This window comes from Bactrocera tryoni, unplaced genomic scaffold, assembly GCF_016617805.1.
Source record: "Bactrocera tryoni isolate S06 unplaced genomic scaffold, CSIRO_BtryS06_freeze2 scaffold_11, whole genome shotgun sequence".
Classification (NCBI taxonomy): Eukaryota; Metazoa; Arthropoda; class Insecta; order Diptera; family Tephritidae; genus Bactrocera; species Bactrocera tryoni.
Genome location: NW_024395824.1, coordinates 9370128 through 9442216, shown reverse-complemented (window position 1 = coordinate 9442216; position 72089 = coordinate 9370128). Strand labels below are relative to the sequence as shown.

Genomic DNA, 72089 nt, shown 5'->3' with positions numbered 1-72089 from the left:
CAATGTATAATTATTATAATAATGTATATATGTGCATAATAATTTTTTTTCATTGAGTTATAAAATTCATAATAAATAAAAAATTTTCCCAAAAAAATCAATCTTTAACTGCTAATATCTTTTAAACGTTTGGGTTTACGAAAAAATCATAGTAGACCTTTTTTGTAGAGCATTTAATTTCCTACAAAATCTACGGAACAAGATATTTTTCCAAGTAGTTGGAAGCGAGATATAAATTTTTCTATCTGATAATAAGAAAAAATAGAAAACTGTGTGTAGGAGGACCTTCCCGTTACAATTAAAAACTCATGTTTGGAGAGGCTTTCTTAGAGGTGTCTAGGAACCTATTTTTCCGAGTACCAAACGAAAAAAAAAGGTTTTTTTTGAATCACTCTAATATATATATTGACCGATATATGCGGTATAAAGTCACCTGGAAGTTCAAAAATCTTTATATTGGGTATATGGGGGAAATATTTACTCGATTCTACCTATTTTTGACATACAGACATACCGTTATAAGAGAAGGATTATCCCTTAACTTCAGTTGTGCATATCACATATTGACCAACATTTTCTATCAAAGGTCAACTACAGGTATAGGGGTTTAAATATTCGGTACCTAAGGGCTTGAACATTTTCTATTGCACTAAACAATTTTTGCTCATCAGGTGGCACACACTAATGACATTATTCATTATAAATTTTTATCCCGTTCTATTAATTGCTTCTTAATTTGTGTACTGGAAACTGAACGAATCAAGTGGAATTTAAAATTGTGCCACATGGGAAGTACAGTAGTTGTCCGATTTCGTCCATTTTCACAATGTGCAATAAAAATGTAAGAAGAATGTCGAAACCGAATGGTCGAGTTCCGACATATGGGATTTCACCAAAATGTGGGTAGTGCCACGCCCATCGCCCAATTTCCACACCAGCTCTCAGAAGGCTCTCTCCTGCCATCTTGGTGTAAAAATTTAATGCCTCTGGCGTATTTAGATATTGATGTATCGCGCTCAGTGTACTCAGTAAATTTGGCTGTTGTAACTTAAGTGGTTTAGGAGTTATGTACATTAAACTTGTTAGAAGGCGGGGTCACTCTCCCTTTTTCAAACAATTTTGCCCATAGGTGCCTCTTGCTACTAGGATCCTCTGTAGGTGATATTTACAACTGTTAGGTGAACAAAACTATAATACTCTGAAGCAACTGGCGGCAAAAGTATAAAAAGTACTCGCTTAGCCTCAGAACTTGTATTACTTTTACGCTGTACCTCAGTCAAATAATTATATTGCTTATCCTAATAACTTGTGTTTTGCTAGCGGCACGGCAAACATTTTTGGCATACATATTTTCATGCAATTACTTTATGGTTTAACATTATTTAAAAACTTCATGCCGCACTGAGTACAGTAAAACCTGTCTAAGCTGGACACCTGCGGTTCAGCACCTTTTGTACAAATTACACGAGTGTCCATGTTATAAAGAAATGATTTTTTTCTCATTTTATTGACTTCATTTTAAAAACTGAAAATAATAATAAAAAATAACATAAAAATTAACACATTTTCGAATATATATACGTATATGCATACGTATTTATGTTTTAGAAAAATATGCATCTATTTCAGTTTGTTTTTTTTTTTGGTAAGCTTATATTTTGTTCCAATTTCGTTTTTGACTTTAAAAACTTCGGCAGCAAAGTTGACTGGTGTGCTGATAGTACATAAATTCATTCATGTTTGATAATGCCTCCTTTGCAACGGGAAGATTATAGTTTTCAGTGCACTCATCATCACTTTTACGTAAAGAAGTTCCTTGGGAGATGTGATTTACTTCCTCTACCACCCTATCGATTTTTCCATATTTTCCACAACTATGGACGGTACTAATTCATTTCGAATTTAGATGTGATTTATCAAACTTTCTTAATTCAAATGTTCTTTCGGGGGACATTTTAAAAATAATGGCAAAGAAATCTAGCACGTTGAAAGCAAAGAAAGAGGGAAAGATTCGTCCTTGTAAGAAACCAAAAACTGAATAGCATCCAAAACAGAAATTATTTTAGACAATTCACTTGCACTGTTGCAGTCATCAATACGAGTAAGTGTTCTCAAAAAAATGATATATTTTTATCTATATTTTGTTTTTGCATTTTAAGTAATTCATTTATTTATTAAACCGGTGCTTATAGCGTTGTCAATGAACAAAATAATTTTTCTATTTTGCTTCTTCATTTGCCCATTGATAGAACTAAGCCAGTGCTAAAATTTACAGTTGCCATCCAAGAATTTTTATTGTGAGCCCTTACTTAGCTAAGATTTTATTTAGGCACAACTTAAGTATGGACTGTGAAACCGGGCATAAGTGTGAAAGCGTCGCAGCTTAGCCATATTAAGCAATGCAAGTCGTCTACAGAAGCGTGGAAAGTGCTAGAAAAATTGCATCAGCCAAGTGGGCCTGTTCATAAAGTGTCGTTATATAAGAAACTGTTGAATATGAAGTTAAGTGACAATGATGGTATGCCAAAATATTTAAATGATTTTACATCAATTGTAAAAAAGTTGTCAGGAGTCGGCATTGAAATTAAAGGTGAGTTAGTGACAATTATTCTTCTTTCAAGTCTGCCGAAAACATACGAACATTTTGTTGTTGCTATAGAAACAAGAGACACGTTACCGCCGTTAGCCATTTTAAAAGTGAAGCTTCTAGAAGAATCAGAAAGAAAGAAGCAGTGTAAAAGTGGTACAGTTGAATCCCAATTAGAATCGCAAGCGTTTGCAGTGTGGTCGAAAAACGCTGAAAAAGGGGAAAAATCTTCGAATAACCGTAACAAGAAGATGCAAAACATCAAGTGTTTTAAGTGCGGGCAGCGCGGTCATATCGCCGCGAACTGTAACGTAAAGAGAGACAATTTCGATCATAGGTCAACAAAGAGAAACGAACAGTCGTTTACGTTGTTAGCAACAGCGGACGCAGATGCGTTCGACAACACAACCTGGCTTCTTGACAGCGGAGCAACATCGCATGTGTGTAGTAATAGAAATTTGTTCATTTCATTAGAACAGCATAAAGAGAAAATCTCTTTGGCTGGTAATAAATACATTACAAAGCTGAAGGTGTAGGAAATGTGCGAATAAGTTCACAAAAGAGTGACATTATTCTTCGAAACGTTTTATTTGTGCCAAATATGTGCAGTAATTTCATGTCAGTCGCGAGAGCCGTAGAGAATGGACTAAAAGTAATTTTTGATAAAAACTGTGCAAAGGTAATGAATGGCAGTGAAATAATATTAAAAGCAAAGAAAGTGAACAAACTTTTCGTATTTCAATGCGAAAATAACAAGTGTTTTTATTATTCAAACGATAAGGCGATATCATGACATGAACGATACGGACATTTAAATTATGGTAGTCTGCAGGAATTAGTGAATAAAGGCATGGTTCGAGGTATGGAAAAAGTGACATTTGGTAAAGACATTGTACATATGTGAAGTGTGTGCGAGATGCAAAATAAAAGTAAAATCGTTTCCGAAAAAAACAGAAAATCGTGCTAAAGACATTTTAGGGCTAGTGCATACAGATGTGTGTGGTCCTTTTCGTACAAAGTCTCTCGGAGGCGCTCGTTATTTCTTAACTTTTATGGACGATAAAACAAAGAGAATGTTTGTGTATTTTTTAAAATGTAAAGAAGAAGTTTTGGATAAATTTAAAATGTTTAAAAACTTAGTAGAAAGGCAAACTGAGAAACGAATTAAAATGATTCGTAGTGACAATGGACGTGAATTTGTAAAGTGAGTGTGGTATAAAAAGGCAGCAAAGTGTGGTATAAAAAGGCAGTTGACAGTGCCATACACTCCACAGCAAAATGGAGTTGCTGAAAGAGCAAATCGAACAATCATGGAAATGGCACGAAGCATGTTATTGCAAAGTGAAGTTAATGAATTTTTATGGGCAGAGGCACTTGCTACTGCAGTGTTCTTACGTAATAGGTCACCCATAAAAGCATTAAATGATGTGACGCCTTATGAGGTATGGTCAGGACGAAAACCAATTGTTAGTTTTTTGAAAACATTTGGCTCAGAAGCCATCGCATTGAATAAAATAAATAATACAAAGTTTAAACCAAAAGGTAAAAAATATATCATGGTAGGGTATTCGCTTATATCGAAAGCGTATCGCCTATACGACCCGACCAGCGTATGGTCGTAGAGAAACGAGACGTAACGTTTTTATCAGTTAAAAGAAATGAGGCGGTAGACTTTTCTGACACGTTTGAGGACGCGAAAGCTATCATCGAAAAAGATACATCTGGTGACTTGAGAGTAGATGAAGCAGACGACAGTGATGACAAGTTTGAAGAAGCGAAAGCATCTAGTGAATCCGGTAGCGATTATCAAGAAAGTTTATGCGAATCTCCGATTCAGGAAGAGTGTCCTGCGCAAATAGGACGAGGCAGACCTTGGCTAGTACGTATTGGAAAACCAGGACGTCCACGAAAAATGTATAATACAGTTAACATGATGCAAAATGTATGTGAAATCGAAATTCCTCAAAGTGTTGCCGAAGCTAAAAGCAGTAAATATTCGAGCAAGTGGTCAACAGCGATGAAACTTTAATATGATGCTTTAGTGCGCAATAAAACATGGAAGTTGGTTGACTTACCAAGCAAAGAGAAAGCAATAGGTTCCAAATGGGTGTTTACCATAAAACATGACAAGAATGGTGAAATAAATCGTTTTAAGGCGCGTTTAGTTGCAAAAGCATGCAGTCAAAAATTTGGGGTGAATTATACTGACACATTTTCCCCAGTGGTGCGTTACGCTACGATTCGTATGGTATTGGCCTTAGCGGCAGAACTAAAAATGTATACACATCAGATGGATGTATGCAGCGCGTATCTTAACAGTGAGCTAAGCGATGTAGTATATATGCAGCAACCTGAAAATTTCGTCGACAAAAAATTTCCAGAACGTGTTTTGAAGCTCAATAAAGCTATATATGGGTTGAAACAATCAGGAAGAGAGTGGAACCATAAGTTGGACGAAGTTTTGAAGCGAAATCAGTAGAGACGGCGAAACAGGCAGCATTGAAGTTGGTCAATCATTGTAAGTTAAAGAGATTTTAGAAAAATATAATATGACCAGCTGTCGACCAGCGAAAACGCCATTAGACATGGGTTTTCAAATTGGGTGCACCAGTGAATCGTGTAGTAAAGCTGACGTTAAGCAGTACCAGTCAGCAATCGGTGCATTAATGTATTTAGCCATTTGTACGAGACCAGATATTTTACACTCAGTCTCTAAATTGGCTCAAAGAAATCAAAATCCTCATAAAGAGCATGAATCAGGTATCAAGCATATTTTACGATACCTATCTATGACTGAAGATTATAAGTTAGTATACCGTCGTACGGGCAAACAAATAGAACAGTTTGCGGATGCCGATTGGGGCAGCAACAGTCTCGACCGCAAATCATACACTGGGTATGTGTTTTTCTTGGGCGGTAGTGCAATTTCATGGGAAAGTAAGCGACAAAGCAGCGTAGCTCTCAGTAGTACAGAGGCTGAATATATAGCGCTATCATCAGCTACGAAGGAAGCGGTATATCTACGACGCCTAATAGCAGAGATTGGTATAAGCAGTTCAGATAACCCGATCAGAGTTTACGGTGACAACTTAAGTGCACAGCAGTTAGCGAAGAACCCAGTATATCATTCAAGAAGCAAGCACATAGACATTAAGCATCATTTTGTAAGAGAAGCAATAAGTAAGAAACAAATTGAAGTTAAATATATTTGTACCAATGATATGATAGCTGATGTACTTACAAAGAATCTATGTAAAATTAAACATAAAAAATTTGTAAAACTTTTAGGTTTTGAACAACAATAATGTAAACGATCTACTCGTGTTGAGGAAGAGTGATGAAAAAGTAATTGGGTACTATCTATTACAACTCGAATAGATCGTAATACCAAATAATGCAACTCTGTATAAGTTTTATCCTTCCTTTTTTATTCTGTATATATGCAAGTTACTCGTTGAATAATAGCCCGTGAGTAAAGACGTGACTTCAAGTTTTCTTCATTTGTGTTATACATATATGGTGATCCTCAAGTATACCCCCAACAGTGTCACATACTTTTCAGTTTTTTTTAGCGTGAAGAACACATGAAAATTTAAAAAAAAGTTATGTAAAATATTAAATAATTAATATTTATTATTATATTTTTATTAATATATAATATTATTAATGTATGTATAAAAAGTCATTAATTATCGTTAACCAAGTCATGGCATTACTATTAAGTAGTAGGTCATTTAATTCTGCAGTTTATGGTATGTACCTGTGAAAGATTTTAATTTATGAAGACCATTAGTTCTATGCCTGTATGGATATCATACTAAAATTGATTTAAAACTGACAGTTCGGAATCTGTTTTATACACCTGAAAGTGTTTTTTTCTTTTACTAGTGCACTTTTGGAGTCATGTGTAGAAGTTCACGCAAGTGAGGAAAGTTCTCTGATCGCCATTCACTTGGGAGTGGCCAGAAACGGTTCTTTTACATATGACTCAATCAGCTCATGACTTCCGGGCTTTGACCCAGTATCCTCTGGGTAGCCTAAGAACATCCGTTCGTAGGCGAGCTAAAGTGAGAAGGCGAAACATCCCCTACATAGGGTTGTGCGCCGGGTTTGGGACCCGCCACGTAAAAAACTATAACAATGAAAAACTACCAACAGCCTCGGATGAGAGCGCAAGTTTGGTGTGCGATTCGTGGTGGGAGAGAGACTCCGTCGCCGAGTACAATCATTCACTCCGGTGAATGAACGTCTAGCCACAATCCGTATCAAAGCGAAGTTCTTCAACATATCGTTGATTTGCGCCCACGCCCCGATGGAAGAGACCAAAGATGCCTTTTATGAGTGCGTGGAGCGCACTTATGAGAGCTGCCCCCGCCACGATATCGAAATCGTGCTTGGCGGCTTTAACGCCAGGGTGGGTAAAGAATTTATCTTTGGCACTACGGTCGGTAAATTCACCCTTCACGACGAAACATTCCCAAATGGGTTGAGGCTGATCGACTTCGCCGGGGCCCGAAATATGGTTATCTGTAGTACTAGATTCCACCATAGGAAGATTCATCAAGCTACCTGGCTGTCTCCGGATCGAAAAACTATCAACCAGAGCGATCATGTTGTGATAGACGAAAGACACGTCTCCATTGTTTTAGATGTGCGTGAGCTCCGAGGTCCTAACATCGACTCGGACCACTATCTTTTTGCAGCCAAGATTCGCACCCGCCTCTGTGCAACAAAAAACGAACGCCAACAAACACAAGGAAGGTTCGACGTCGAGAAGCTGCTGTCACAATAGACAGCAGAACGATTTTCTACTCGGCTTGCACTCCTGCTCTCTGGGAGCACTCGTCAACAACTCGGTATAAGGGAACTGTGGGACGGCATTTCAAACTCCTTACGTACAGCTGCAACCGAAACCATTGGTTTTCGGAAATCGCAAAAGAACAGCTGGTACGACGAGGAGTTCCATGTCGCAGCGGAGAGAAAACAGACTGCCTACCTCGCAACGTTACGATCGACCACAACACGTGCGGGATGGGATAGATACCGAGAGTTGAAGATAAAAGCGAGACGCATTTGCAGACAGAAAAAGAAAGAGGCCGAAATGCGTGAGTACGAAGAGCTTGACAAGCTGGACGACAGGGGTAATGCTCGAAAATTCTACGAAAAAATGCGGCGGTTTACAGAAGGTTTCAGGACCGGAGCATACTCTTGTAGAACCCCCAAAGGTGATCTAGTCACCGATGCCCAGAGCATACCTAAATTATGGAGGGAATACTTCTCCAACCTGCTGAATGGCAGTGAACGCACAACGCCAGGAGAAGGCGAACCCGATTCCCCAATCGATGACGATGGAGCAGACGTTTCATTGCCCGACCATGAAGAAGTTCCAATAGCAATTACCCGCTGAAGAACAACAAAGCAGCGGGCGCCGATGGATTGCCGGCGGTGAAGAACTGATAAGGAGCATGCATCAGCTTCTTTGTGAAATATGGTCAGACGATTGGAATTTAAGTGTGCTATGCCCCATCCATAAAAAAGGTGACCCCACAATCTGCGCCAACTACCTTGGGATAAGCCTTCTCAACATCGCATATAAGGTTCTATTAAGTGTATTGTGTTAAAAATTAAAGCTCACCGTCAACAAACCGATTGAACCTTATCAGTGTGGCTTTAGACCTGGAAAAACAGCTACCGACCAGACATTCACCGTGCGCCAAATCTTGGAAAAGACCCGTGAAAGAAGAATTGACACACACCACCTCTTCGTCGATTTCAAAGCTGCTTTCGACAGCACGAAACGGAGCTGCCTTTGTGCCGCGATGGCTGAATTTGGTATCCCCGCAAAACTAATACGGCTGTGTAAGCTGACGTTGAGCAACACCAAAAGCTCCGTCAGAATCGGGAAGGACCTCTCCGAGCCGTTCGATACCAAGCGAGGTTTCAGACAAGGCGATTCCCTATCGTGCGACTTTTTTAACCTGCTTTTGGAGAAAATAGTTCGAGCCGCAGAACTAAATAGATGGTACCTACCATCTTCTATAAGAGTGTACAGCTGCTGGAGTATGCCGATGATATTGATATCATCGGCCTCAACACCTGCGCCGTTTGTTCTGCTTTCTCCAAGCTGGACAAGGAAGTGCAGAAAATGGGTCTGGCAGTGAATGAGGGCAAAACGAAATATCTCCTGTCATCAAACAAACAGTCGTCGCACTCGCGACTTGGCGCTCACGTCACTGTTGACAGTCATAACTTTGAAGTTGTAGATAATTTCGTCTATTTAGGAACCAGCATTAACACCACCAACAATATCAGCCTGGAAATCCAACGCAGGATTGCTCTTGCCAACAGGTGCCCTTTCGACGAACAAAAGCTAAACTCTATAAGTCGCTCATAATTCCCGTCCTGCTATATGGTGCAAAGGCCTGGGCGATGAAAACAACCGATGAGTCGACGTTGCGAGTTTTCGAAAGAAAAGTTCTGCGAAAGCTTTATGGTCCTTTGCGCGTTGGCCACGGCGAATATCGCATTCGATGGAACGATGAGCTGTACGAGATATGCGACGACATTGACATAGTTCAGCGAATTAAAAGACAGCGGCTACGCTTGCTAGGTCATGTTGTCCGAATGAACGAAAACACTCCAGCTCTGAAAGTATTCGACGCTGTACCCTCTGGGGGAAGCAGAGGAAGAGGAAGACCTCCACTCCGTTGGAAGGACCAGGTGGAGAAGGACCTGGCTTCGCTTGGAATATCCAATTGGCGCCATGTAGCGAAAAGAAGAAACGACTGGCGCGCTGCTGTTAACTCGGCTATAATCGCGTAAGCGGTGTCTACGCCAATTGAGAAGAAGAAGAAGTGCACTTTTGTGGATATCCACTAAAGGTTCAACAGTGCTTACTTTACAACATTTTTATAGTTGAACAAAACTTCTTATTTCTTAATATAAGCTGCCAGACACCAACTTAAACCCAAAACACACAACTTATCTTGTACGTGAATGGTTGTTATAAAATTAAAAATAAATCCATAGGTCCCGCAATCACCATACATTGATCCTATTCAAAATATCTGGAACTTTTTGGAATACCGTATTCGAAAACATCGAATTTCATCAAAATAAGGTCAAAAAACTGGATCATGGACTTAATGGGTCAAAATATCCGGAAATAATACTAGAAATTGAGTGAGGAGCATACAGCGATGTCTAGGGGCAATAAAAGCAACAAAATGTAGGCCGAAAACCGTTAAACGTATTGTAATTACTTTTGATTTATATAAACAATCATTAGTGTACGTAAACTTTATTGATATAAATTATGCTCATTTTAAGCTTTAGCTTTAATTTTTTTATTTGTGTAAAAAAAAACAAATTTAATATGCTATATTTAATGTTAAATATAAGTACATATCTTGAAATGGATAGAAAAAAACCACAAAATTTAATAATTTTGAAACAAATAAACTTGTCGGAATTTAATAGAATCAAGTGTATGTAAACTTTATTGGTCCACTGTAAGTAGAATTTGTTCATCAATGACCGCTAATGTTTTTATCTCTAAGATATTTTAGTTTTCCTACATGTATGTATATTATAATAAGCCAGAACCGATGGCCAAAATCATTTTAGAATAGGAATCGGGTGGACTTTAACATCCGTTTTCTTTATATGGTTTACTTATTATAAGGTTATTCATTGTCCATAATCTTTATGATATAAGACGTTTTGATTAATTAAAAAAAACAGATTTGCTTGTATTCTTGGCAGCTATAAATTATCTATTATTTGCAACTAATTACCAAGTTATCTTTTGATCAATATAATCAGATAAGGCTCAACCGCCATTGAAGCTCAATCAATTAAATCGCTGTCAAATCAAGGGAACCAGGGTTAAATATGTTCCATGTGCTTAGCATAGCTTTAAGACATATGATTTTAAACCATTATACGATTTGAAAACTATAATTTTGCAAAATATAAAAAGATCAATTTTTTTTCCAATAAAAATTTTAGAGAAATTGACTAAAATGTTTGGGTATATACATATATATTGGATACATAGAAATTTGCTATTTAAGCTGATAAATTTGTATTTAATTTGTATGCCTCGAAACTTGAAACTTAGAAAATCACAAAATTGTTGAAAAAGTAAACAATTCATTAGAAACACTGTTAACTAAACTATGGTGTTTTATTCGAATACACTAATAATAAGTTAATGAATAAGAAATTAAAAGTGGTTCTCGAAATTAGAATTATTTCAGAAAAATTGACAGCACTAATTACAAAGTGATGTGACTATATAACAACGCATTGGGCGCTGCAAGTGAGCAACTGGCACTAGCACTTTTAATTAAGTGGCAATTTTAATAAGCGCCCCGTCGCGTACTTCCAGCCTATTGCTTATCAGCTAATGAAAAAATTACAATATAAAATCGCGATATTACATTTTCATACAAACGCGTATGCATTTAATACTAAATAATACCCTTCACCTATACGAAATATTCCATACAAGAAGTTTATTTTGATCGGTCACTTTGTATGACAGCTAAATGTTATAGTATACCGATATCGGCGGTTGCAACAAATGACCAGTTGTCGTGCAATTAACTAATCAACATCCGGCACACGCGGGATAACGAGACACAAATAAATAAATCAATAGTGCTAGCATAAGTAATTTTTAAGTTATAAATAATTGATAAATGAAATTGTAATTTAGTCTTAACAGAACAATTAACAATAAAGGTCATCTTGACCAAAAAAATACAAATTTTTTTAGCCGTTTCAATTTAACCGGCAATAATTGGCGCCCGAGCTTAAAAAAGCTTGTTCGGTTCGTGAAGGTCTAAAAGTGCCGTTAAGAAATATAAAAAAAAAAAAACGCCGCGAAAAAGACAGTGTTAAGAAAAACCAACACATTAAAAAAAACGTGAAAAGGATAGGAAAAGAGACTTCCTAGATGCTCCAGCGATACCAACAAGAAATAGCAGCGAAAGCCTACAGCCAAGGTAACAAAAACAGTGTGAGAAGCTGTACCTCAGTACGAACAAGGAAAAAGGATAAATACACAATCATCGGTTACGAGGATAATGAAGCTGTATATAGTGTAAGTAGCATAAGAAATATAATTAATAACACTGTGGAACATTTTTGGGATTATTGTCTGGGGGGTGAGAAATTCCAAGTCAGGGTGATGGTACTAGGTCAGTATAGTAAAACCCTCAAAGGGTTTGGCGTTCGTATGTGTCAGTTTTTTTATGACCTTTTAAATTTTTTCCTTATCTTGGCGTTTTTTCGCTTAGTTGTAACATATTTTTTTTTTTATAAAATTCTTAACAATTCCAAGTTTAATATGCAGTGGAGGCAGCAATATCTTCTCCTTCGGCACTAGAGGCTCACGAATAATATTAGCCGTTTGTAACCTGCTGTGCTCTCTGAGTTTCCATCCGTGCATGCATATTGGTCACCGGAAAATCGTGTGTCCCAATCGCACAAAAAGCACATATATTTTATATAGCCGCTTTGAAGACCGCAAAGCATTAAAAAAAAAAATGTTACAACCCCCGCTGCTTGACTACTCTTTACGCAGACAAACGAGACATAGGCACTCTAGAGTAACAAATGACATGTCTCATACAAGGACGAATGACAATTAACGAATTTTACCAGAAGGTATACGGACACTTATCTTTACTTCTGAACAAGATAGGATATATGGAGATAGGAGAAGAAGCAGTCCACTTGTTAACGGAGAATTACCGCGCTAAAGCCCTCGATACTTCTATTATAGGACTTTCTGGTGATCTTCCCCGGCTACTTGGCATTAAAGAACTAAAAAGCCTACCCGAAGCCCTCCATCTTTGTCTCAAATTAGGAAACCAAAGCTTCAGAACTTCTCACGCTAATAACCAAACCTCTATCACACCATCAACTTCTCGTCAACAACTCATAAATCAGCAACAGCCACGACAGCAATACACCAAACCCAGATCTCACCAACCATAAACCCTCAAACCACATCCAAATTTTTTCCTGAACTAGCTTATCTACCAATTACCTTGACATATTCCAACCCACAAAACTACCATAGCAACCAACTAAACCTTAATCACTCTAACATCCAACAACATTCAAATCGGAATCCAAATCAATTTAGTTAACAATATCGGCAACAAAACCAGAATCTATATGGTCCACAGCAAAACATTGCTCCTCCTAGACCCCTTAAACCACCTCAACAGATGGACGTGGATGAGAGTATAAGGACAAGAGCCGTTAATTACGCAAATCGGCCAAAACCCCAAGAATCCGGTAAAAGACCATCAAACGCTTCAATGATAAATAACCCCCCACAAAAAATGCAAAGAAACTTTCACATAAATTCTAACGAACCACCAGAGGACCAATACAACGAAAGCGTATACAACTACAATAACCAATACAACTACAATAACCAATAAGACTACAATGAGCAAACATAAAATGAGCCAAACCACAAGGACACAATTGAAGAAACACACGACCTCACTGACGTACATTTTTTGGAAATTTGCAAATTAAAATTTTTTCTATTGCCAACACCCACCACTTTCCATGCCATATTAGGAAACGATAGCTTAAAAGCACTTTCAGCAATCATACACACAAAAGAAAATTACATGGTAATAGCAAATACGAAAATAATCTATCTGAGACAATACGACGTTAACTTATACGTATCCGCGCCGAACATATGAGTACAGTAGAAAAACATGCAATTAGGAAACTAGTACAAAAGCACCGAAACCTATTTTCGGAACCGGACGAAAAACTAACCTACACAACAAAAGTAGTGGTAGGAATTCGAACAAATTCAGATACGCCTATATACTCCAAGTCCTACCCTTATCCTATTAGCCTTAAACAGGAAGTTGAAAAGCAAGTAAATAAATTATTAGACGACGGTATCATACGACAATGAAGATCACCCTATAACTCACCTGTATGGGTAGTGCCTAAAAAAGAGGCCGCGTCTGGCAGAAACAAATTTAGAATGGTTATAGATTACAGGAAGCTAAACGCAGTTACAGTTGCAGATATGTAGGTATCCAATACCCGAAATAAATGAAGTTCTCTCCCAACTAGGAGAAAACAGAATTTTCTCTGTGATTGATTTAAAAAGCGGTTTCCATCAAATTCCTCTTAAGCAATCTGACGTGGAAAAAACAGCATTTTCGGTGAACAATGGGAAATACGAGTTCACCCGACTTCCGTTTGATTTGAAAAATGCCCCAGCCATATTTCAAATGACACTCGACGAAATGGACAACACTATTTAAACCAAGATAACATCAGAAAATCCCTTTCTACCCATCTTTATAAATGAATTAACCCTTATACAAACTTACCTAAATAGACTCCAACCCAAAAGATTTAAAAAATCTATAGAAACAATAAGAAAAGTCTAGAAATAGATCGCGAGAAATTCCGATCATTACGACTTAGTAATACTAGATAATCAAATAAATAATATAATAAACAATAACAATAATCAAGTAGTAATAAAGAAAATAATTTTTGACAGGATAAAAAATATTACGAGAGTATCGAATAAGATTTTAAAAGCGGTACAATCTAATGAAGATGTACAACGCAATTTTGCTATAGAATTAAAATATAAATTAAAGATTGTAAAAGAAGAAATTATTAATATTGATTATGCGATTCATTGGGCCAAAGCCGGAATCGTCAATTCGTATATTTTATCAAATGAAGAACTAGCATTAGCAAAATCCATTTTCATAAAAAATAACTTCACATTAAATAATGTAGAAGAATCGCTAGAACTTGCAAATATAAAAGTAGCCTCAAATGAAACAATGTTATTTTATATGGTAGGAATACCATTAACAAACGAAGAAATTTGCGATTCAATTGTTATCAAACCCATAAAGATAAATATATTAATAAAATTCCCTATGAGGATATCGTAACCTGTAGTAAACATACGAGGTGTGTTCAAAAATTATCGCGAATTTTGTGTTTTTTTTTTTTCAAAAATTATTTATTTATTCATGAATATCTATATTTGTTATATTTGTATTTATCTTCTTCAGCTCCTCCTTCGATGCCATCTTTATCTCGTCAAAAGAAGCGTAACGTCGTCCTTTCATGGGCCTCTTCAGTTTAGGGAACAAGAAAAAGTCACAGGGGGCCAGATCTGGGGAATATGGTGGCTGCGGCATCATTAGTGTGTTGTTTTTGGCCAAAAAGTCGCGCACTAGAAACGATGTGTGAGCAGGGGCGTTATCGTGGTGCAAAAGCCAATTTTTGTTCTTCCACAAATCCGGGCGTTTCTGGCGGATTGCTTCGCGCAAATTGCGCATAACTTGCAGGTAATATTCCTTATTGACCGTCGAACAAAGAGGAAGAAATTCTCAGCCTTGAGATGATGAAGAAACTCCACATAAATAACACCAATCATTTACAAACACGGCAGACAACCCACACAGCAGCTCTAATAACAAATTTTTCATTAGTAGTTATTTGCCTGATCAGTCTAGCAACAATAGTCACTGCATCAATCATAAGAAAGAATTGTAAGACAAAACTAATACATATAACCATCGAGCTACAATGTAAACGTGAATGTGGCCAATAATAAAGAAGACACATCGGAAACTCCCACGTCAAAAGTGCCAATATCCCTAAAAGTTTAAACAAACGAGGACGTTCGTTTTTGACGGCGGAGGAGTTAGCAACATTAAAGTTAACTGCGATAAACAGAATAATGCTGGCTAAACAATATACCAATCAACATCCGGCACGCGCAGTATAAACTACAGCCAGGAACTAATGCTGACCAACAATAATGCAACCATTGCAACAATTGTCGTGCAATTAACTAATCAACATCCGGCACACGCGGAATAACCAGACACAAATAAATAAATAAATAGTGCTAGTGTAAGTAATTTTTAAGTTATAAATAATTGATAATTGAAATTGTAATTTAGTCTTAGCAGAACAATTAACAATAAAGGTCATCTTGACCAAAAAAAATACAATTTTTTTTATCCGTTTCAATTTAATCGGCAATAATTTATACATTGGTATACTATTAACTTCTGTATATTATAGGCACTTACTTAGTCTCATAAAAAATGTTGCTTTTCCGAAATATTAGATTCAGTTGGAAAGTCAAAATGAATAGGAATCATTATAGCGCGCATATTGCTAGGGCTTGGCTGGAAATTTCTGGGCTGATTTTTTTTAATCTGATTATCTTTTGCCAATACTCAAGAATATCCCGGAACATGTTTCCAAGCAAATTTATTATTTGTCATAGCATAACGAAAATCATTATATGTGACCTGGTCTACGAAAAGGGAGCTAACGTGCGAAAACTAGTTTTCTGGGAAACAGCTGTTAAAAATAAACAACTCGTTTCGTCAGTTTCTCGTTTGAAAATTGATTTTTTGACACCTAAGCCTCCTTTCCGTAGACCAGGTCACATATATAGCATATCAAATTTGGGGTAATTTATGCACCAATTTCACACATTTTCAGAATTAAACTGAAGCATATCTATATTGTACGTTCATTTAATTTAGCTAAGACATCTCAAATATTGGCCGATAAATTCAAGCGGAAGTTTGAAATTCGTATATTAAGAATGTGGTCGCTAGGGGCCTGATTTTATCCATTTTCGGCACAATGACACTTTGTTATTAGGTAATGACGCTCAGCTCGTCTAAAGGCACTTCGTGGCAAACTCAATAATATTAAAACAAGAATTCTTCCTCTTCCTAAGTTCAGGTGTAAATGAATACAACACACAAAACACAAACACTATTATTATATTCTTAAAGAGTACAAACATACAGAGAAATTATTGCGTAATACAGACAACAATACTTATGAATATTTGGCTTCTGGAAGATCTTGCATATTTACGACGCAACAAACGTAAATACAGTCGTATTAATAAAGTTATTTAAAAAAAGAAACGTAATTTATGAGGTTAGAAATGAATACGTAGCTGTCACAAAAAATGGACGTTATGGAAACAACATTATTATACAATAACATAAGCATTCTCTGAACAGAAAAAGGTTTTCGATTCTGAAAATTCCGCTTCGGCAAATGCACTAAGGATCAATATACAAAAATCGCCAGACAGCTACCAAATAAACTATTGCCGATAGTTTCATAGTTTTTTAAAGTTTACTAGAAGTTTACCCCATTTCTGGCAACGGTCATGGTTTGCAGCGTAATAAAAAGGAATGTTAACTTTCTCTCCATACGTCAGTAGAGATGTAGAAACATTTGTAGCTGTATCGACCTCATGTTGTTAATTAATACATCATAATATTGCATATACTTCACCATACTTAACTGACGCACACGTATTATTTGTAGATGTACTGTTCTGAATATCTGATATTATATTTAAACAAGTGTATGTACAATAATATAACACTTTAACAACATTTGTACCTATGTGCTATATGCATACAATCAAACCACACATAATCGTTTCAAATTTTAATTTCTTCAACACATTATATCTTACTCAAGAATTTTTTTATGGTCGTTATTTGTAAGTGCTGAGGTATAAATCTTCTCCTGGAGTAACAAAACTAAAGTTGCTTTGCCAGGGGTGAGACCGCAATAAATATTTTAATTAATTACTTTGCTACTTTTTTAAGCTGAGCTTAATGTTGCTCGCTCATACAAGGATTCAGCACTATTCGACTGCAAAAGGCAACAAAAAACAAGTAAGGAAGGGCTAAGTTCGGGTGTCACCGATTTCACCCATATTTTGTACATATTATCAGGGTGTTAAGAAAATAATATGTACCGAATTTCATTGAAAACGGTAGAGTAGTTCCTGAGATATGGTTCTTGGTCCATAAGTGGGCGACGCCACGCCCATTTTCAATTAAAAAAAAGCCTGTGTGCAGCTTGCTTCTGCCATTTCTTCCGTAAAATTTAGTGTTACTGACGTTTTTTGTTAGTCGGTTAACGCACTCTTAGTGATTTTCAACATAACCTTTGTATGGGAGGTGGGCGTTGTTATTATCCGATTTCTTCCATTTTTGAACTGTATATGGAAATGCCTGAAGAAAACTCTGTAGAGTTTGTTGACATAGCTATAGTAGTTTCCGAGATATATACAAAAAACTTAATAGGGGCCGGGGCTACGCCCACTTTTCAAAAAAAATACGTCCAAATATGCCCCTTGCTAATGCGATCCTTTGTGCCAAATTTCACTTTAATATCTTTATTTATGGCTTAGTTATGACACTTTATAGGTTTTCGGTTTTCGCCATTTTGTGGGCGTAGCAGTGGGCCGATTTTGCTCATCTTCGAACTTAACCTTCTTATGGAGCCAAGAAATACGTTTCATCATGATATCTCAATTTTTACTCAAGTTACAGATTACACGGACAGATGAACAGACAGACATCCGGATTTCAACTCTACTCGTCACCCTGATCACTTTGGTATATATAAGCCTATATCTGACTTTTTTTAGGACTTACAAAAAACCGTTATGTGAACAAAACTATAATACTCTCCTTAGAAACTTTGTTGCGAGAGTATAAAAGCAACAAAGGGGAATGGGGATGTTGCCGGCACTTGAGTTTGGGAATGGTCAGTATTAAATTATAATACAATACCAATTTGAATTTGGGGGCTTAGCTGTTAATGTATTTATTATTAAGTTGTTTAGGAAACACTTTTGCTTCATCGTCACATTTAGCAAATACCACAACCGATATATTTTTTCTAATGCAGTATTTCACACACAAGGGAAATAATGCATTTGTTTATTTGTTATTATTGTTTTACAACAAAACCCGTACTTGCAACTGCAATATGTATATACTTATATGTATGTTTGTAAATATACTATGTATACTATATACATATATGGTATGTATACAATTATATATATGTATATATTATATTCAATTGTTCATCCATTTACTACTTATGATATACATAATACACATAACTGTATTGATAGATGGCTATTTCGTACAGAAAATATATAAATTTGTGTATGTATGCACGCACCTGTCTGCATATAAGTACATATGGACTAATAAATAAGTTGGGTTTTTGTCTGTTCGCTATAGCTGACTAAACCGTTGCATGAAATGAAAAATGGCCTGAACCACTTTGAAGAGAATCCAATGAGGATGGTTTGTAAAAAAACATAATCAGAAAATGTTAATTTTTAACCGACTTTCGAGCGTAAATTAAAAAAAAAAATCATGACTAACTTACAAAAGAGAATGTTAAATTTAAACAGAGAATGTTATTTAACATTTAGCTGCAACCGAGGTTTTCTTTACTACTCCGTATCACCAAAATTTCTAGAATTATTGCTATGCTATAGCTACCGCTCTCACTTTGTGGGGAGCAGTTACAGAGTCATAGCAGAACAATGTAAAAGTATGTACTCTGCTCTGCTCGGAGTTTTGCTGTAGCGATATACTATGTGGATATAGTTTTTTACCTAACAAAACTCCGAGCAGAGCACATACTTTTACATTGTTTTGCTATGGCTCCTGTCAAAGTGAGAGCGGTAGCAATAGCAAAATGAAATGCTACGGGAGTAGCGTAGCTTTTCAAACGTTGGCTGCAACACACTACTAAGCAGAGATAAAGAGATGTCCAACTCCTCTCTCACTAGAAGTGAGAGAACAATTGCTAAACGTCAAAACCACCTAAACTTTGACAGTTGACTGGATTGGGGAGGTTTTGACGTTTAGCAATTGGAAACGAGCGACGGCCAGATTGAAATCTTACCAAAAAAATATGTAAACGGAGGAATTTGTTGCTGCTGTTCAAGATCGCTAATAAAAATTTAAAGCAATGAAAATCAAAGAAAATGCGAAATTTAAATTTAATGATTAACAACATTTGATAATTGAGAACTAACAGGCTTAATCCACCTTATTAAGTATTGAAAGATCAAAAGTCAGTGGTTTTAGTATACCATAAAATCATAAAAAAGGATTTAAGTAGTTTCGTCATATATTAAAAGTCCAATATATCGGGTGATTTTTTAAGAGCTTGATAACTTTTTTTTAAAAAAAAACGCATAAAATTTGCAAAATCTCATCGGTTCTTTATTTGAAACGTTAGATTGGTTCATGACATTTACTTTTTGAAGATAATTTCATTCAAATGTTGACCGCGGCTGCGTCTTAGGTGGTCCATTCGGAAAGTCCAATTTTGGGCAACTTTTTCGAGCATTTCGGCCGGAATAGCCCGAATTTCTTCGGAAATGTTGTCTTCCAAAGCTGGAATAGGTGCTGGCTGAGTTTCTGTAGACTTCTAGACTTGACCGTAGCCCCACAAAAATAGTCTAAAAGGCGTTAAATCGCATGATCTTGGTGGCCCAACTGCCCATGCATCCCGAAAAATGCAATTGTTTGGTGTGGTTTGTACGCTGGTGGAATCATTGGACCGTATTTTTTTTCAAAGATGCTGTTGGACGCAACGTTACGGTGAATGGCGATCGCTATCGTTCGATGCTAACAAATCCTTTTTTGTTGCCAAAAATGGAAGAACTGAACTTGGTTGACATGGTTTCAACAAGATGGCGCCACATGCCACACAGCTCGCGATTCTATGGCCATTTTGAGGGAAAACTTCGAGAACAATTCATCTCAAGAAATGGACCCGTAAGTTGGCCACCAAGATCATGCGATTTAACGCCTTTAGACTATTTTTTGTGGGGCTACGTCAAGTCTAAAGTCTACAGAAATAAGCCAGCAACTATTCCAGCTTTGGAAGACAACATTTCCGAAGAAATTCGGGCTATTCCGGCAAAATGCTCGAAAAAGTTGCCCAAAATTGGACTTTCCGAATGGACCACCTAAGACGCAGCCGCGGTCAACATTTAAATGAAATTATCTTCAAAAAGTAAATGTCATGAACCAATCTAACGTTTCAAATAAAGAACCGATGAGATTTTGCAAATTTTATGCGTTTTTTTTTTAAAAAAAGTTATCAAGCTCTTAAAAAATCACCCGATATAATAATTTGCAATCGTAATAAATGTTGGGTGTTTTAATTTAAAATGCCCAAAAATTCTTATTTTGTTCGATCTGGCCATAATGGAAAATGTTATAAAAAACGCTTATTTTGAGGCGCTCTCACACTGGAATAAGTTGGGCATCCCATTATCCCTGCTAATAAGGGTGAGTAAATTCTGAAAGGTTCGAGCAAAATGTACAGTACCAAGTGTAACATGTCTCTCTTTGTTAACATGTTTTGTTTTTGTTCGTACAGATTTGGCACTTCATATGTATTTCCCATTACATATGACGCGCACTGAAAATATCAATTAGATGTGGCGATTTCACAAAAATGAAGCTTAACAGAACCCAATATGTAGTAAAATGAGGTTGAGGCTCCTGTGAAGCGAAACATTTTATTATCAAATTGTACAAACTGGAAAATGAAGTAGAGAAATACTATAATTTGCATAAGCCAACATATATTTTTAAAGTTTCGAATTTTGTTAGAAATAAACACGATAATTTAAAAATGGTTTATATGTACCTGCAACGCAGCCTCGTTACCAGGCAAAAACCCTTTGTATAAATATAAATTTTATGCACTATACCTATTCACATAATATGTGTGTACACGTAAATGTATATACTTGTGTATGCGGCTTTTTATGTATATACAAAGCAGTGTAAATAAAATAATGTTTCTTACATGATTACATTACATTAATTCGAAAATGACGATTACAAATAATTCCTACAATAATTCTATATTTAGATTATGAAATGTAAATAATTTAAAAACCATGCAAGTGTAAATATGACTTCATATATGTATATGAAGATACGAGTACATTGTAGCACTATAATATTTTTAACGTTCATGTGAAGTAGGGTATTCGTTATTTCCCAAATTATTTTTTTTTAATACGCCTTCCCTGAAGTTTCCGTCTTTGTCCTAAAGAGAAGGATCCAATGTAAACAAGCTCTTTATTTTCAATTAAAACTGTGCTAAATTACTTTTCCCATATATTTTATACGGGCTTTTTTGATCCTTTGCAATAATATCTTTATTTCTAAAGCAAACTAATCTACAACGATGGAAAAATTATATTTGCAATGCGAAATTTTCCGCTCCAAAAAAAAGGGCCGAATCATTTTTTTCATTAAAACAATACTTTAAAAGTTTACGCAGTTAAAGTTATGCATCAAATTTATAATATTCATATATGTATGTATGGTAATGTCGTATGAGCAACACAGAATGTGTAAATCACTTATATGAATGCTAAGGTCATTTTATGTATAACTTTGACTACCTATAATATTTAAGAGAATGTAAGAATGTGTTTAAGAAAAAATCATGCGGACCTTTTTTGCAGAGTGAAAAATTTTGTACTAGAATATAATTTTTCCAAGGTTATAGGTTTACTTCTTTAATTTAAAATATCAAAGAATCCCATGCTATAAACATGCTATATACACATGATTTATGTACGGTTTAAATTGAGAATAAAGCCCTTGTTTACGCTAGGTCCATATATTGGCTTAAAAGAGACCGGTGATTTTTTCAAACATATTTTTGAGTTTTAGTTTTTTTACCCAAGACGTCGTATATGATCATGTATGGTTGATTGTGGTATATTTAACTTCTCTCCAATCTCACGCTCAGTTACATGACGATCCGATTAGGTTGAAGCCTTGATGACGTCATTATCAACTGCACTTGGCCGACCTGAACGGAATTTGACAAACCAACTTTGACACTGTGTTTCTTTTAAGGCTTTGTCACCATACACATCACGTAACTTTTTAGCAACCTGAGCTGCATTTTTTCCTTTACGGAAATAATAAAGTAAATATGACGAAAATGCTCCTTTGTGGGCTCCATATTAAAATTGCCGCCAAACAAACAAATATAAATAAAATTACGCGCGCTTTTTTTCTAAGGCAAGGTAAAAGTGCCTGCTGATATTTGACAAAAGCAAAAATGCAATAACAGAGTCATAAGCCGTTCAAAAAATTGTCAACGCCGTTTGTATGCAAAATCACCGGTTTCTTTTCGATCAACCTATTATTTAGAGCTAAAACTGAAATTTCAGGCGGCGCTTGCCGAAACACAATCAACTAGGGAAGTAATGGACACCGTAATGTGAAGGGATGCATCAGTTTTACCATAAACGTCTCATCATTTTCTACTGACTTTATATCTATACTTAAACTAATTTTCTACATATTTACTATGTGTAACATATTAAGTTTCGTTGTCGGCTATGCTGCATTTATTCTTCTTTAATTATTAACAAATTGCAATTCTTCCGTCAAGTGGCTCCCAACAAAAACCGAAGTTACCCATTCTATTCTATAATAGATTTATGCACATTTTACATATATATTTATACGTATTTATGTACATATGTACTAATATGAATATGTTGTACAATATTTTGAGAATTTACAAAAAGTATTACTTAAACTGAATTGAACGCCGATTGTACGACTAAATTGAATAAATTAAAGCAACAGCACTTTACTAACGTTAATGAATGCCCACTCATTTATATATTCTTCAAAGTTCGGAATTTCTACAATTTGTCAGCGCAAAATTGTTTTAAAAGCTTACGACATAAAGATTCCTCCGCTAACTAGCTTTAATTAACTCGTTGTTCCGCGATCGGGTAGTGTTCTTACAAGGTGATTGATGTTATGGTTATCTTCATAAACAACTTAAGGAATGATTCTTGAGGATCTAAGCCTTTATCACAGGCAAAAAAAATAACAAGTCTACTAAGTTCAGGCTAACGTATAACAAGTACAACTCCGCCGCTATACTAAGGTTTCTTCGCTTAAACAGGGACATCTATTATCATATCTGATGTTTGATCACGCCGAAGACGCCATATTATTCCCGTCCTGCTATATGGTGCAGAGGGATGGACAATGACAACATCTGATGAGACGATGTGACGAATTTTCAAGAGAAAGGTTTTGCGGAAGATTACTTACATCACCTAAAACTAATCGAGATAGATATAGGATTATCTTTACATTATCGATTAGGATGACGACACGAGTTGAACACAGAGGACAGATAGTGGTCCGTCCGTCTGTGCAAGCTGTACCTTGAGTATAAATTTAGATACTTTAATGAATGGGGATGAGTTTGAAGATAGGCGTAGTCGGCCTCGAAAACGTCATTAAACTAAAACAAATAAAGTTCCATAACTAATTACTAAGATATTAAACTGTAATTTATCACAGGGGATCGCTGTTGAAGGGGCACATTTGGGGTACAAATTCTGAAACAATGGGTGTAGTCCATAGAGCCCTAGAGGTTGAAGCCTCCAGGTTCCGAACATATGGAACATATGGACATCGGGCAAACTGTGAGACATATAACTGAAGTTTGTCTGTGTGGCAAAAATGGGTGGAATCTGGTCTATACTTCCCTTAGCCCCCATACACCTTATATAAAAGTGGTCGAACTTCCGGGTGACTTTATATCGCATATATGGGTCAATATGTGAGTTAATTCAATGAAAATAAGAGAGCGTGCTTAATTCATAACCCAATGCCCATTGCCCAAAATGGATAACATTGGGTGAAAACTTGACCTAGCCCCCAAATAACTAATAAAAGGATTTTGGAACGTGGTCGAGCTGACTCCATATGATCGGTGTTTGTATGTGAGGTACCTTAATGAAACCCTGAGAGCATTTTATTAGTCTGTGGCATGTTAATTGTACGTAGTATTGGCAAAAATAGGTAACTAAATGATAATAGGCTAACTCAAAATGATTTTCCTTATTCTAACCAATTTTATGCCGAATTTGTCACAATGTTAGTATTGTTTATACATAAAATTGCTTCAAAACACGTTGTGGAGTATACCTGAGCAATGTCAAAATTAATGCAATCAGCCCGTCCATTTTTCTGCCCTCAAAATACCATATTAAATGATTTCTGTCTTTATATCTGTATTTAAATCTTTCAGGTTGGTCAAAATGTGTGATATTTTAGTTTCATTAAAATAGTAATACTATAATTGTAATGGACAAGTTTTCTTAAAAATTGTATGGTGTAACGTTGAATCAGAATGTAATTGGTTTTGAACTAGGCCGAAACTTCAAATCCTTAAAATAGTTAATTCAGATCTTTTGATTTGATTTTTCCACATTAACTCAACATATTAAATTTAGTTTCTACGATCCAGTTAATCACGTATCACACATATCTCATTTGAAGATGTTGTTAGCAATAATAATAAAAATATAGTCTAAGTTTATGTCTTATAAATCAATCATATATCAAATTTGATTGTTATTCACGATTTCATCGAATAATTGAAGTTTTAATCTTTCGCAACATTTTTATACTCTTGCAACCTGTTGCTACAGAGTATAATAGTAGTTGTGTTCACCTAACGATTGTACGTATCCCCTACAACTAAGGGAGATATATGTATATAAGGTTATTTATACATATACTATGTATATAAATGATCAGGATGACGAGAATAGTTGAAATCCGGGCGACTGTCTATCTGTCCGTTCGTCCGTCCGGTCATGCTGTAAATTGAGAACAAATTGAAATATCTTGCTGAAACTTGGTATCCGGGTTCCTTTGTACAAAAAAATTACGTATTCGTAGATGGGCGTAATGGGACCACTGCCTTTCTTTTCACTTTCTTCTTCTTCTTCTTTATTGGCGTAGACACCGCTTACGCGATTATAGCCGAGTTAACAACAGCGCGCCAGTCGTTTCTTCTTTTCGCTACGGGGCGCCAATTGGATATTCCAAGCGAGGCCAGATCCTTCTCCACTTGGTCCTTCCAACGGAGTGGAGGTCTTCCTCTTCCTCTGCTTCCCCCGGCGGGTACAGCGTCGAATACTTTCTGAGCTGGAGTGTTTTCGTCCATCCGGACAACATGATCTAGCCAGCGTAGCCGCTGTCTTTTAATTCGCTGAACTATGTCAATGTCGTCGTATATCTCGTACAGCTTATCGTTCCATCGAATGCGGTATTCGCTGTGGCCAACGCGCAAAAGACCACAAATCTTTCGCAAAACTTTTCTCTCGAAAACTCGCAACGCCCACTCATCAGTTGTTGTCATCGTCCAGGCCTCTACACCATTTAGCAGGACGGGAATTATGAGTGACTTATAGAGTATGGTTTTTGTTCGTCGAGAGAGAACTTTGCTTCTCAACTGCCTACTCAGTCCGAAGTAGCACCTGTTGGCAAGAGTTATCCTGCATTGGATTTCTAGGCTGACATTGTTGGTGGTGTTTACGCTGGTTCAAAGATAGACGAAATTGTCTACGACTTCAAAGTTATGACTGTCAACAGTGACGGGAGAGCCAAGTTGCTAGTACGACGACTGTTTGTTTGATGACAGGAGATATTTCGTCTTGCCCTTGTTCACTGCCAAACCCATTTGCATTGCTTCCTTGTCCAGTCTGGAGAAAGCAGAACTAACGGCGCGGGTGTTGAGGCCGATGATATCAATATTAAGTTCTGCAGCTCGGATTATTTTCTCCAGCAGCCTTGTCTGAAACCTCGTTTGGTATCGAACGGCTCGGAGAGGTCCTTCCCGATCCTGACGGAGCTTTTGGTGTTGCTCAACGTCAGTTTACACAGCCGTATTAGTTTTGCAGGGATACCAAATTCAGACATCGCGGCATAAAAGCAGCTCCTTTTCGTGCTGTCGGAAGCAGCTTTGAAATCGACGAAGAGGTGGTGTGTGTCGATTCTTCTTTCACGGGTCTTTTCCAAGATTTGGCGTATGGTGAACATCTGGTCGGTTGTTGATTTGCCAGGTCTAAAGCCACACTGATAAGGTCCAATCAGTTCGTTGACGGTGGGCTTTAATCATTTACACAATACGCTCGATAGAACCTTATACGCGATGTTAAGGAGGCTTATCCCACGGTAGTTGGCGCAGATTGTGGGGTCACCTTTTTTATGGATTGGGGATAGCACACTTAAACTCCAATCGTTGGGCATGCTTTCGTCCCACCATATTTTACAAAGAAGCTGATGAATGCTCCTTATCAATTCTTCGCCGCTGTGTTTAAATAGCTCGGCAGGCAATCCCTCGCTGCTTTGTTGTTCTTCAGACGGGTAATTGCTATTCGAAATTCTTTATGGTCGGGTAATGGAACGTCGGCTCCATCGTCATCGATTGGGGAATCGGGTTCTCCTTCTCCTGGTGTTGTGCGTTCACTGCCATTCAGCAGGCTGGAGAAATGTTCCCTCCATAATTTAGGTATGCTCTGGGCATCGGTGACTAGATCACCTTTGGGGGTTCTACAAGAGTATGCTCCGGTCTTGAAACCTTCTATAAGCCGCCGTATTCTTTCCCAGAATTCTCGAGCAATACCCCTGTCGGCCAGCTTATCAAGCTCTTCATACTCACGCATTTCGGCCTCTTTCTTTACAGTGATCAAATCAAGTAGTAATTAATATAACGGGATAAATTTTTGTACGAATAATGCCTTTAGGGTATGCCACCTTATAACAAAAATTTGTTCAAATTCAACCAAAACTGTTCAAACCCCTAAGTACCAAATATGTTCAAGCCAGTATCTCCGGTCTAGACTGAAAATATCGGTCAATGTATGAGATATACAATTGAAATTCAGAGAGAATCCTTTCCTGACAATAGTAACTTTGTGCATCAAAAATGTATTGAATTGGGTCAATACTACCCTGATATTAAGATTTGCGAACTTCTAGGTGACGTTATGGTGGACATATACGTATCGGCCAATATTTGAGTTCTCTCAATGAAAATTACAGAATGTGTTTTACTCATAACAGCTTTATACCTAAAGTAGATACAATTGACCCAAAATTTTACCTAGCTCCCATATAAATATTACTAGGATTTTCGAACATCACGCTGACTTTGCTCCATATGATTGGTGATTGTATGTGAGGTACGTTAATGAAACCCAGGGAATATTTTTTTATTATTTGGCATGACAATAGTTAATACTTCCATATATTACCTATAATAGTTTTCGTTGTTCTTAGAAATCATATGCCGAATTTGTCGGTCAGTGTATGAGTTATATTGAGTAGATATGTATATGTACGAGTATATGTATGCAAAATTGCTTAGATTCCGATTCTTTGGTTGACGTTTTATGTGTTAAAGTATTTCCCTGGCCTTGATTCTTGCAAAATACAATAGTATAAAATGGACAAGTTTTCTTAAAAATTATATGGTGTAACATTGAATTAGAATGTAATTGGTTTTGAACTAGGCCGAAACTTCAAATCCCTTAAATAGTGAATTCTGATCTTTTGATTGATTTTTCCACATTAACTCAACATATTAAATTTAGTTTCTACGATCCAGTTAATCACGTATCACACATATCTCATTTGAGGATGTTTTTAGCAATAATACCCTTTCTTACTTGTTAGATATAAGGTTTTGCTAGCACTTCAAAAACATTCCCGGCTTTATTCCTGCAAGTTGCAAGAGTATAAAATGTTCGGTTACACCCGATATTTCAAAAATGTACGTAACTGATTTTGTGTTAAGAATTTCCTTCCTTACATGTTAACGTAATTTTTAAAATATTTACGTAAACTATTTTTGTGTTCAAAATTTAGGTTTCCAATGTTTTTTGTTCCTTATTTCTTTGTTCTGATTACTTTAGAAAATGAGAAAAGGTCTATGTTTCTGAATATACGAATGTGTTTATATACAAGAATGGTTAGGTTTGTCTTGGTCACTTTACATGTGAATGCAATTTCACCGTTTTCAAGTCAAGAATTTAATAGCAGCGAGTACATATGTGGATAGCTCATTAGGTGTTATAATCTCTTTCTTTACTATCTATATTGGATTACACCAGTTGTTTTATCGATTCCTCACTATCTAAGTTTTGACGAATCGAAGGCCTCTAAAATAATGTATTTAAGTAAGAGGTTCGAGTATCTTGTTTTTTTATATTTGTTCATTTATCGCTAGTGGTAACAGTGCGGTTCATGCTGCTGTTGTGAATGTGCATGCAGCAGCGAATGTGAATGGGCATGTGGGTGATGTTGCAAAACTGTTTGCATTTGATGCTGCGGCTGTTTGTGGGACTGCATTTGTTGGTGTCGGTGATGTTGTGCCGCATGAGCGGTTAGATATTGCTGATGTTGATGCAAATGCTGCAATTGTTGATATTGGTGGTGGTGACCGTGCACATGATGGCTGTAATGAGGATGTGAATAGTGATGGTGTTGTTGTTGTTGCATCACTCTTTGTATGCCTTGTTGTTGTTGCTGTTGAACAGTTAGCATTAGTGTCGATGGTGGTGTTGCCAAAATTGTTTCTGCCGATGTTCTGTTGCCTGGGCCGATAGTTTCGTTCTCATTGAAATCGTTAATTGTGTTATTTGTCGCTTCTACTATTGCTCCTCTAGCATTGGCCTGTAATCCGCTGCCGGTGTTGCAACCACTAAACGTACTATGACTGCTGCTTGCGTTGCTGCCGACAGGTGAAGGTGTGCCTATGGTGACAAAGCCACCACTGCCACCGCTTACTGCATTAGCGCTCGCGTTTATAGCTGCAGAAGCAACAGCTGCTGCCGCTGCTGCAGCAGCTACGGACGTCGCCGCGGCTGCGTTTGCGACCACAGCTGCTGCGGCAGCCGCAGCAGAAACACTAATGTCTGGGCGAGGCGAACCAGTTAGAGAACCAATTGACGACTGACCTGTTCCAATGTTAGCTACTGATGCGGTTGACGACGGAGTTAGTAACAGTGTCGATCACTGGAGACGGGGCCAGTAATTAGTGCTGGTTAAATCGCTAGCACTTTGAGCGGGTATTTGCACGGGTACAGACACACCTGCCGATATGACACCTGGAAATGTATGGTTATCTGAAATAAAAATGAGCATATATAGTATTCAATTTTTAATTGATAAACTTTATCTAAGTAAATAATTAAAAATCATATACATATAGAATCATAATCTTTGGTAAAGCAGAGTGGTGCTCGGTAGGTGGACTTCGGAAATCGGATGAAGTTTAAAACCAATTAGGTAGAATTATGAGCCCCAAGCTTTATTAATGTCGTTTACTTTTAGCAAACACCTTTAGCATTTGTTCATCATTAGGCTATTAACATCGAATATTTCTACCTGTACCGCCAGATGCATTTGCTGCACCGCCTCCATATACCGATGTATGTTGTGGTGGGGGCTGTTGATGGGCCGCGGCAGGATTGCAAGATGGTCGTGTGTGACCTGCATAGGGCACAGAACCCAACGTAAGTGGATCGTGAAACATATATGGATAGCCATCGCGTTGCTGTAAACAAGTTGACGTCATTGAGCTCAAAGACGAGGTCATAGAGCTGAAATATAGAAAATTATATCTGTAAAATATTTTATTGTAAGCCAAAATTACAGCAATATTTCTTAAAATACTCTAATTTTAGTGCAATGTGAGGTAAGCACTCCAATATAGATAACCTACTTGTAGTTCTCTGCGATTGTAGCGATGGGCTGTGGTATCGAAGAATACATCGTGTTGAAACCAGTGTTCAGGGGAAGGCGAGGCGCAATAGATTGTAAAGGAGGACTAACTGAGCTGCCATGACCACCAACCACAACAGCTGTCACTGCTGCTGCGGCTGCTGAATCACCCAGTGCCGAAATGGCTGAACCACCATCACTTGTGCCTGGTATTGACACCGCTGCTGAAGCGCTTGTTCCACCTCCATTTGAACCTGCTGCGGCGCTACCATTGTTGCTAGCGGAATTGATGTCGGCGGCTGCACCACCGCCCACTCCGACGCTGCCAACTCCATTTATCCCAGATCCACTTTGATTACTGACCACGGCAGCGGCGGAAATTGCAGCCGTATTGCCGGTGCTCGACCGACCACCGACAGAACCGCCATTATTGCTGATATGGTCCGCTGAGCGCCGTTGAGTTCGTAGTTTTTCTTCGCGTCTCCATTTTGCGCGTCGGTTTGAAAACCATACCTAATGTGGAAGGATTGTGGTAAATTAAACGTGATGTGTTTATTGTTTAAAAGGATTTCGATCATAAACCTAAATAGAAAATTATAACAAATAATAATCAATAATAATAAATACTTTGATAGAAGTAATAATAATACCGAAATAAACAAATGTAATATACCAGGTGTAAAATCACTTAATGAAAATAACCTACTACTACTACTGGATATAGATGGTACTTAGTTTAAAACAGATTCGATTTTCCACGATGTTCATTGTCGATTTAACGTCAATAAAATCGTCTCATGCTCGGGACTTTCTTTTTCTGTGCGCATTGGGAAAAGTATAATATCCACAGTTTTTTTACATGTACTCTCGCAACATGCTGGTACAAATATTTTGTTCACTTAAGGGTCGTTAGAACTAATAGAGATAAATTAAGTTTCGGACAAAACAGATCTCTGTAAAAATGCTTGGTTTCAGAGATATGAGAGGTATAAGCGATTTAATTAAAAATAATTTTAAATAAATATGGATTTTTTTAAAACGTTTGTACCTAAAATTTGATTCATTGACTTTGATACAATTTTTTATTTAAGCCTATCAGAATTACCCGAAATTTAATTTCCTACAACTTTTCCTTTGGAAACTTTTTTATTAAAAATATAAGAAAAACGTAAAAAATCAAAAACTAAAATCATGAAATGTTCTTTAGATATATACATATATAACGAGACGAATCGATATCCAGGTGATTACTCATTCTTACCAACACGGGCCTTTGTGCTAGAAAAGGGTAAAATCGGGTTAGAACTCCCTTCAATCCCTGTATACCTCATACGAAGATTTTCGAACTTCTGTTTGACTTTAGACTGTATATCAGTCAATGTAGGATTTTTAATGCAACACAATGAGCATCTTTTCTGAGAATAACACAGTGCTACAAAAAGGAATAAAGTCGAAACACCTGGAAAGTGTTGCTACAGAGTATAATAGTTTTGTTCACCTAACGATTGTACGTAACCTAAAACTAATTGAGATAACATAGAAAATAAATAATTAAGTAATCAGGATGACTAAACGAGTTGAAATCCGGATGATTGTCCGTCTGTCGGTCCGTGAAAGCTGTAACTTGAGTAAAAATTTAAATATCTTGATGAAACTTGGTATGCGTCATATAAAGTGCCATAACTAACAATAACTTAAGATATAAAACTCCAATTTGGCACAGGAAAACGCAGTGCTAGGGAGTACCTGTGGGGAAAAAAGTGGGGGTGGCTCCGTTCCCTAAAATGTTTAATGTTCATATCTTTGAAACCACTTAACATATAACAACCAAATACGCCTAGCGCAAATATTATGAGATTTTCTATTGCGATAAACCTAACGTAAAAACGCGATAAATCAATAAATAAATACGCCAGAGACATGAAATTTTACCCGCAAGATGGCAAGACCGGGCTTTAATGGAGTCGGAGTCGAAATTGGACGATGGGTGTGGCACCCCCCCCTTTTAAGTGAAAACACTTATCTCGAGAACCGCTCGACCGATTTTAGTTAAAATAAATGAAATCGGACTACAGCCACATCTACATACCATATAACACAATTTTAAATGCCATTCGGTTCTTTCACTTTCCTGTGTAAAAATCAAGAAGCAATTACTGTAACGGTGTAAAACTTTTAACTAATTATCAACCGATTTTGAATTTAAGAACGGTTTAAGAGAGAAGAATATCAGATCTTTCGATTTTTTGATATATAGATGTCTTTATATAGCTTAAGAGATTTAATTGTTTTTGCACAACAACCTTAACTTTTGTTACTCTTTTTCTGACATTGGCGATATTTTTACACATTATTTAATTTGATTCAAAGAGTACGTTTAATATCGAGTTTAACAAATGTTTCTTTTCAAAAATCGGTAAAAAATTTACTAAGTTACTATACTTTTTATAAAAACGAAAATTTTGCAAAAAATTGCAAACGAACTTACTTTATCAATGAATATAATTTTTTTTGTTATGTTTTTTTTTACCAAATTTTGACGTCTTTATAACTCTCTTCGTTGCCATACGACCTTCGCCGACCTCGAGAAGCGTTTGTGCGAAGAGTCCAGATCATTGAAAAAATGCACTCTCATGTTAGTTTTCCACTGTGCATGCGTTTATCTCATTCGCCGCGGTTCCTTGCAACGTCTGCCGGAAATCATCTGCCAGCAAGACGACCACGCCACCCATCTTCAATCGCTCGCTTTTGCGACATTGTGGATTCGTCCCACACGTTCAATTTGCACCATTGCAATAGAGCACCGCGACTATTACTTTTGTTGATGTTGAAAATAAGCGTTTCTTCAATTGCAAGGTTTAGCGGGAGCTTGAATACCGAGTGCACAGTATCATAACCTAACTTTCTGACAAAATTATTGTACAGCTCTTCCGTTCTCTGTGGGGCACTCATACCGAAATCGGGCAGTAATTTTCCAACCATCGCAAAAAATATTATCCTCCTATAAGTTTCAGCGCTTCGTTTAAAATTATATCATCGTTGGCTAGTATTATCGGCAAGCGATGTCTCCCTTGTTGCCGGGGGATGTGGATACGCACCACCGACGTCTTCATGCAAATCCATCGCCTTACATTATTCTCGGAATATGGCATTTTCCTGCACATCTACGATTTGATGTTGCAACTCGTTTTTGCAGGTTTGCTTCTGTAAAATACACGCGCTCGTCGTTTGGAAAGTGCTCAAAAAGATGGGCCACTGTTGGGTGCCTTTCATGTAACGGATAACCGATTATTCTCCAAGCCGCTTCGTTACTACTTACATACATACTATATGTCCTTATATATTTATATTTATGCCTATTACAGTAAAATTCTTCATAACCGTATACCGACCGGACCGGAACTATATTACTATTGGGTTAATAGTGCGCAAGAGTACAAAAAATCAGTTGTTAAGCTAAGTCGAGATTTTGGTGGGGTTTGGCGAATTCTAAAATTGGTTTGTCGTTCTACTCGACATTAAAAATAACATCACTTTACAGCTATTTCTGAGTGTCACACTTTAGTAATAACAAAAATGGATATAATCGGGTCAGGGCCACCCGTAGCACCCACATACCCAATATATTAAAATTATGCTTTTCGTTTTAAGTGATAGCTGCCTTTTCTCACTTCTCCAAAAACTTGCATGTCAAACTAACAACAAAGACATTGAGTTAAATTCGTACAAAAGAGTGTACGGATCTTTCATTAAAGTGGTATAACCGTTACATTCAATGCTACCAAGTTTGGTTTGCATTTTGTTGGTAAGTTTAAGAATAAAAAAACACATTTCCTTTTCTCTTGCAACATGACTCTGTAGCGAGTATACAATTTTTATTACCCTAATGGTTGTTTGTATCACTTAAGCCTAATCGAGATAGGAGTTCTGAATACTTAAATGATCAGAAGGGCAAAATCCTTTGAAATCTAAGAGACTTTCTGCCTGTCCGTCTATTCGTCCGTTCCTGCAAGCGATAACTTGACTAAAAATTTAACCACTGTCACACAAAGTACCGTTAGGTGAAAATACATAAAACGCCGACCTAATGATAAAAACTGCCCAAATCCAACTGAAGAAGAGAAGGAAGATATGGCCAAGGATGCCTTCAATGAGTGCTTGGGGCGCACCTATGACAGCTGCAACCGCCATGATGTCAGGGTGGGCAAAAAAGGTATCTTTGGCACAACGGTCGGTAAGTTCAGCGTCCATGAAGAAACATCCCAAAATGGGTTAAGGCTGATCGCATTCGTTGGGGACCGAAATGTGGTTACCTGTAGTACTAGATTTCACTATAAGAAAAAAAAAAGAGAGAGGCCGATATGCGTGTGTAGGGAGAGCTTGACAAGCTGGCCGAATGGGGTTGTGCTCGAAAATTGTACGAAAAAATGCGGCGACTAACAGAAAGTTTATTGACCGGAGCATACTCTTATAGAACTCCCAGAGGTGATCTATTGACTGACGCCCAGCATATCAAAATTAAGGAGGGACCATTTCTCCCGTCTGCGGAAAAATGGCGTAGATTGTGGGGTTCCACTTTTTGTGGGTTGGATTGAGCAGAGCACACTTAAATTCCAATCGTTGGGCATGCTTTTTTCCGACCATATTCTACAAAGAAGCTGATGCATGCTCCTTATCAGTTCTTCGCCGCCGTGTTTGAATAGCTCGACCTGCAATTCATTGGCCTCCGCCCCTTTGTTTTTCTTCAGACGGGTAATTGCTTTTAGAACTTCTTCATTGTCGGGCAATGGTACGTCTACTCCATCATCATCTATTAAGAAATTCGGTTCACCTTCTCTTGGCGTTATGCTTTCACTGCCATTCAGCCGGCTGGAGAAGTGCTCCCTACATAGTTTTAGTATGCTCTGGGTTACTAGGTCACCTCTGGGGGTTCTACAAGAGTGTGCTCCGGTCTTGAAACCTTCTGTTAGTCGCCGCATTTTTTCGTAGAATTTTCGAGCATTACCCCTGCCGGTCAGCTTGTCAAGCCTTCACGCATTTCGACTTATCTCTTTTTTTATCTGCAAATGCGTCTCACTTCCCTCTTTAAGTCTCGGTATCTATCCCATCCCGCACGTGTTGTGGTCGATCGTAACGTTGCGAGGTAGGCAGTCTGCTTTCTCTCCGCTGCGACACGGCTCTCCTCATCTTACCAGCTGTTCTTTCGCATTTTCCGAAAACCAATGATTTCGTTCGCAGCTGTATGTAAGGAGCTTGAAATACCGTCTCACAGTTTCCTTATACCGGTTTGTTGACTAATGCTCTCAGAGAGCAGAAGTGCAAGTCGAGAAGAAAATCGTTCGGCTGTCTGTTGTGATTGCAGTTTTTCGACGTCGAACCTTCCTTGTGTTTTTTGACGTGCGTTTTTTCCTGCACAGAGACGGGTGCGTATCTTGGCTGCAATAAGATAGTGGTCTCAGTCGATGTTAGGACTTCGGAGCGTACGCATGTCTGAAACACTGGAGACCGTCTTCCATTTATCACAACATAATTGATCTGGTTGGTGGCTTTTCGATCCGGAGACAGCCAGGTAGCTTGGTGAATTTTTCTATGCTGGAATCTAGTACAACAGATGACCATATCTTGGGTCCCGGCGATGTCGATCAGCCTCAACTAATTTAGGGTTTTTCCTCGTGGAGGCTGAATTCACCGACTGCTGTAGCAAAGATACCTTATATGCCCACCCTGGCGTTAAAGTCATCAAGCACGTTTTTAACATCATGGCGATGCGCTTCAAGCGTTCATAGAAGGCATCTTTGGTCACATCGTACTTCTCTTCCGTCGGGGCGTGGGATCAAATCAGCAGTATGTTAAGAACTTCGCTTTGATGCGGATAGTGGCTAGGCGGTTTTTTTGGCTTCCCAGAGGATACTTGGTCTAAGACCGAAGTCGTGAGCTGCTTGAGCCATATATAAAAGAATCGCTTTAGGCCCCTCCCAAGTGAATGGCAATCAGAGAACTTTCCTTATTTGCGTGAACTTTTACACGTAACTCCATCCTACCTTTTAGTTAAGTAAAATGTCTGATATATTAATAAAACTAAATAGACAAGTTTTCTTAAAAACTACATATCTCTAATAAAATAAATTGCGTTCCTATTTATGAGTTGTATTGAATTTTAGCATAAAGAGATAAAATGTATCCTATGTCCTTACCCTGCTACTAAGTTACCTCCCCACCAATTTTAAGCCAAATCGGTTCAGCCATTCTTAAGTTATAAACGACTTAAATAAATTGCGTTCCTCTGGTTGACGTTGAGTGTGGAATTCAACTAAATATCGTATATATTTAACTTAGCCTCTTCGGTGGAATTAATATCATTTATGATACGTGTCTTATTTCAAGATGTTTTAAACGTAATATTAGTTGACGCGAACTGAAATATAGTAATGAAATGAAGTCTATGTTTATGGCCATCAGTATAAGTCAAGAAAGTTTTTTCTGCACCTGAAGGATGTTCCTTTGATTCTTACAAGTTATAAGAGTATAAAATGTTCATTTGCTTGAAGTTTCATATGAATGAAACGATTCAATGGATTATTAGTTTCTATTTTGATAACTTCATTCATTAAAAAGATAGTGAAATTAGCTAACGGTGTAGTTCATAAGAAACTTTGATGTTTTAATCGATACTAGCTGAGCCCGCAGCCGTTGTCATGCGTGAAATTATGTGTTTTGAAATGAAAAAAAGTTGAAATTATATTGTGTCGAAAATGATTTATTTTCGATTTTTCTACATTTTTTTTAATGTAGCGTAGCTTAATAAACATAATTTTTTGATTTCTGTTCTGGTGCGTAAAGATACAGAGAAGATGGGTTTCCAACTCGTCAACACGCCACATATATCCGGCCGTGTGAAAAACATAGCATTTCCCGATTTCCTTGTGTCCTGTTGATTGTTAACGCAAAGGAAATTTTCCCTGGAAATTGTACACGTTTGAACTGAAATAGCTGTCCCTTGTATTCGATAACTGCGTCATAATTAGTCGGGTTCCATTACATAGTTTCGGGGCATGAAGATTGTGAAACAGAATAATCACAGATCCAACTTTGAGACGCAAATTATGCTGGGGCATACCAAGCCTCTCTAAAGAATTTGGAAATTCCACTGGATAATTTACGGTTTCGTTTTCCTTGTCAAGACGATCGATCGATTTATATGAGCGCAAACCTCCCGGAATTTGACTTTGAATCTTCCAGTTTAAGTCATTAACATCGGTATTTTTGGCAGCTAAAACTGCGCGTGCACTCAAGCAATTGAAGTTACGATAATATGGCCAATATTCGGATGAGTTCATCTTCCGTTGAAGTGAATTAACAAAAGGGAGGTGAAATTGATATCAAACCACTGGAAGTATCATCCGAAATTTGCCAATTCTTAGCGAATACAATGTAAAATGTCATAGGCAATGTCATTTTTTCGTATCCCATAATTAACGCTAATTTGAAGGCTGATATGTCGAAATGATCTTCACGAAAAGTATGCGAATTTTTGTGGCATGCGAAGTAACTATCGCATTGTCCTTCGTCTGTTTCCAGTGACTATAATGTTCCAGCAAATGCAACTGCTGGCATGGTTCTCAAAAATTTGCACACACTGTACCATTCACAATACGCAATAGGCGGAAAACTTTCATGAATTGCAAAAGTAAATATCCTACAAAGCGCTTTATTGCAGTTCACATATCGACCCATTTGATACTGCTGATCTCATATCATTCAAGGCTAATAACCGCTATGTTGCTTTCTTTGGTGACGTACTTGCAAACGTATTTGATCGATTTCACCAATCTGCAATATTCAACATTGACATAAGTTTCAAATGTGAATTAGACAAAAGTGGCGAATATGGTACGATCCATGTGTTGTCAACTTCGATGTGTTGTTAACGTCGATATTCACGCCTCTTAACGGTAATTTTCTGCCATTGTCGTCAGTGAATATCCATCATTTCCCATTTCCGTTTCCGAAAGAAAAGCACATGAGTAGTGTTTCGTGCATTTATTGTCAGACATACAAACCAAAGTGGGATTGTAAGTTTCGCAAGGTCCATGAACCATATTGGTTTTCACCAGGGTTCTCATTTACTACTCCGTAGCAGCAAAATTTCTAAAATTATTGCTATGCTATTGCTACCGCTCTCACTTTGTCGGGAGCCACAGCATAGCCTTAGCATAACAATGTAAAGTATGTGCTCTACTCTGCTCCGAGTTTTGTTAGGTAAAAAACTATAGCTGGAGCGGGAGAAAAAAATTAAATTCTGCGCTATGCTCTGGCGTAGCGGTAGCAAAAAATTGGGAGCGGTAGCACAGCAGAGCTAATGAAAATTTTCATGTGCTACAGCTCCCGCATGTGTTTATTGTTTTTTTTCTTTTTTGCTTTAGGAAAATCTAGACCAGAAATAGTTTTCTGGGTCGGCCCGTCTATATAGGCAAGTTTGGCAATTGCATAGAGTGTAAGAATTTATATTAATTTTCTCTGCTCATTTTATTTATTTGTTTATTTCTTGTTAAAATGTTAAATTTAGTTTCTATTTTGCGATTTTTGATAGTGCATTGTCGTCAATCGATGAAAGATACGATCAATTGGAACAAGTTCTTAAAAATTTTGGATCTTTATTTAACAGTGATTAACTCACGGGGGACTGCTGGATATGGATGCAACAGGTTTATACTTGTACAATGAAGTTCAAGCTGTTGCTGCTTACGACAGTGCGGGTGTTGCTAACTCTTCCTGCGTCGGTAGCTAGTTGAGAGCGCAGTTTCTCTAAATTGAAACTTATCCAAACCTAAGGCAGACAGGCATACTGGGAACATAATCGGTTGAAATGAAACAAAAGCTTCAGAAGAGATTTTTCGCAAATACAGGCACGAAAATATTTAAAGAATTATTTTTTTGTACTACTAATTATAATTTTTTTAAGTAATAAAATCTTCCAAATATGAGTGTTTTTTTATAAAACTGTCTGAATAATTTTCAAAAATTAAAAGTTTTGTTTTGTTACCCCCCTCCTTGGGGGCTATAACATTGTAATTTGACAAAAATGGTTGCCGTTAGGTGCCTTTTGAACATTTATAAATGCAAAAAAGTCATATGAAGACTACTGTACAAGTAGTTGAGGACTCGGGTCGTAGTATAAATGGATCAATTTGACCATGGCGACTGCGAATGTGTGAGCCGGTGTAATGTCATTGCTGAAAATCATTTTTTTGGTCAAAAAGTCAACGTAGAGTTTTATGACCGTTTTATGTTTTTTAAGGTAGTCGATGTAGATCATGCCTTGTGTGTCCCAGAAAACGAAAGCCATCAACTTGCGCTTAAATAGCGTTTAACGTGTCTGGATTGAGCTAATGGTGAATCCACACCTTTCTCGTAGTGAATAGTTTATTCATTATATGACCAACGAGGTCTTTTGTACTTCCTGCTCTTTCAGCTATCCCCCGCACCTTCAATCCACGGTCTATACGCAAATATACGGGTTAGTGGACTCTTGTTACATTACCCTCTGTGACAGACATTTTCGAGGTACATATTTCTCTTCGCAATTCCTCTTCCATAAATTAGAATCGAATGACCAACAGAGGTTGCTCGTTTTCAGTTTTTCTAAAGTTTCCACATTTTCACATTTCACGTAAATATTAAATTACGAGTTCGGTTCGGCTGAAATTTTGACATTAGTGTGCAAGAATGCACTGAAATGAAAATGTTTGTTAAATATATACGTTTTCCATACAAGGCTTTGTATTTTTTCGTTCAGTTTGTAAGGCAACTATATGCTGTAGCGGTCCCAATTTGGTGCTTCCGACAAATAAGCAGTTTCTTTAATGAAAAAGACATATGTATGTATGTAAAATTTCAGACCGGCGCCTCAAAAACTAAGGGACTAGTTCGGGTATATACCCTATTCAGGGTAAAAAAATAAAACCGTGTTTCAGCTGCCATATTTGTAACTATTACCACAATGTAAGTTGAATAATATAAAACACAATTTTTCAGGAATATATTCGCTTAAAATTTATTGTATTATTTAAATATTTAATTTTGGTTTGATATTTATAGAATGCTATCATCCCTTCCATTAGGTATTTTCTTAACGCGCACAATTGTGAAAGTTAACTCGTTTACGCCTAAGTCACATAAATGTTGCTTTTTATTGTGACAAAGAGTATGTAGATATTGTTATGGTTTAGGCCGTTTCTACAAAAAAAACCTCTCAGTTATACGATGACATCTCGTCATTTAATTTTGCTCCCTTTCAACAATGATTTTCACGGTATTTTACTGTGGCCATTCCGGTCTCCGTACCGTGCCCACCTTCTTAATGCGCTATGGTGGATGTTCGACAGCATTGTGCGTAAGTATACACAAACGACGCCGATATGTGCATTTGTAAATATGTGTACACATTGAAAATACTGCATAAGGGTCTTTACGAATGTGCCTCCCCCGAAATAAACATTTGTGACACTTGAGAATTTATTATTATTTCTCGCTATTATAGCTATTGTAATAACTCTTTTATAGAGCTTTATTTGCAGTCTTAGCGTTTATTTGTTTTTGTAGTTGTTTATAACGATGTTGATGGTATTACGATACAATTCCTAAATAAAATAGCATATATAAATGTTTTTTGGTGGGACGTCATTTCATTCTGTTGTTCATTGTCCCTTTCAACTGTTTGCTTAACTTCCTATTCTTGACAAGCATGTACATAAGTACAACAGCAAACTCAATGGTCTGCACTTCACGAACTGGAAGCGCTTGATTCTTGACGATCAACTAGTTGTAGCTTTCCAATAATTTTTTGTAAAAGATTTATTTTAATCTTACCATTGCTTAAAGCAATGAAGATATTTTATTTTGTCAAATAAAAAAATTTCCATACAAGATACCTATGTAACGGGGTTTTCAATAGGGACGCTACAAAAGTATACCGATAGGGACAGCAAACGACGCCATATTTTCTCCCATTTGTTTGAAATTTCTCTTCAGTAAGGTTTGCCATTTTATTATGGAAAGAAATACGATCCAACAACGAGTTAAAATTATTAAAATTTACTCCCGATATTCGGAGTCAGTGGCCTCAACTTTAAGAGCGTTACATCCAATTTATGATCGCCATAATCGTTGTGTCAGATCAACAATTTAGCATCTAGTGGAAAGATTTTAATCTACAGACAATTTTCAAAATTTTCTCTCGCCATTGAGATAAAGAAGTGCCCGTAGTGTCGAAAATATTGCTGACGCTAGCGCATCAATTGAGGAAGTCCCAAATCAGTATCTCACACGTCGTCCTCAAGCGTTGGGTGTCTCTGTGACGTCGTGGTGGCGAATTTTGTGAAAATATCTTAGCCTACATCCTTACAAGCTCAAATTGACGCAAGAACTGAAGCCGCGTAACCACCAGAATCATCGTGTGTTCGTGAATTGGGCTGAGCAACAACTTGAAAATGATCCGAATTTTTATCGAAAAATCATCTTCTGCGATAATTAGTAAAATATGCGTTACTCGTCAGGCAGTAATCCACACGTACTCCATGAGTTACTATTGCATCCCTAAAAAATTACGGTATGTTGCGGTTTATGGGCCGGTGGCGTCATTTGGCCGTACTTCTTCCGTAATGATTAAGACCGGCACGTTACTGTGAATGGGAATCGCTACCGCTGAATGATAATCGAATATTTCGGCTCGAACTGGCTTATGTGGTTCCAACAAGACGGCCCCACAAGCCACACTTCCGCAGCCAAATTTGTTAAACGTGTTATCTCACAAAATGGCCCGGTTAATTGGCCGCCTCGGTTGTTCGATTTGACATTAATGCTGTTGCCAGCAGAAGATCTATACGAAATCCAGCCAGAGGGATTTTAATACTGGACATAGTTCAAAAAGTGGTCTGGCGAACATGTCGCTTTTACTTAAGTCTTCAAACTCTCAAGTGGTATTGTTACTGCTGTTTCGAATTATCTCAATGTTTTGTACATTTTATGACAAATAATGAAAATAACATATTGTTTCTTGATCGAACTGAACATCAAGTTCAACACAAGTACAATAATAAATTAAGATTAATGAATTAATATTCAACTTACCCGACTGCCCGAAATTCGGCAGAAAAATATGACCTACACGTTACCTAGCATTAGTTTATTGCGCTGAAGGTAAAAGCTTCAATTTACAATCTTACTATAAACAAGTAAGGAAGGCTAATTTCAGGTGCAACCGAACATTTTATACTCTTGCAACTTGTAAGTATAAAAGCCAGGGAAATACTTTAAAGTATAAAACGTTAACCAGAGTTTCGAAATCCAAGCATTTTTATAAAAACTTATTTATATATAACTCCTATACCGACAGACACATATTGTTTGGTAGAAAAACGAAAACCATTATTTGGAATTTGGGGTAGTATCGACCCGATTTTACCTATTTTTCCAATGCCACATTCTATTGACCAGTCACATACTATAAAACCAACCTTATGGGGCAGAGACAGCCGGATGTTCGGAAATCCTGATATTTGTTATATAAGGGATAGGTCAAGTTTTCGCTCAAATGTATCTATTTTAGACACAAAGATACACTGTTATGAGTAAAACACGCCCTCTAATTCCATTTTTGACATACAGACACACCATTATCAGAGAAAGATTATCCCTGATTTTGAATTGTATATCTTACACATTGGCCAATATTTTCGATCAAAAGTCAACTTTAGGTACGGGGGTCGAAATAATCGGTATCGAGGGGCTTGAACATTTTTAGTTGGGTGATAACAATTTTTGATCATAAGATGGCATACACTAAATGCATTTTCGTCCAAAATTTTATTTCGTTGTATTAATTACTTCTTGATTTGTGTACTATAAACTGAACGAAGCAAGTAGAATTAAAATTGTGCTATATGAGTAGTAGGCGTGGTTAATATCCATTTTCGCTCTGTAATATAGGACTATGAAAAGAGTGCACCATACAAAATTTTGTCGAAATCGGTTGGCCAGGTCCCGAGATATGAGATTTCACCAAAATGTGGGCGGTGCCACGCCCATCGTCCAATTATTAGAGGCGAGGCTACGCCCACTTTTTCAAAATTTTTTACTCACAGGTGCCCCTGGTTACTACGATCCTCAGTGTCAAATTACAGTTTGATATCTTAATTTGGTGCTTAGTTATGGCACTTAATATGAATTCGATTAAAGGCTATTTGTGAGCGTGGCAGTGGTCCGATTAAGTCCATCTACGAATTCGATTTTTTTTGTACTAAGGAACTCGTATACAAAGTTTCATCAAGATATCTTAATTTTTACTCAAGTTACAGCTTGCACGAACGGACGAACGAACGGGCGGACAGGCCGTCAACCGGATTTCAACTCTTCTCGTCACCCTAATATACATATGTATATCTATCTATCTCGATTAGTTTTATACGATGCGTACAACCGTTAGGTGAAAAAAACAAAGCAATTGATTGCAAGAGTATAAAAATGTATGTAAAGTTAGTTGTCGAGTTATCAATACATTTATTATTTTATCTAAATGTTGAGATTGTGAACAAAAATCTTATAGCACTGATAATATTTTAAGAGGTCTCTTCTTCTTTTTAAATATAATTAAAATTTTCACAATAATGCCAGTATTAAGTTGTTTATCTATGTACTACATATCGTCAAAACAGGTAATTAGTATAACTATTTTGGAAAGAACTCAAAAAATTTCACATGACTATTGTCGATGGTGGAATTACACCGGTCTAGATATAATAGGTCAAAGTTATCAAAGTATACGCATATATACTATATAGTATACAACCTAACATAAATATGTATATATGTAATGTTATATTGGCGGTAGATACATATATTTTACATTACAGCTATTTAAGCCCACTCTTCGACAAAATGATTTTTAACGGAACTAAGTCAAACTAAAAGTCAGAGCAACAATAAAACAGTAGTAATTAAAACTCAAAATAAAAATGAAAAGACAAACCTGAATACGTGCCTCGGGTAAACCAATTTTTTCAGCGAGCCTTTCACGTGCAAATACATCTGGATAATGTGTTCTCTCGAATTCTGCAAAATTAGAAATATAGTAAGAAATAACTTTATTGTAAATGCATAGTTTCCGTAACAGAAAATGAAAAAAGTAATATTAATAAAAATATATTTTATATCTTTAAAATGAAGAATAAATAACTAATATATTACGAAGCTTTAGCAAAAGTTAGTACACTCAGTCCTTTTTTTACGCGATCTCTTTTTACGCTATTTCACTTTAACGCGGTTATTTTTGCGCAAATTCCTTTTTTTACGCGAATTTCTCACTTTAACGCGATTGCTTTTTTCGTTTTTTGCTTGGTCTTAGACTTGCAGCAGAATTGGAAAATTATTTTGTAGCAAATGATACTGACGCCGAACGTGCACGAATTTTTCAAAAAGAATTCAGTCTCTGCATGTTACGATATAAAGAACTAGATCGGAATTTATTGGGTCCTAAAAGAAGCATTCAAACAAAATTAACTGAATTTATGGTGCAAACTCAGTTGGAGATGCTAAGTCCATCAGAACATCAATCCATAGTTCCTACTATTGATTCTGATACAAATTCCAGTGATATCAGTGCCGGCCATCAAAATAAGCGGCTAAGAATAATTTCCACTACGGATAATGACAGTTATTAAACAGCATTCAACGGTTTTTTCAATAAATTGTAAGAGTGCAATAGAATGTAATAGAATGTAAGAGAATGCGATGAATGTAATAGAATGAACGACTGCTGTAAGAAGTGTCAATTGTCAATTGGGAATGTCTTGTGTGCTTTGCTGGGCGAATGAGTTTTATCGTTCTTTTTAAACTGACTGTCAACGAAGCGAGACGTGCTGCGCACATACGAAATAAAAGTTTAAATTAATTGATTCCGGCCATCACATCTCAGAAGTGGGATGGAGTTAATTTAAATCGACTGCCGCATAATTAAACACAAAAAAAAAAAAAAAACACTGCCGAAACCAGAATTCTTCGTTTTTCATTTCACGTTTTCTGTAGACAGTGCATTTACCACGTTTTTTTTTCCTGATTGTTGTTGTTGCTGCCACGATGTCGAATTTGTTATCACGTGCCCAAGTCATGAAAGTGCTACTGCAAACGGGTATTCAATTCGATCCTGATGCCACGATGAACCAGTTGCGACCGCTATATGATGAATACATTTCCGAGGTAACGAAAGCAAGTGAAAAAGAGGAAAACGCGAATGCCCTTGAAGATCCAGATGCCGCCGCCGACAAAAATACTCAAACTTCAATTCCCGCTACGATTGTGCAATCAATTCAACCTGTTGTTACGAGTGTACCTACGTTCATCGCCACTACGAGTGTTCAAAATTCAAATGTGCTTACAGATGTAACAACAACTGCCGCTTATGTCAGTGCTAAATTGTCAACTGCTGATACACGTGCATTGGTAACTACCCCGCTATGAGTGTTGTTGTTTCAAGTGGTCCATCGGCTACTGCTACAACAAGTGCCCAATTGTCCACTGCTGTAACAACCGTGCAAATGAATACCGTTGTTCCAAGTGCTACAATTTCAAACAATTTGGACGAAGATGAGACCGAACGATTGCTGATCCAATTGCGTAAAAAACGCGAACTGTTGATGCTTCAAGCAGAGATTAATCAACTTACGCTACAACAGCAAGCACCTGCTGCAAAACCCGTTGGACTGACGTAAGTGTCATTGAATCAATGATGTCTAAATTTACAGCCGATGACCATTACGATGTGAATAAGTGGATTAGTGACTTGATGATGCTTTTGCAATGCTGCAATTCGATGAGCGTATGAAATTCATTGCATGTCGTCGTATGTTGAGTGGAACAGCCCAGGTTTTTGCACGCACGATTACGGTATCCGATTATGAAGAGCTCAAAGCTAAACTTATTGGTGAATTTGCGCATGCGCACAATGAATGAAGTGTATCAACTGCTGAAAAATCGACGCTTACGCCCTGATGAAACCACCCATCGTTACATTTTGGATATGCAAGAGATAGCGATGTATTCAAAAATTACGGAAGACGAATTGATCGAAATGATTATTAGTGGAACAGGTGACACTTCATCAAGAATCGGTCATTTGTTTCCAGCACGCTCTATTAATGAACTGAAGGAATTTGCGGAACGATATGAACGTCTACGCTTCCAACCACCATTAGGATCAAAACAAATAGCAATAATTAATCGTAATGCGGCCAGTGCACTTCAGCCAACAACTCATCGATCAAATGCGGCCAACGCCACGTCAGTTCGCCCTACCGCAGCTCCAACCATGGAAACAATCCGATGCTACAATTGCTCCAAATTCGGGCATTATCAAAGCCAATGTCCACTGCCGAAACGACCAGCGAACTCCTGTTTTAAGTGCTCATCCACCGAACATGTGTATCGTGAATGCCCACACCGTACCACTGTTGCTGCCGTCCTTAATGCCAACGGAATGAATGATGCTAGAGTGGAACCAATTAGTGAAATGCAAATGGTAAGTGTTGTTTTTGATAAGTCTAACCGTGAACACAGTGAACACAGTAAAAACTTTAAATTAAATAAAAATATTTTTTGTTTATTTGATTCGGGCAGCCCCCGCAGTTTAATCAAACGGAGTGAAGTTCCATTCGAATTACCAAATCAATTGAAAGAGACTCAGTACAATGGCCTAGGAAATGATAGACTCAAGACGTATGGGAATATCAATTGCAAAATAAACTTCCGAAATCAATCAATCAATCAGAAATTATTAACCTTGCCGAATAATCTTATGTCAATACCGATGCTTGTAGGCCGTGATTTTATGAAAAAGCAAATATTACAATGTGTCAAATAAAATACATTTATGATACGAAAAGATTGAAAGAATTAAATAAAGCTGCCATTTGTACGAAGTTAGAGTCAAAACTTACTGATGTTCTGTGTTCATTTGATTTATTGGCCACTCACTTCTGTCACACAAAGAGTACAATTGAATCGCTTAATCAAGGGGGTGTTACAAAGGAGAAAGAGAAAATAATAGTGAAACACACTGAAGAAAAGTCAAATATCAGCCCGATGGAGTTAGAATTTGCAAATTTATGTGCTATTGTGCCTTCCGATTTGAATTCCTTAGACATTAATCCACATCTTCCGTCAAGGTTGTCATCAGAGTTGCGACAAACAATAACAGAAGTTTATTTCGAATTTCCTTCAGAAAAAGTTAAGCCATTAGAATATCTTATGAAAATTAACCTTACGCATGAAACTCCTATATACTGTAGACCAAGACGATTATGCCATAAAGAGAGAAATGAAATAAAAGCAATAGTAGATGATTTGTTAAAAGAAGGAATAATTAGACCAAGTCGATCACCTTATGCCTTTGCAATAGTACCTGTACCGAAAAAAGATGGCTCCCTCCGGAAATGTGTAGATTATAAACCACTGAACAAAATAACTATACGCGATAATTTTCCTATGCCATTAGTCGACGATTGCATTGAACACTTGGGGGGGAAAAGTTATTTTTCGGTTATTGATTTAAAAAGTGGATATCATCACGTGAAGATGCATCCTGATTCAATAAAATACACTTCCTTCGTGACTCCTGATGGTCAATACGAATATTTATATATGCCCTTCGGTTTATGCAACGCTCCTGCTGAATTTATGCGCTTCGTAAAATTGATTTTAGGTGACCTCATCAAAGAGGGGTTAGTGGTAGTATTTATGGATGACATTTTAATAGCTTCGAAAGATTTTAAGTCTCATTTGGAAACCCTTAAGAGACTTTTTGAAATTTTGGCTCGAAACGGTCTTCGAATTCAGCCCAAAAAATGCCGATTTGCTTACGACGAATTAGAATACTTAGGATACTTAGCCAACTCTGCTGGCATTTCACCCAAACGGTCACACTTGCAAGCAATTCAGGAATATCCAGAACCTAAGAATAGAAAGGAAATGGAACGTTGCCATGGTCTTTTTTCATACTTCCGCCGCTTTGTACCCTCGTTCTCCAAGATTGCCCGTCCAATGACTAAATTATTGAAGAAAAATGAACAATTTCAGTTCACTGAAGAGTGCAAACAAGCCTTCACTACCTTGCGTACAAAATTGTTAGAGGCCCCTATTTTATCGATTTACAACCCTGAAGCTGAAACAGAATTACATTGCGATGCCAGTGCCTCGGGTTTTGGGGCAATGTTACTTCAGAAACAAGATGACAAAAAATTTCATCCGATTTCTTACTTTTCAAAAACTACTTCCGCCCCTGAATCTAGATTACACAGTTACGAATTAGAAACTTTAGCAATTATTTATGCACTTAAGCGCTTCCATACTTACTTAATGGGCATTCCGTTCAAAATTGTTACTGACTGTGATTCGTTGGCTATGACGTTAAATAATAGAAGCAGTTCAGCAAAATTGCTAGATGGGCATTGTTCTTAGAAAATTATAATTATTCAATCCAGCATAGACCTGGTACATCCATGGCTCACGTGGATGCCTTAAGTAGAACTAATCAAACAATTGCATACATTGACACTGCGGAATTAGATTTTCACTTGCAAGTTACGCAAAATAGAGACCCCCGCATTGTAGAACTGCGACAAAACTTAGAACAATCTGAAGTGAAAAATTTTGAGTTGAAAGATGGGTTGGTGTACCATAAATCACCTGCAGGTCACTCACAGCTATATGTCCCTGATGAAATGATAAATAATATAATTAGAACGACGCATGAGAAAATGGGCCACTTAGCTACAGAAAAGTGCTGTACAGCAATTAAAAAATATTATTGGTTCCCGCAGATGAAAACTTACGTACATAATTTTATTCGAAATTGCCTAAAGTGTATTTACTATTCAGCATCTTCAAATAATAATGCAGCAACTCTACACAGTATTCCCAAAATACCGATACCTTTCGATACGATTCATGTGGACCACTTAGGCCCCTTCCGTCGATAATATCAAAAAGAAGTACATTTTAGTGGTCATCGATGCCTTTACAAAATATGTGAAATTATACCCTGCAACAGCAACGAGTACAAGAGAAGTCTGCAGTGCATTAGAAAGTTATTTTATGAATTACAGTAGGCCACGTAGAATAATAGATGATAGAGGAACGTGCTTCACTTCAGCAGAATTTGAAGAGTTTTTGCAAAAGCACAACATAGTTCAAGTGCGAAATGCAACCGCATCCCCGAAAGCAAATGGACAAGTGGAGAGAGTGAATGAAGTAGTGACACCGATGTTAGCAAAATTATCAGAACCTCTTAAACATGCGGATTGGGCAAAAAAATTAATTGAGATAGAATATGCCATTAACAATTCAGTACATTCCACCACAAAATATACACCTTCAGCACTTCTGTTTGGGATAGGACAACGAGGTAAAATAGTAGACGAACTGACGGAATATTTGGAAGAGAAGTCGAATGAACAGTTAACAGACTTATACGATATGAGAAAAAAGGCGCTGAATAACATAGAAAAATCTCAAGAGTATAACCTTAAGTACTTCGGTAAACACCACAGGGCGGCACCCGAATTTTCAGTGGGGAATTTTGTGGTTATTAAAAATGTGGATACCACGGCGGGTAATAACAAAAAACTGATTCAGCGATTTCGCGGTCCTTACGTAATATATAAAAAACTTCCGAATGATCGGTATGTGATACGGGATATAGAGGGGTGTCAAATTACACAACTGCCGTACGATGGAGTGTTAGAAGCAAGTAAATTGAAATTATGGATTAATCCAGACTCTAAATGTGTGCCAGAGGTGAGAAAAGACAACACTTCCGATATTAATATTAGTTAAGATATTCATATATATAAAAAAAAAAACAAAAAACAAGAATAACAAATATTAAGTAAATATATATTATCAGTAAACCGAGGTCGGTTTAATGTCAGGACGGCCGAACTGTAAGAGTGCAATAGAATGTAATAGAATGTAAGAGAATGCGATGAATGTAATAGAATGAACGACTGCTGTAAGAAGTGTCAATTGTCAATTGGGAATGTCTTGTGTGCTTTGCTGGGCGAATGAGTTTTATCGTTCTTTTTAAACTGACTGTCAACGAAGCGAGACGTGCTGCGCACGTACGAAATAAAAGTTTAAATTAATTGATTCCGGCCATCACAAAATCTACCTATTTTCTATTTTCTTCTCTTTTATATATGGTTTTTGTTTTGTAATTTTTATTTTGTTACGAATAAATAAATCATAAGTCTGAAATTTGAAACTTATTGTATTGTTTTTGAATATTTTTTTGCGCGTATATTTTGTTATACGCGATATTTTTTTATATTCGGAACCAATTCGTCAGTTAATATTGGAAAACTAACCATTTTTACGCGATTTTTTTTACGCGATTTTTTTTTACGCGATTAGTGGCAGAACCAAAAATCGCGTAAAAAAAGGACTGAGTGTATATAAAAACTTCGCGTCGCTTAATCATGAAATTGTGTTTCTTTGTTTCGGGTATAAAAAATTGATCCGAAAGTACTGAATGAAACTATATCCCCAATGTGATATTCTTATTTACTTATTTAGACATTTGTGTTTTTCGAAATATTTTCTGATACAGTTATGTTCAATATAAAATAATGTATATTGCGTGATAGCAGTATGGGTCGTACATAGTTTATTATAGACAAAAATAAAATTTTAATATTGGCAATAGTTTCATAAAATATGTATATCAGTTGCACTCATTTAATGTCTCAAACTTTTAGCATTTATTTAGCAACAGAATTGGAACTATGTGAGACTACTATTTTCAGTGGCATTCTTGGCAATTTTACGGAAATCACAATCAACTGTTACTATTTTCTCGCCTTTTGGTTTCTTATCTGCAAATTGGAGTTTATTTAAATATAATTTTGTATTATTTCATTATTTAAAGTGAATTGTGACTCTCTGAAAAATTCCTGACTTATGCGATTTTTTATATGTTGAAATTTACTAATCGGTCTGGTTTTTTTTATAAATAAATACAGTCATGACGATTACAAAATTATTTTTTTTTTTATGTTTATTTATTGGGTGTATAATAGTTAAATAAATTGTGGAAATAATACGTAAAAAAAAGGTACTAAGTCCACGATTGCGGCCGCAATTTTGATCTAAAACAAAAATTTCAAAAAGATAATAAATGTGTAGAAAAGTCGCTATAGCGCTATGGCAGCTTTTCTGTTTTTTTTTTTTTGTAATTTGACAAAATGGCGGAGGTTTGAACAAAAAGTTTTGGTCGATTTTGGTGTTTTTTTCGACAGTTTTTTGTAGAAGTGTATATTATCCGATAACGCAACAAAAAAAATCGATTTTCCGAAAATTTCACACTGAGACTATCCCTTAAATGTTTATCCGAGGCTGTTTTCTTCTTTTAATTGATAGTGTTTTTTACGTGGCGGGTATCAAACTCTGCGCACAACCCTTTGGGGGAGTGTTTCGCCTCCTCACTTTAGCTAGCCTTCAAATCGATGTTTTCTGGCTACCCAGAGGATACTTGGCTTGAGCCATATGTTAAATAATCGTTTCTGGTCACTCTCAAGTGAATGGCAATCAGAGAACTTTCCTCACTTGCGTGAACTTTTACACATGGCTCCATCATCCTCCGCTACGCCATTAAAGCAGAAATATTTATAGAAAAAACGACTATGGATAAATGAAGAACAGCTGAATTATTACAATATTGCCACGGAGCTCTTATTTAACCCAAAGTGCCATTTTGTCACTATTATACAAGTATAAACGTCACATTTAATGAGTACCCTTATCTTGCTTTTAGGGCACACTTACCTTTTTCCAGACTGTCGATTTGCTCGTTTGTAAAAGAAGTGCGATTGCGCTGCAGCTTCCGTTTAAGACGCAATCGCATCTGAGAGTCCTCATCACCAGATGAATTGTGTTCTGAATTGCCGTCGGAAGTACTTTCATGAGAATTGGGATGTGACACTTCACCCGAGAATATATCTAGAAAAATGAAATAACTTTTATTCGTTGCTTTGGTATCGCTATACATACACTTAAACTTACTCATATATAAATGTAATAGAATATATCTTAATTTGTCAAACATCAGAAAGTAACAAATCAAAAAGGTAAAACTTACAATTTGTGTAAAATAGAAGGGATGTTCTCCGATCTGGGGAAGGTATAGCGGTTGGTTCTACAAGGTGCGTTCCAAAGTAAACAGGACTTTTTGAATCTGGTGCCCCATAGTGGCGCCATCTATATGTGAGAATTTTATGACATTTCGTATATTGCAAGTGAAGTTATTGCGTTTTAAGTGACAGTATGTTTGTGTTATCGGTGCGAAAATGAGCTTCGAACAAAGAGCCACCATTAAATTTTGTTTTAAAATTGATCAAACTTTTACCGAAATGTTTCAATTGATGAAACAAGTTTATGGCTATGATTGCCTATCCCGCAGAAGAGTGCACGAGTGGTTTCAACGTTTTCAAACTGGTCGTGAATACATAAATGACGATCAACATATGGGCCAATCAAAATCCGTGATCACCGGAAATTCCTTCGAAACTGTGCGTGAATTCATCAAAAATCGTTCGACATGTTTTTGGACCGTGCAAAAAGCTGTATTGAAGCAGAAGAAGACTATTTTGAATAAAATAAATTGATTTTGCTGAAAAAACCATTTGTCCTGCTTTTTTTTAAGATCCTGTTTACTTTGGAACGCACCTTGTAGTCATAAAACCAAAAAAGTCACCTGAAGAACTTTGATAATACCGACCTCTGTGAAACCGCTTTGAGTTAGGAACCCAAAACATGGCTATTCTACATGGGCGAGAGCACTCAGATCTACTCTATTTCGAATGGAGTACCGCATGGCTCGGTTTTAGGCTACTACTGTGGAACCTAATATATGACGGAGTACTAAGAATACATCAACCAAATTAATGGTTTTCTGGTTAGCTGGCTGAACCGAAAAAAAAGTCTTGCAAGCACAGAGAAAGTTTATAAAAGGAATAGGAATATACTTGTATATAGGAAGGTGCGAGATTATTTCACAGCCGCCGTTGCATCTGGGAGTATTATCAGACTCCAAACTAAAATTTAAGAAAACAAGTAAGGAAGGGCTAAGTTCGGGTGTCACCGAACATTTTATACTTTCGCATGATAAAGTGATAATCGAGATTCATTATACGTCATTTACATATTTTTCAAACACCGTATTTGTGTAAAGCTTCATTCCGCTATCATCATTGGTTCCTAATGTATGTACATATATATTATACAGAGAAGGCATCAGATGGAATTCAAAATAGCGTTATATTGGAAGAAGGCGTGGTTGTGAACCGATTTCACCCATATTCGTACATGTCATCAGGGTGTTAAGAAAATATTATATACCGAATTTCATTGAAATCGGTAAAGTAGTTCCTGAGATATGGTTTTTGGTCCATAAGTGGGCGACGCCATGCCCATTTTCAATTTAAAAAAAAAAACCTGGGTGCAGCTTCCTTCTGCCATTTTTTCCGTAAAGTTTAGTGTTTCTGACGTTTTTTGTTAGTCGGTTAACGCACTTTTAGTGATTTTCAACATAACCTTTGTATGGGAGGTGGGCGTGGTTATTATCCAACTTCTTCCATTTTTGAACTGTATATGGAAAGGCCTGAAGGAAACGACTCTATAGAGTTTGGTTGCATAGCTATAGTAGTTTCCGATATATGTACAAAAAACTTAGTAGGGGGCTTTTCACTTTTCCAAAAAAAATTACGTCCAAATATGCCCCTCCCTAATGCGATCCTTTGTGCCAAATTTCACTTTAATATCTTTATTTGTGGCTTAGTTATGACACTTTATAGGTTTTCGGTTTTCGCCATTTTGTGGGCGTAGCAGTGGGCCGATTTTACTCATCTTCGAACTTAACCTTCTTATGGAGCCAAGAAATACGTGTACCAAGTTTCATCATGATATCTCAATTTTTACTCAAGTTACAGCTTGCACGGACGGACGGACGTACAGACAGACATCCGGATTTCAACTCCACTCGTCACCCTGATCACTTTGGTATATATAACCCTATATGTGACTCTTTTAGTTTTAGGACTTACAAACAACCGTTATGTGAACAAAACTATAATACTCTCCTTAGCAACTTTGTTGCGAGAGTATAAAAATAACGATAAAGCAGGCAAAATCTATGCATACTCTCAAATCAATACGTTCTGTAATATTGTGTGCGTTACCAACCTCAAGGCAGGCACTAGACATAATAATATGTATATCATATGCTAAACATATAAATACAGTGCATAGGCTTTCAACTATACGAGTTGCAATTGCTTTCAGAACCATATCTAGCTCGTTGCTGAAGTTCGAGCTAGTGTGCCGCCCATTGACGTCTAGGGAGACGAATTCTCGCGATTTTACTACTCACATACATATTCCGGTCTACCGCCAACTTTTCGAACCCTTTTTGTGTAGTACAATTTGCTCTTTCTTTCAAAATAGGTCTTAGTTTCGGCGATCACCTCTTCATTTGACGAAAATTTCTTCTCAGCGATCTTTTTGGACCTGAGAACAGCACATAGTAGCTGAAGTCAGATCTGGAGAATACGGTGAGTGCGAAAGTAGTCCAAAGACCAATTTATTAATTTTGGGCATCGTTTTCCCTGACTTGGACACGCTGCATTCATTGGTGAAACTGCACTCTTTTTCTTAAAACGGTACGCTATGTAATAGTAGCTTTTGATGGTCCTTCCTTTCCCAAGAAAACCAATAATTATTACATGCGCATCCCAAAACGCAAACGCCATAACTTTACTAGCCGACTTTTGCGTTTTTCCAAGCTTTGGAGCGAGTTCGGCGTGTGCAGTCCACTCGGATGAATATCGATTGGACTGCGAAGTGAAATTATGGAGCCATGTTTCACCCATTGTCACATATCGACGCATCGTCGGTTCAAACTTAGAAAACCACTTTTCAACGGCTGATTTCCCTGGTGCATAGTTCAGATAATGTTGATCAATCTAAGCCTTGGCTTCAACAGCAAACCCCAAAAAGCAATGCTTTATTAACACACGATATTCCTTTTTGACCATTTTTCACAATAACAAAAGAGCTTCACTTGAAATGATATAATTCACAAACTAATGATCCGACAGCTGTCAAATTTAGGTTAAAGCTAACTAAAAATAATTTCGATTGTCTAGTAGCGCCATCTATGTGTCCGGGGACTTTTCAATTACGTTACTCGTGGATGGATATACAATATGAGGACCTAGATTTCTACCTAACCTAACCACTAAGTAGAGATGGATTCTATTAAAGATATCGATTCAATTCCATCGTGACCGTAGTCCGTATTGTCCGACATGCACAGAATACTTAAAAGACTCGGAATAATTTCGTTATTGCCCTCGTTTTTTTAAATTAAGGGGGAAAAGTTAAAAACTACAATTGGCGATAATTTTTCGGCGGAAAATTTTACAGCACTTATCTGCCAGTCCTCTGGTAGATGAAAAACTGTCAGCGTAGCGTTAGCTGAAAATATGACAAAATTATTATTTCATATACCTTGTATCACTCAGTCTGACCGTACCATAGAGAAGACTTAAAAGTATTTTTTTCCCCCACGAACGAATCTTAATTCGGTTGTTCCCTGAGAGAAATATGTGTTGCAAGTCAGTTAGGTTTAGCGGATTTAAGTTCCACACTCCGGCTTACGATGCTTCCTCCCACTATAAAAAACAAGCCTTCTATACAACTGCGTTCAGACTTCCAAACAGGTGGATCACGAAGAATTGCTTTGAAATTATTATTCCATTAATTTAGTATTTTTAAAAGTTTGCACTTCGTTCAAAGAAAATATTGAACAAGGGCTAAGTTCAGGTGAAATAGAACATTTCATACTTTTTCTTCTTGTAAGGATCAAAGTCGGAGAAATATCTCGAGGAAATTTCAACATTCATTGTTCGACGAAACCGGGTGGTTTACAATTAATCTTATTAACTTATACATCTTAAACTTCATTTCAATATAATAGCACACATTTTGATCAAGCTAAACAGTTTAGAATAAGCTGGAAAGCGGAAATCGCTATATAGAGGGTATTAGGTCGGGGCTTGTTACATTAACCTTTAACATTACCTAGGTATACTCGATACATGTTTTTAAACAATTTTAAATATACAGGTATGGTATACAAGTATAACTCCCACACTGACCCATACGTTCGGCATATGGTTTGTTAGATTTACGAAAATCGTTATACATAAATATGTAATTTCAAATATTTTCGGCATTAAACTATAGTATATCCATACGTTCATTTAATTTTGCTAGATATCTTACATATCAGTCAATATTTTCGATAAGAAGTTCGCAATAGGAACTGGGGTTTCACATATTCGGTACCAAGGGGCTTGAAAAGTTTTGGTTCGATTTGGACAATTTTGGCTCAAGGTGGCACACTTCAAAGACACTATTCGTGCAAAGTTTTATTCCATTATATTTATTGGTGTTTGATATGTATAGTATACTGGAAAGTGAAAGAATCAGATGGAATTTAGAATAATGTTATATGGGAAGTAGGAGTGGTTGCATGCCAATTTCACTCATTTTCTCACTGTAACATATAAATATCAGGGGGCTTACTCTGTAAAGCGATGCGAAAGACAATGCGATTCTAAAGCCCAATGCGATGCGATAGGCAACTGATACTCTGTATTGCTTACGCATCAGTAACATTGTTGTTCACCTTTGCTTTTTTTTCTTTTTATGTAATAGTTGGCATTACTTCTAAAAATGTCAAAGTATAAACGAGCAAAATAAAGAAAATAATAATAATTTGTTCGTTAAAACTGTGTTGAATAATTTAAAAATGAATTCTATGGCATTGTGGGATCATTATTATTCTCAGGAAAGAATTGATAGAAGAATTATTCGAGATAATTCGGACATTATGTCTTTAAGCGATAAAAGGTTAGTAAAAAATTGCGGTTTTAAAATGTACTTATCATCTACACATTTTGTGTTTTTAGCTTCATGCCAAAATTTCCGCCTCAATAAGCACGCGTTTTTATATGTTTTGGACAACATAAGACCCCAATTAAAAGTCGCTCAAAGGACCACATCAATTCCAGAAATTGTAAAATTGTCAACAACCTTGAAGTTCCTCGCACAGTGCGTGTATCAACACTCGGTCGGCCAAGATAGGCATTCAGGGCTAGCCCAACAATCGGTTTCCCGATGCATCTTGGAAGTGTGCGATGCCATCGAGAAAACTCTGTGCTGAAAGCATATCGTGTATCGTGTTTCCCTTGACCATTGAGGAAAAAATTGAAGCAAATTGAACCTTTTACTTGACGTCCGGAATCCCAGGCGTAATTGGAGTGATTGATGGGACGCACAACCAGTTGATACGACCATCACGAAATGAACACTTATTTTTTAATCGTAAACTAAAACACAGCATAAATGCAATGGTGGTAAGAACATTCATAAATACAATAATATACACGTACATATATTGATTCCAGTGCAATCACCTAAAACTTTTTTTTAGATATGTGATCACAACATACAGATAAGGGCAGTAAATGGTGGATTTGGAGGCGCGTCGCATGACTCCCACGTATGGAACCTCTCAGGAGAACGTGAAAGTTTGAGGACGAAGTACGAAAATGGAAATAGAAGCGAACGAATTCTTGGTGAGTATATATAACTGTAATAATAACATATGGCGGCTAAATTGCCATAAGATAAAATTGTTATATATTATTACATTATATTGATGTTTTAAAAGAAATTATCAACATCTCTCAGCAACACTTATGTATGTATATGATTTTGTTATTATTATTATAGGAGACACCGGATATCCTCTTGAACCTTGGCTGCTAACACCATATAGGAATGCGCCAGAACCTTCTGACGAACTCTATTTCAACCAACAGTTTACAAAAGGCCGATCACTAATTGAACGCGTGTTTGGTGTATTGAAAGGAAGATTTCGATGCTTGTTATCTGCAAGAGAGCTACATTATGCGCCTGAAAAAGTCGTTAAAATTTTGAACGTATGCTGCGCTCTACACAATATATGCATTTTGTACAAGGTAGAAGTACCAATTAATATTACACTTGAGCCAGAAGAATTTTCCACCACTAATATAGATTTACCTAATAGTGGTAATTTTATTACTATTGCTAGAAACATTAGGGACGATATTAAAACAATTATGATAAATGCTCGTAACTCAACTTAATTAAAACGAACTATTTGCAAATTAATAAATCCAGTCTTTTATTTCATTGTAATAAGGAAAATTAAATTTAAATAATTACAGATTAAATTTGTAGTTTTTAATTCTACTTCCCGCAGTTATATAGTTATTTAACTTACATTTTCCAGTTTCTCAATTTTTGTTCATCAATTTTTTCAGAAATTTTTCCTTTTCAAAGGTTAGTCTCCGTTTTTCTAATTTATTTCTTTTTTTCAATGTTTTCAAAATGTTTTTTATATTATAATTTATATCGATTAACACTTTAATCGAGTTATTGTGGAATATAATTTGGTTTTCGACTTGTTGTTCAAGCAGAGTCTGCTGCTTTTTGCGCGGTGGGTACGTCAAATTTGAACATTGTGGTAGGTCATTTTCTTGTGTATTAAGAGGAGTCTGCTGTTTTTTGTGAGGTGTGCATGCCACTTTGGAACATTGTGGTAGTTCACTGTTTTGTGTATTTGGTTTGGTAGGGTCTGCATTTACCTCTGACATGCTGCTTGTAGCTGCACCGAATGACAAGGTACCACTCATTCCATTTATTGATTCCTCTATTGACAATAACTCACTCACTTGATGCTCTAACTGTGATAAGGGTATGAAAAGTGAAGGACCACCTCCAGTTCCCGAAATATTATTTTTGTTTCGTCGCATTTTTGCCTTTCAGTGAATCTTATAGTCTGCCCAAACCTTTAATTGATTACATTTAATCACATTTATAATTTATGTGTGCAATTATTGGAATTACCTTTTTCCACCCCGCAATGTCGCGCAATGGTGGCCCAGCTGCATTTAAATGGGAAACTAAATTTTTCCATAAATTAGTGGAGGTACTTTTGGCGTCTGGTGTTTTCAGTGATCCTTTCGATAAATCGGCATGCGCCTTCATGAAATCCACGAGAATTTCAAATTGCTTTGGTTGAGTTTGTTGTTTTATTTTCGGTTCTTCCCTGTAAATTTGTGCAAAATAGTTCATATGTACGGCGTTATATACTTTAGTAACAACTAGCTGTTACCCTGTGCGTTTAGCAACACCTAAATCGATTAAAACTCTTAAGGGTTTTTACTTTGAGTTTTATTTATTGTTGTAAAACTGTTACTTATTTATAAAACATTTATTAAACATATTGGTAAACACATTTTTGGTTTTTCCACCTGGCGCGTAAATGAATAAGCACCTTGGTGTTCCCACTCTCGAGCAATTGGCCGTGGGAGAAGCACGGTTCTTCCAAATTGACGCCGCACACTTGAAACGTTTGGCCTTGCGATTTGTTGATGGTCATCGCAAAGGCAAGACGTACTGGGAACTGCAAGCGCTTCAATTCAAACGGCATGCCCGTTGGAATCATGGGAATGCGTGGTAAGAGTACAACTTCACCTGCTGCCTTGCCATTTAGTATTGTTGCTTCAATCAAATTTGGCCACAATTTTTGACTGAAAGTCTTGTGCCATTACACAAAGTCGGTGGCTTCAGATTTCGTAGAAGTATAATGGGTGAACCGACTTTCAGGACCAAACGATGCGGTGGCAGACCGGGGGCATCCAAAGAATTCAAGAATTCAGTTGGATAATTGACTACTTCATCTTTATTTAAAACGCTATCAATCGATGTATATGTTGTAGCTTCTCCTGGCAGTTTTTCTTGAATGGCAAAATTGATTTCGTTGACGTGTACATTTTTCGGTGCCAATATTGCGCGTTCACTTAAATAATCGTGGCGTTGATAGTGTTGAACAATATTCGGAAATACACTTTCAATCTATTCTTCTTTCGATTGTAAAAGTGTACAAAAGTTGTTCGGCAATGTGATCAAACCGGTATTATCGATTCTATTTTGCCTTCGCCAATGTCCAACAACTGCTTCGAAAACGCCGCTGCGGATCGATCATTTTGCAATTGGACTCGCATGTTGATGGTAAGAGTCAGTTTTTGAACATGTCTCCACAAAACTGACGATTTTAAACATGCGTTTATTTCGTCGGAAGGAGTTGATCGAGGAATGACTGACAAAGTTGCCGAAAATCGCCGGATAATAAGACTAATGCTCCGCCAAAAAGTTGTTGCTTTTGGTGTAAATCTTGCATTGTTCTATTGAATGCTTCTAATGACTTCTTGTTAGCCATTGGGCACTCATCCCATAGAACTACTCCAGCTCCTCGCAAAACTTTTGCCATTGTTGAATTCCTCGATATGTTGCACGTTGGTGTTTCAACGACTTGGATGTTCAACGGTAATTTCAACGCAGAATGTGCTGTTCGGCCACCATCAAGTAGAGTAGCAGCGATGCCTGACGAAGCAATTGCCAGCGCAATTTTCTGCTGTGACCGTATAGTAGCAAGAATCAAAGAGATCAGAAACGTTTTCCCTGTACCACCGGGCGCATCCGCTCGTATAATCTTATCATAAGCATTTTTCTGCTGAATATTCAATTTGGTAATGTTAGCTTGTATGAAAGCACGCAATTCATTGCAATCGTATTGTTGTTCACATTGAAGCTCATGGTCAAGCATATCAATCGCTGAACGATTGGGCGCAGTTATGCCAAGTTGCGCTAATGCCTTATTCGCAATTGTAAGGCACAGATCTTCAACCAATATCAAAGCATCATTATACATTTGTAATGTATATAGCAAGTCTGCAAGTCACAACTGACCGTTTCAAATCATCAAATGATCTTGGTCCGCGCACGTTGACTAATAGCAGACGCAAATAGAAACATTCGGCGTTGTTCGGATGGATGGTGTAAATGCGTCTTATGGCATCTGGTTAACGGACATTTGGATAACCGTCAACACGCTCCCCTTGCTTTCGTCGTTGAAATGTTTTCGATGATGGATTCCAAGTGAAATATTGTGGTATTTCGGAATATAGCAATGTTCATGCAAATTCATCGTTTTCACACAACTCGAAAAAGGTAATTAGTGTTTTCCCCTGTGGTCGTGCTAGAGTATGCATATTTGAAGTACAAAAATAAAAATTGAACGAGTAAGGAAGGGCTAAGTTCGGGTGTCACCGAACATTTTATACTCTCGCATGGTAAAGTGATAATCGAGATTTCATAATACGTCATTTACATATTTTTCAAATACCGTATTTTTGTAAAGTTTTATTCCGCTATCATCATTGGTTCCTAATGTTTATACTCGTATTATACAAAGAAAGGCATCAGATGGAATTCAAAATAGCTTTATATTGGAAGAAGGCGTGGTTGTGAACCGATTTCAGCCATATTTCATTACATGTCATCAGGGTGTTAAGAAAACATTATATACCGAATTTCATTGAAATCGGTCTAGTAACTCCTGAGATATGGTTCTTGGTCCATAAGTGGGCAGCGCCACTTCATGTTTCAATTTTTAAAAAAAGCTTAGGTGCAGCTTCCTTCTGCCACTTCTTCCGTAAAATTTAGTGTTTCTGACGTTTTTTGTTAGTCGGTTAACGCACTTTTAGTGATTTTGAACATAACCTTTGTATGGGAGGTGGGCGTGGTTACTATCCGATTTCTTCCATTTTTGAACTGTATATGGAAATACCTGAAGAAAACGACTCTGTAGAGTTTGGTTGACATAGCTATAATAGTTTCCGAGATATGTACAAAAAACTTAGTAGGGGGCGGGGCCACGCCCACTTTTCCAAAAAAAATTACTTCCAAATATGTCCCTCCCTAATGCGATCCTTTGTGCCAAATTTCACTTTAATATCTTTATTTATGGCTTAGTTATGACACATTTATAGGTTTTCGGTTTCCGCCATTTTGTGGGCGTGGCAGTTGGCCGATTTTGCCCATCTTCGAACTTAACCTTCTTATGGAGCCAAGGAATACGTGTACCAAGTTTCATCATGATATCTCAATTTTTACTCAAGTTACAGCTTGCACGGACGGACGGACAGACGGACGGACGGACAGACAGACATCCGGATTTCGACTCTACTCGTCGCCCTGATCGCTTTGGTATATATAACTCTATATCTGACTCTTTTAGTTTTAGGACTTACAAACAACCGTTATGTGAACAAAACTATAATACTCTCGTTAGCAACATTGTTGCGAGAGTATAAAAAACTACATCTTAAACTATGTATTTTACCCACACACGCATATGCAATAAGACCCACCAACAGTGTATTTGCCAACCGCATGGAAGCACTTACGAAACAATAACAATTTCATGAGAATTTGTATAGGCGGGATGTATTATTTTTTTTTTTTGTTTTTTGCAAAACGTGCAATGATACACACCTTAAATTTCTTATTTGCACCCTCCAAACAGACCCTAATCACCCCTGAAAATTTCATTGAAATCGGGCAAGCCGTCTAGGAGGAGTATGCGAACAGGAAGTTTTGCCACTTAATTTTATATATATAGATTAAAACAACTAATTTATAATTGAAACTTACATTTTCAAGCAATGCCACTTCTTTATTCTTGTAGCATAAAAATTACGAATATAACGCATGTTTGACAATTGCTTTAGCAAAGCAGAGTACCGCCAATGCGAAAGGGAAAAATTGAATGCGAAAGGGAAAAACTAAATTCGAAAATTTCAAAATTTACTGCGATTGTCGAATTACAGAGTACCAAAATTGAAGATGCGAACATTTTCATATTCGTATCGCATTACAGAGTAACCCCCCCGAAAGTTCCAAATTTGGCTGAAATAAGTCCCGTAGGTCCCGAGATATGAGTTCTCACCTAAATGTGGGCGGTGCTACGCACAACGTCTGATTTGACTGTGGTTCCTATAAAGCCTTCTCGTATCATCTCTGGTGGAAAATTTAATTTAAAAAAACAATTAAAATTTTAACAAAACTGTTATATGGGGAGTGAGCGGTGTTAACATCCGAATTCATTTATTATAGCCTTAGCAGTTTAGGATATATGTACATATACATATGCACTAAACCTATTAGAAATCTAATGTAATTACGATATGAGTACGAGGTACATACACATATAAGTATATTCATATGCATTCATAGTACTATGATGAATGACATTATTTACAAGTATGCAATAGTTAATTCTAGTTTTCAAGCATTTGGCAAGATAACGAGATTGCCGAATTGATCACTATCATACGCTGCATTGTTACACCGTGTTAAACTTTTCTCTCGCACTTATCGCTATTTTATCAAATTTCAATCTGTAACTATATGGAAAATGGCTTTCAGACTAATTTGATGGACATTTGTGTATTATTTGAATTAATTTTTCAATTTATTAGATCGAATATGTTGTTAGCAGTCGGAAAGATGTCATTAATCCAATATGTTTGCTGCGTGCACTACCGAATTACGAGGGTTATTTGATGCTCAGTTGCAGCAATGCTTTAATGCGTGTAGATACAAATTTATTTCGCATAAACTATACATGTAATGATGTAGAAATTCGATTTCTGGTATAATTTCAACTTCAGATATTTGTAGACTCGATTCGAATTCGTTGCTCTTCATAGTGTAAGCGACAAAATAAGCTAATTTATTTACATATACAGTATTTATGTAGATGATCGATAAGTAGCCAATTACCGAGCTAAAATAAGAAGTAATCATACGCTGTACAAAAAGCACAAGACTTTTGCATGCAATAATAGGAAATGCAATTATGCCTTCTTGTATATTGCTTCTTAGTATGGGAAAATTTGGAAAATAACAAGGGCAAACGTTTACTTTGGCATTTAGCATCACGGGGTATAAAAATATCACTATCTTAACTTTGATCGGTCAGTTTAATTGGCAGTAATAAAGATTATTTTAATTAACAGAGCTAAAACATACTTTTGCTTGAATCTTCAATTGTAAATAGCGCAGTGTTACCAATAATTCGTCTTTAATGGAATTATAACCTCTATGCAGAAATCGTACCTAAACTTTTAATTGTAACTACCAACAATTTCATCTTTGGGGCATTCGAATTGCTTTTCCCTTCCTTTAAATAAATACATGAATTCTTCTTTCTTTGCCCCCGCAAAACGCGATTTTGAAGATTTCATTCATCCCTTTACATTATTAAGATACGAGTACATTTGTAAATTGTGTTAACGTTTATATGTATACAATTGCCGTTACAATGACCAGAAGATTTTTACCCTCGTAAATGCTTGGCGACAGCCCATTTCATTTTCTCCACAACTGTATTGTCACAGATGATCAAACATTGGTGCAAATAAAGAATCGTACAGTCGTGTGTCCTATTAGATGTACAAACTTACAATCGCACAAACAAATAAAATGAATTGGACAAGCAGTTAATTTGATGGTCATTTGTTGTTTGTTTGTTGTTTGCCAATTGCCTAACAAAACAGTGCCACTGCCGAAACCGATCTTAATTTGATATCGTTATTGATAACCCAACTTTTGACATTCATTCTCAATATTGTTTCCGATATTAAAATTTACGGTGACATATGCCACTGTTGCCGCCGCTTGTTAAGCATTTGGGGAGGCTGTAAATTTTTAGATTCCTGTTGGTTAATGGCTTTGCATATAAAGTACATTACTCCAATACTCAGTGAGCATAGTATTTATAAGAAAGTCTCATTGGTTATTGCTTAAGTAGCTACAAGCACATTGATTATTTGTGAATTTAGATATGTTTTAAAAATATATTTTATAAATGTTTACAAATAAATATAAATATATTTAATGAAAAAAACACACAAACTTCAAATTTAATGGGACATGTTTTTTGCCATTCGAAAGAACATTCTTTGGTATTTATTTTCTGAAAATTATTCTTTCAAATGTTGTCCGCGGCTACGTTGAGTCCAATTTTCGATGACTCGTTCGAGCACTTCGACTGGTAACTGGCGATCGAAGCAGAATTGTCCACATAGACTTTAGACCATACATACACAGTAAAAAGTCTAACGGTTTGAGATCACACGATCTTGGTGGCCAATTGACCCATTATTCCACCGGCCTACAAACCACACTAAACTGTTGTTTTTTTCTGAAGGTCGATTCGTGCACAAGATGTATTTTATACGCTGTCAACTTAAGATCTCGACAAAAAATGCGCCAGTCCGAGGTTGATCGAACGGCGACGAATCGACTCTCCACGGTCTTCATGTAAACTTTCAGCTCTCTATTAGGTCGAATAATATCCAATAATGGATGCTTGGTCTCAAGATGGGTGATGGTGTTGCGAATATTACGCTCAGTAGGTCGATTATTTTAATCATAAGTTAAGCGAAGCGCACGAAACACATTCTTTACAGAACGTTAATTTTCGTAATAAAGTTAAACGAGTCGATGATACAAAACAATACTGAACAAAAATAACATGACAACTTGCCTCGACGCACGCGTAATCTGTCAAAAACAGGCTATTGAAAAAAGTACCTCTATTTGGATCGCCCATTACATTTCTATGTATATTTTCAGGATTTTCAGAGCACATAAAAAGCGTTTGCAAGTATAATATGCGGAGGATGGAGTCATGTGTAGAAGTTCACGCAAGTGAGGAAAGTTCTCTGGTTGCCATTCACCTCAGAGTGGCCAGAAACGATTCTTTTACATATGGCTCAAACAGCTCACGACTTCCCTACATAGGGTTGTGCGCTGGGTTTGGGACCCGCCACGTAAAAAAAACACCCCCAATGAAAATTAGCAATCAGCCTCGGATGAGAGACCTCCCTGTTGATAACTCATACTCTTGTAGAACACAAGGAGGTGATCTAGTCACCGATACCCCGAGAATTTTTAAATTATGGAGGGAACACTTCTCCAGTCTGCTGAATGGCAGTGAACGTACAACGTCAGGAGCAGACGAACCCGATTCACCAATCGATGACGATGGATCAGATGTTTCATTGCCCGACCGTGAAGAAGTTCGAATAGCAATTACCCGCCTGAAGAACAACAAAGCGGCGGGGGCCGATGGAGCTGAGCTATTCAAACATGGCGGTGAAGAACGGATAAAGAGCATGTATCTGCTTCTTTCTAAAATATGGTCGGACGAAAGCATGCCCAACGATTGCAATTTAAGCATGCTCTGCCCAATCCACAAAATGGGAGACCCCACAATCTGCGTCAACTACCGTGGGATAAGCCTCCTCAACATCGCGTATAAGGTTCTATCGAGCGTATTGTGTTAAAGATTAAAGCACACCGTCAACAAACTGATTGGACCTTATCAGTGTGGCTTTAGACCTGGCAGATCAACAACCGACCAGATATTCACCATGCGCCAAATCTTGGAAAAGACCCGTGAAAGGAGAATCGAAACACACCACCTCTTCGTCGATTTCAAAGCTGCTTTCGACAGCACGAAAAAGAGCTGCCTTTATGCCGCGATGTCTGAATTTGGTATCCCTGCAAAACTAATACGGCTGTGTAAACTGACGTTGAGCAACACCAAAAGCTCCGTCAGGATCGGGAAGGACCTCTCCGAGCCGTTCGATACCAAACGAGGTTTCAGACAAGGCTGCTGGAGAAAATAATCCGAGCTGCAGAACTTAATCAAGCAGGTACAATCTTTTATAAGAGTGTACAGCTGCTGGCGTATGCCGATGATATTGATATCATCGCCCTCAAAACCCGCGCCGTTAGTTCTGCTTTCTCCAGACTGGACAAGGAAGCAAAGCGGTCTGGAAGTAAACGAGGGCAAGATGAAATATCTCCTGTCATCAAACAAACAGTCGTCGCACTCCCGACTTGGCTCTCACGTCACTGTTGACAGTCATAACTTTCGTATATTTGGGAACCAGCATAAACACCACCAACAAAGTCAGCATGGAAATCCAACGCAGGATAACTCTTGCCAACAGGTGCTACTTCGGACTAAATAGGCAATTGAAAAGTAGAGTCCTCTCTCGACAAACGAAAGCCAAACTCTATAAGTCGCCGATAATTCCCGTCCTGCTATATAGTGCAGAGGCTTGGACGATGACAGCAACCGATGAGTCGACGTTACGAGTTTTCGAGAGAAAAGATCTGCGAAAGATTTATGGTCCTTTGCGCGTTGACCACGGCGAATATCGCATTGGATGGAACGATGAGCTGTACGAGATATACGACGACATTGACATAGTTCAGCGAATTAAAACACAGCGGCTACGCTGGCTAGGTCATGTTGTCCGGATGGACGAAAACACTCCAGCCAGACACAGTACCCGCCGGGGGAAGCAGAGGAAGAGGAAGACATCCACTTCGATGGAAGGACCAAGTGGAGAAGGGCTTGGCTTCGCTTGGAATATCCAATTGGCGCCACGTAGCGAATAGAAGAAACGACTAGCGCGCTGTTGTTAACTCGGCTGTAATCGCTTAAGCGGTGTCTGCGCCGGTGAAGAAAGAAGAAGAAATATAATATGCATGAGCTGAACCAAAAGGATACTTTTTGCAGGGATTTCAAAAATACCCTCAGCTACATACATAGGTATAGTATATCTATATGTATATACATACATACAAATGCTTGAAACGTGTGGCGAAAACAATTTGTTACATTTATAAACATAAAAAAACCTAAAAAAGGGGCAGTGCAGGATTGTTGGATTTTTGCTGAGCTGGGCGGGACGTAGTGATGAAAAGCAAACTCAGCAACACATATGTATATATGTATGCATGTATATGTACATATGTACATACACTGTGCTTAAATTTGAACGGAAGCATTCATTTCAGCAAATTATATATAAAGTTAATAGATTACACCACATTGTGGGTCTCCGAGTGGAAAGCGCCTATTCCGATAGCCATTTCGCCCACCCTCAGTAAATTGCGGCTAATAAACATTTGAGAAAAAAATTTTACTTATATGTTGTTAATTGTGTGCATTAATATAAGAAATGAAATAAATAGGGGATTCAAATAAATCTTCAGTCACTGCTATTTCTGTTGAGATATTAGTGGAGGTATGTACATTAACGAATACGCAGTGAAAAGAAATCGATACAAAACCAAGATACTAACTACGGCTGCACAGAAGTTATAATATAATTCGTAATACAAAAGATACAATTCATTTTGTATGGCAGCTATATGACATAGTCGTCCGGTTTGAACAATTTCTTTGAAGATTTTACCGTTTAATTAGAAAATAATCAATACTAAATTTCGTGAAGATATCTTTTAAACAAAAAACAAGAAATAAATTTTGATCGTTCAGTTTGTATGGCAGCTGTGTACATACATACATATGTATGTAAATGCTATAGGGACCGAATATTTGCTGTTCCAATGAATGAATTGTTTCTTGAAGTGAAAAGAACGTGGGCAAAAGTATAAAGTATATAAATAAGTATATTTTTATAGGTTCTCCCGTTTTTCAATCTGGGTGTTAAAAATTTCGTAAAAAACTTTATATAATCTGTTCAAGGTATAATAAATTCGATTGAATCTTCTACGACGCAGCGTTCTATGTCTAATTGAAAGGAATTGTCTCTGTGAATTCGTTGGATTCGCATGATGAAAATAAATATGCCTGTGTTGGCACAGATGGTAGTTATAATCTTTCCACTGCATTTGTTTCCATGAAGTGCGACTTTAAAGAATCGGAAAAGAAATTAGACAACTCACATACTCGTAATACCCAAGTTGAAGTTTCGTCCCCTTGCCGTTTGCATTCGAAACAGTAATGCCAACAATGTAATATTATTTGCTACCAAACTTAAGAACTTTTTGTTTTTCGATTTTTATACCCTGAACAGGGTATATTAAGTTTGCCACGAAGCTTGTAACACCCAGGAGGAAGCGTCGGAGAACCTATAAAGTGTATATACATTATAAATGATCAGTATGTTGAGCTGAGTCGATGTCTGTCCGTCTGTCCGTCGGTTTGTCTGTATATATACGAACTAGTTCCTCAGTTTTTAAGATATCGTTTTGAAATTTTGCAAACGTCATTTTCTCTTCAAGAAGCTGTTCATTTATCGGAACTGCCGATATCGGACCACTATAATATATAGCTGCCATACAAACTGAACGATCGGAATCAAGTTCTTGTATGGAAAAATTTTGCATTTGACAAGATATATTCACGAAATTTGACATATATTATTTTCTAAGGCAACTATGTAATATCCGAAGTTTTTTATACTTAATTATTTTGTTATTAATTAGCAAGGTCAGTTTCTTATTAATCTATATATATAAAAGAAAGTGGCGTTAGTTACTACGCTCATAACTGGAGAACGCCTGGACCGATTTCGGTGATTACCACCAATTCGATACTTAAGAAAATTCTAGAAAATTTCCCGAAAACAAAAATTATGAAGAAAATAAATTTTCAAATACGATTTTTAAAAGGAAATAAAAACGAACATGATTTTAAATGCTGGCGCATAACTCAAAAACGCCTAGACCAATTTTGCCAATTCTTTTTTAAAATGTTCGCTGAGGCTCAAGGATGGTTTCTATGGCGAAAAAAATTCGAATAATTGCCGGAAAACCCCTAAAAAGAGCCCTTTTATTTTTCCCATACAAACGAATGAATGCTGTTAGTAACGCTAATGCTCGAGAACAGCAGAACCAATCATGATGAAATTTTCAGAGGTTGTTCGCTGTGGATCGAAGAAAGTTTAGAAATAAAAAACCGTTGGACAATTCCAAAAAAATAACTTTTTTTTCCAACTTTTTTCCTTTTGTTTTTCAATTGTCAAATTTGTCGTTTGCTTTCTTTATTCCGGTTATTCAAAAAAAAAAAATATTGAAATTTATTCCGTGAAAACGTTATGTGTGTTTCACACAAAGTGCTCAATTACAGATTGAAATTTGTTACGATGCCACGAAGAGGTCGCGTTCGTTTTGGCATCAACATAAGTATGTATATTGACAGCCCATGGCACATGACCGAGTATTCCCAGGATGCGATGACATACGAATGAAATTATGGATCGCGGGCAATCAGCAAGCGATCGTCACGATGTCAGAGGACAACTTTTCAAACAACAGTTGCGATGTTTTGTAAACTTTATCTGTTGCTGTTAGATGATGGATGTACTCTGTTGAGCGGCAAAAGAGACGTTTGTCGCACGCACATATTCTTCTTTGGATGGTGGATGGTGGTTACACCAAATCAAATTGATGAAATCATTTCTGCAGAGATAGAAGCAGAATTATACGAAACCAATATGGTTCATGTACCTTACGGACATCACAATACCACTTCGATTTGTATGTATGACAATAAATGTACGAAACACTATTCAGGTGATTTTCTTTCGGAAACACAAACTAGAAATGATGGATATCCAATGTATCAGCGTCGCTCACCAGATGACAATGGCAGAACATTTAACATTCAATTTAAAGGCGTGAATATCGAAGTTAACAACACATCGAAGTCCACAACATATGGATCGTACCATATTCGCCACTGTTGTCTAATTCACATTCAAAAGTCATGTCAATGTTGCGTATTGCAGTTTGGTAATTGTAATCGATAAAATACGTGTGTAAATACGTCACCAAAGGAAGTAACGTGGCGGTTACTGATCTTGAACGATACGGTCGTTACGTGAACTGCAATAAAGCGCTTTGTATGATATTTACTTTAGCGATTCATGAACGTTTTCCGACTGTTGTGCGTCTCGCAGTTAATTTGGAGAATGACCAAATAGTCAATTTCAACACAGAGAATACAGTACAGACAGAGAAAACACCCCCAGGAACAAAATTAACATTTACGAGCTTTTTCTCAACTTTCGTCAGTGAACCGTTTGCGAGAACGTGCTCTATTCGGAAATATCTTGATATTATACATACAATTACAATTACAATTGCTGGAACATGATAATCACTGGAATGAAGTTCGCACACTTTTCGCGATGATCAGCCATCAAATTAGCGTCAATTATGAAATGCGAACAAAAATTACATTGCCGAATACATTTTACATCGTATTCGCTAAGAATTGGAAATGGGTAAATTCCGGTTGATAGTTCCGATGGTTTGATATCAATTCCATCTTCCCTTTACCAATTCACCAAAGATGAACTCATTACGAATATTCGGGCATTGGACAAATTATCGTAACTTCAATTCCTTAAGTGCACGCGCAATGTTAGCTGCCAAAAATACCGATGTTGTTGACTTAAACTGGAAGATTCAAAGTCAAATTCCGGGAGACTTGCGCTCATACAAATTGATCGATCGTGGAATTTCTAAATTCTTTGAATAGGCTTGGTATGCCACCGCATCATTTGCGTCTCAAAGTTGGATCTGTCGTTATTATGTTCCACAATGTTCAGGCGCCGAAACAGTGTAATGGCACCTGACTGATTGTGACGCAGCTATCGAATACAAAGGGGCAGAATGCTTGATTCTACGAATTCCTTTGAGTTCTAACGATTTGCCATTTCAGTTCAAACGTATTCAGTTTCCAGTGAAAATTGCATTTGAGACACAAGGATAGTCGCATAGTGTATGGTATACATTTGGCTCACGAGTTGGAAAACCATCTTTTCTATACACCGGAACAGAAACCAAAACATGTTTATCAAGCTGCGATACATTGAACAAAAAGTGAAATGATAAATTCAACTTTTTCACACACATAGTTTCACGCGGGACAACGACTGCGGGGTCAGCTAGTATCATTATAAAATTCTATTAGAGATCGAAGTCCCTGCCTCAAAACACTCATCTACTGTTCAATTATATACATCTAAGTGGCTTGTCTGCAAATGCAAAAACTAGGCGATTAAGACGGCATCTAAATTTAAAACTTTTAATGAATTGTC

At 37.1% G+C, this 72089-nt stretch overlaps 3 protein-coding genes across 3 annotated transcripts; 1 reads left to right on the top strand and 2 right to left on the bottom strand.

Annotated features, from left to right (window-relative positions):
- Window positions 1–28587: 28587 nt before the first annotated feature.
- Window positions 28588–29156, bottom strand: LOC120779584 (G-box-binding factor-like). Its single transcript, XM_040111927.1, has 2 exons — window positions 29152–29156; window positions 28588–29095 (listed from the first exon to the last, which is right to left on the bottom strand). The coding sequence occupies exons 1-2, from the start codon at window positions 29154–29156 to the stop codon at window positions 28588–28590; spliced, it is 513 nt and encodes a 170-aa protein (XP_039967861.1).
- Window positions 29157–29355: 199 nt separating this feature from the next.
- On the bottom strand, window positions 29356–59057 carry LOC120779583 (paired box protein Pax-6-like). The gene is made up of 7 exons (XM_040111926.1): window positions 59021–59057; window positions 58890–58952; window positions 51958–52131; window positions 44114–44196; window positions 30089–30600; window positions 29752–29966; window positions 29356–29489 (listed from the first exon to the last, which is right to left on the bottom strand). Exons 1-7 carry the CDS (start codon window positions 59055–59057, stop codon window positions 29377–29379), a joined length of 1197 nt encoding a protein of 398 aa, XP_039967860.1. The 3' UTR covers window positions 29356–29376.
- On the top strand, window positions 46079–47152 carry LOC120779602. The gene is made up of 2 exons (XM_040111950.1): window positions 46079–46657; window positions 46756–47152. The coding sequence occupies exons 1-2, from the start codon at window positions 46085–46087 to the stop codon at window positions 46780–46782; spliced, it is 600 nt and encodes a 199-aa protein (XP_039967884.1). The 5' UTR covers window positions 46079–46084; the 3' UTR covers window positions 46783–47152.
- Window positions 59058–72089: the final 13032 nt, after the last annotated feature.

Excerpts from the sequence above, each read along its gene's own strand:
- LOC120779602 (XM_040111950.1), top strand. The coding sequence starts at position 46,085 with ATGAATGAAGTGTATCAACTGCTGAAAAATCGACGCTTACGCCCTGAT. Across the intron at positions 46,658-46,755 it reads CAATTAGTGAAATGCAAATG|CCCCCGCAGTTTAATCAAAC; the intron begins GTAAGTGTTGTT and ends TGATTCGGGCAG.
- LOC120779583 (XM_040111926.1), bottom strand. The coding sequence starts at position 59,057 with ATGCGACGAAACAAAAATAATATTTCGGGAACTGGAG. Across the intron at positions 44,197-51,957 it reads AATCGACAGTCTGGAAAAAG|AATTCGAGAGAACACATTAT; the intron begins GTAAGTGTGCCC and ends CTAATTTTGCAG. Across the intron at positions 29,967-30,088 it reads ACAATCGCAGAGAACTACAA|CTCTATGACCTCGTCTTTGA; the intron begins GTAGGTTATCTA and ends TCTATATTTCAG.